This window comes from Sinocyclocheilus grahami, unplaced genomic scaffold, assembly GCF_001515645.1.
Source record: "Sinocyclocheilus grahami isolate Dianchi unplaced genomic scaffold, SAMN03320097.WGS_v1.1 scaffold30.1, whole genome shotgun sequence".
Classification (NCBI taxonomy): Eukaryota; Metazoa; Chordata; class Actinopteri; order Cypriniformes; family Cyprinidae; genus Sinocyclocheilus; species Sinocyclocheilus grahami.
The window spans coordinates 649794-703604 of record NW_015505209.1 but is presented as its reverse complement, the minus strand read 5'-3'; the positions used below and the strand labels follow the sequence as shown (position 1 = coordinate 703604).

The 53811-nt window shown below is 35.9% G+C and overlaps 5 protein-coding genes across 7 annotated transcripts; 4 read left to right on the top strand and 1 right to left on the bottom strand.

The window, feature by feature from the left end:
• The first annotated feature begins 24419 nt into the window (after positions 1–24419).
• On the top strand, positions 24420–31725 carry exoc3l1 (exocyst complex component 3-like 1). Its single transcript, XM_016258598.1, has 13 exons — positions 24420–25317; positions 27067–27242; positions 27347–27566; positions 28186–28598; positions 28730–29019; positions 29098–29215; positions 29325–29450; positions 29535–29635; positions 29728–29844; positions 29985–30255; positions 30386–30541; positions 30901–31034; positions 31134–31725. The coding sequence occupies exons 1-13, from the start codon at positions 25278–25280 to the stop codon at positions 31318–31320; spliced, it is 2349 nt and encodes a 782-aa protein (XP_016114084.1). The 5' UTR covers positions 24420–25277; the 3' UTR covers positions 31321–31725.
• A 663-nt stretch (positions 31726–32388) lies between these two features.
• LOC107573013 (protein arginine N-methyltransferase 7-like) lies at positions 32389–40689 on the top strand. Its single transcript, XM_016259452.1, has 17 exons — positions 32389–32746; positions 33046–33082; positions 33304–33453; positions 33534–33642; positions 34988–35069; positions 35197–35332; positions 35415–35539; positions 35666–35801; positions 35897–35980; positions 36566–36604; positions 36710–36757; positions 36844–36933; positions 38220–38381; positions 38480–38554; positions 38651–38811; positions 39585–39681; positions 39838–40689. The coding sequence occupies exons 1-17, from the start codon at positions 32652–32654 to the stop codon at positions 39994–39996; spliced, it is 1785 nt and encodes a 594-aa protein (XP_016114938.1). The 5' UTR covers positions 32389–32651; the 3' UTR covers positions 39997–40689.
• On the bottom strand, positions 39931–43255 carry ciapin1 (cytokine induced apoptosis inhibitor 1). Of its 3 annotated transcripts, none has more exons than XM_016258608.1 (9): positions 43161–43255; positions 42701–42863; positions 42469–42612; positions 42301–42380; positions 41679–41847; positions 41276–41349; positions 41072–41190; positions 40910–40991; positions 39931–40816 (listed from the first exon to the last, which is right to left on the bottom strand). In XM_016258608.1, exons 2-9 carry the CDS (start codon positions 42855–42857, stop codon positions 40706–40708), a joined length of 936 nt encoding a protein of 311 aa, XP_016114094.1. In that variant the 5' UTR covers positions 42858–42863; positions 43161–43255; the 3' UTR covers positions 39931–40705. The 3 variants fall into 3 exon arrangements, with proteins under 3 accessions (XP_016114094.1, XP_016114100.1, XP_016114108.1); XM_016258614.1 differs by having other exon boundaries at positions 42701–42860; positions 43161–43253; XM_016258622.1 differs by lacking the exon at positions 43161–43255 and adding an exon at positions 43005–43090.
• Positions 43256–43775: 520 nt separating this feature from the next.
• coq9 (coenzyme Q9 homolog (S. cerevisiae)) lies at positions 43776–48351 on the top strand. Its single transcript, XM_016258585.1, has 9 exons — positions 43776–43885; positions 44967–45168; positions 45937–46072; positions 46147–46289; positions 47081–47165; positions 47284–47388; positions 47475–47630; positions 47750–47803; positions 48220–48351. Exons 1-9 carry the CDS (start codon positions 43828–43830, stop codon positions 48253–48255), a joined length of 975 nt encoding a protein of 324 aa, XP_016114071.1. The 5' UTR covers positions 43776–43827; the 3' UTR covers positions 48256–48351.
• A 569-nt stretch (positions 48352–48920) lies between these two features.
• On the top strand, positions 48921–53374 carry LOC107573002 (DNA-directed RNA polymerase II subunit RPB3-like). Its single transcript, XM_016259443.1, has 5 exons — positions 48921–49181; positions 51150–51205; positions 51952–52120; positions 52588–52662; positions 53077–53374. The coding sequence occupies exons 1-5, from the start codon at positions 49096–49098 to the stop codon at positions 53219–53221; spliced, it is 531 nt and encodes a 176-aa protein (XP_016114929.1). The 5' UTR covers positions 48921–49095; the 3' UTR covers positions 53222–53374.
• The last annotated feature ends 437 nt before the right edge of the window (positions 53375–53811 follow it).

Here is a 53811-nt window from a genome sequence, read left to right as displayed (position 1 = left end):
ACAGGTCTGGCAGTAATCAGGCCTGGGTGTGGCTAGTGAAATTTAACTCAGCTTTCTAAAATAATGTGGTTAATCACAGTTCTTTCATGATTTAACAGGAGGGGGCAATTCATTTTTCACATAGGGCCAGGTAGATTTGGACAGCTTTTTTCCCTTAATAAATTAAATTATCATTTAAAAACTGCATTTTGTATTATCTTTGTGTAATAATAACATTTGTTTGATGATCTGAATCATTTAAGTGACAAATACGTAAAAAATTTTTAAAATGAAAACAGGAAGGGGTATGATTTTAGCAAATGGCTGCAATATAACAGCGTGAAAAATTTAAGGGGGTCTGAATACTTTCCGTACCCACTGTATACTGTATGTGTTTGTATTTACATATACATAACAAATATACACATACATATATAATATAAAATGCATATAAAACCTTATTTTGGATTCGATTAATCGTTTGACAGCATTCCCACCGGTCAAAATAGTGACTGTAAAAAAGGTTTTCATTTATAAACCTCTAAAAACCTTACTGACTGATGTTTTAATGCACTTCTTGCAAATATGGAAAAAATAAAGGGTCACAATTAAATATGTGCAGTTTCACATGGTTAGTGCAAATTGTCACATGACCAGAGCAGTTTATTTCCTGTTTGCACCACGAGAAGATGATGGCTGCATCAAAGCTCCAAAATGAAAGGCTAGTAAAGTATGTTAACATAAAGATATGACAAAGATTTTTGGTACACATTATCTTTAAGGTGTCTAGTATTAATATATGAATTCACATATATTCAGTTTTGTTGAGTGTGGTCATAGAATGAGTAAACATGTTGATGGTCACAATAGTGGGATAACAGTGAACTTAGGTATACAATATAAATCCAGTTGCAGTTATTAGTGAAAATTGCAATAAAATGTTGCAATGACAAAATATTGCACTAAATCAAAAGTTCAAATGTTACAAATAAGTTACAATATTGATGTTGTAATACTGGTAGTACTAATATAAAAAAATTACAATTTTGAAATATGTTGATGGTTGTATTTTTTTTTTGTCTTTTATCTCAGTATTCCTATCAGTGTTGTATAAGGGTTTTTTATGCATAATAGTAACTCTAGAATGTGATCAAACAGTTTAAAATAGCTGGGCTAAGAGATATAACAATTTATATTTTGGAGAAATATGTTAATTCAGTACTCACCTTATCCCACCAGTTACAATTGTGACCGACCATAAAACACAATTTTCAAAAAAGATTTCAAAAAAATAATTATTGATTATTTCAAAGGGTTACTAATGACACGTCATTTGGATATTGTCATGCCTGGGAAATATTTGGGATTAAACAGGCTAATATATATATATATAAGAAAAAAAACAATGGCATAGATTAATACATATATAATTTATATTAAATACCATTAAACCGTTAAGACTGTATCAAAGTCATTACGTTTTTAAATGAAAAAATTTTTTCATTACATTTTATGAAAAAGGACTTTGAGGTCAAAACTAAAATAAAACTTTGATGCAAAGAAAACTTTGAATAATTATGATGCAAAAATGTATGGACTTTGTAAAGAAAAAAAAATGTTTGAAAATGTTTCTGAAAATAATGACTGCATAAATTTATTTAAAGTGTAGCTTTTCACATCAAAAATTTTATAAACGTTTAGTTTTTTTATTTATACATATATTATTGATAAGATTAGATTTCTAAGATTTTTTTTTCATCATCTTGGGCAGCTGTATTTTGTGCTTGATCTGTATATATAACTGTCCAAGCAACAAATCTGAGACAAAAGTACAGACAACAGATAAGACAAAAAACAAATACAGTCCTTCAGAAAGCGAACACATGCATATTTTGCTCTCAGTTTGAGAGCCGTGTCATGTTCACCATACCTTCTCTAAGATTATAACACACGCTCAACCTGCCTTCCTTTCAGTCAGGGCCCCAAATCAGATTTCTCAAGGGTTGCCGTCACACACACACCCACACACACAGAGATAAAAAGCAAAGAGGAACTTGTGGCTATTCCCAAGCAACGCCTGCTCTCCGCATATTAGCCCCTCTTGAAAAGGGGTCTCTGCAAATGAAAGCGTTCACCGGTCATTCATCTCCCATTGGCTGCTACTGGTTTGCCGAAATGGGCCATATCTGTAACACTTGAAGAAGTCCAAAGGTTAGGCGAGAGTGAAAGCCGGCACTTGATGCGCTCAGTGTCTTGGTGGTTATGGTGTTTGCTCCCTCTTTGTGGTTTCCCAGCAGGACGCCTGTTGTCCGGTCACATTCACGTGCCGTCGCCACACACTGGAGACCTTCACCTGTTACAGAGCCACCACCAGACTTTTAACACCAGAATATCTGCCTTTGTGCTTCGCCTGCTCTGGCCTTTTCACCCGAACAGACTGTAATTTCATCCGTTTTTCATGGCTTTAGTTCCCGTGAATGCCTTACATTTCCATGTCTAAACATCAACAATGAGGGATTTCATGGACCATACGGATGAGATACCACTGCTTGCAGCTTTAAACACTTTGAAAAGTCAGATTTCATTAAAAATGAACAGTTTTTTTATCTAAATGCAAACAGTGGTTATTATAAGTGTGAATACATGTTAAACTCAATCAAAAACATTTGTGGCATAATGCTGACTATAACAAAAGCTCTCATTTTCTTAAAAAAAAAAAGAAGATAAAATCTGGGTTATTGTGAGGCACTTTTAATAAAAGTGAGTCAATCCGTAAACACAAAAGATCCCTTTTTACACAGTATAGCCACAAGACCTGAACAATATGCAATTTTACATGATGTGTGATAAAATCACATATTAACCCTTTCTTTGTAATGTTATATCCAATATTACAACTTTAAATTACTGTATAATGTTGATTTAAACATCTTTTACAGCTCAGAAAAAAATAATGTAGGTGCTTTTGTAAAATTACAAGATTCATATTTCTGCTTCTAAATCCCCCATAAATTGGCCCCATTATTTCCATTGTAACTGCATTATTGTACTTTTTATTTTAAATTTTTTTAGGAAATGAGGGACATTTTTTTGGATAGTGGATATAATATTCCTGTAAAAAGATTCTACTTTTGCAGCATTCATATTGATATGGACATTGTTGGAAATCAGCAAAAACACACCATCTTCTTAATGTCGTTCCCACTCCAAATCAAACTGTTCCATGTCATGCATTCAACTTTTCGGATTACGTTGAAGACAAAAAATATGCTGTCTGTTATAGTTTTCAGAAGGCTTCAGTCAAGCAGTACTTTTATCAGCTTCAAGATAATTACTTTTATCCTAAAGAGGCTGTCCGTCTTTGTTAACTACTTCTTCTCTGAGAGCAGATCTGGGCATCAAGTGGCCGAATCTGTTGGATGGGACGCCCTTCACAAAAGTGTATAGAGCGGTACAGACAGACGGCATTACCCCCTCCTTACGGTATGCTTTTGCATTTGAATGCATCCGCGAGCTCCTTCTTTGGCAGAGGGCCGCGCCACTAACATCTCTAATCCTTAAAATATTGTCAGAGCCCATGAATGCTGGCAGTCCCGGCATATGTGTAATTATTCTGTAATTCCCCCACAAATGTGATTTCTCTTGCATGCGTTGCGAGTCGTTACCCCCCACTCTTTTGTCATCCAAATAATTGTTTCTCTTTTTTGGGGGGATAAATCTGGGAATGGAAAGGGTGGCTCAATGGATAGAGCGACATGAGCAAGTCTCATATGAGCATGCAATTTACATACTGATGGTTTCTCCCATCTCTTGATTTGAACAAAAGGGGCAGTTTGAAAAGATGAGTGAAAATGAGGATGAATTCAGAGACGTCGTCTCAAAGAGAACAGTATTCTTAACAGACATGGAGCCAAATCACGTCCAAAGACTTGGCTACAAGACTATTGGACTGCTTCTAGATTGTTGTTTTGAGAGAAACTGTAAAATCTTAAAGTAGCTAAGATTAAACAGGAGTCTGGTTAATTATAGATCATCTAAAAATGATTTAATATGCACTCTAATTAAAATATATACATTTTAAAGTTATAATAGAATTTTGAAATATTTGAAAACCTCTCCAAGTCATTGTATGTATTAAGACCTTAAATGGCAGCAGCAAACAATCTGAAAACTTAAATGGCAACTTCACACTTCTCTCCGGCTTCTTTCTTCTAGCAAGCGAGATTAAACATGATTCTCGTTGAAATTTGAGGTTGTGAAATAATCTAAAAATTGCTATTTAATATGCACTATAATTAGAAAATATATATTATACAAAATCATAAATGAATTAAAATTATTTTTATTTTTATTTATAAAGAAAGTCATTCGAAGTCATTCAACTAAAGTAGTTTTACTATGATATTAAAAATACATAATAATAAGATAGCAGAACTTTACAGTATGAAAGTCCCTCAAAATATTAATCTACAAATACAAACAGTTTCATCATAACATAAAATACAATTTTGCTTTTGCTAAGGTCTTTCAGGATTTTCTCTTGAGAAAAAGACCCTAGTAATTTCACATCCAGAGTTTTAGTACAGATCTCCAAGATCTGAGTCACCAAGATATCAAACCCTACACTACTCAAAAATTTCAATATGAACTCAAATATTTCTCATCAAGCTCTTACAAGATTTCCAAATCATCTAAGCCATGCTATCTACAATAATTCTATAACAAAAATTCTCTTTTTTGTCTCTTAATTTCTCCTAATGAATTTTTACTTAAATACATACTTAAATATACTGAAATAAAACATAAGTGATGACTATGAGCTATGAAAGAGCAACCTAAGACCAAGAAAGATTCTCCCCTAAGCTTATCAGAGACAAAGTTGTCTGTCTTCCTGAGCTCTGCTCATTAATTCCACAACAATCGTCACATTTTCAAAAAGGCTGGAAAGCTTCCTTGAGAAATGAAGCAGAATTTAATTCACAGCGATTAAATTGAGAGTCTCAGACACCCAGAACCTTCACCCTCGTCTCTCCACGACAAACTAAGACGATACCTATCCACACTGTTAATTACCAACAAGGGTTATTTGAAGGGGGACTTTGAAGATGCTGTATTCTTCTCTCTTTCAGCTCCTCATATTGGAAATAATGAGAGTGAATGGCATGGGCCGTGGAGGGGTCTTGCCAGTTTTAATTTGAAAACCTCTCCAAGTCATTGTATCTATTAAGACCTAATACTGGCAGCGGCAAACAAGCTGAACTTAAAGTGCAACTTCACACTTCTCTCTGGCTTCTTTCGGCACGCAAGAAAGGAATCCCAAATAAGCTGAGCCTGCTTGCGATTCTCTGCCTTAATTAAGACACTTGTGCCCAACTAGGGCTTTCTTTCCCATAGTGCTGCTTACGAGTGTGTGTGTAAAACGAGCATGAAAGGAGAGAGAAACCACAGAATAAGTGTTTGGAGAGAAAAACATAGAGATTAATTAATGGACAACTTCACTTGAATGGGATGGGGTTCGGGAGGGTGTATGTGGGGGTGGGGGGTGGTGGCAATCCGCTATCCATTAAGCGTTGCTCTAGATGGGACAGAAAAAAATCCCTTAAGAAACTTCTCTCTTTTTGCATTCAGGATTTACTTTCAGCATCAACACAACATTTCTGTCAAAATTTCATCAGTGTCTCTCTCACTTAAACAGGTTCCCGTATGAAAGGTAACAGCTTGCGCTACATAAATCCCATTCCCAGAGGCCTACTGATTTTATGAATACATTTACTTCTTATTCTCTCTCTCTCTCCCTTTAATGTTTTCCTTGATCTAAGCTTATAGTTTCTCTTGACTGGGAAGACACATGGGGTCAAGGCCAGCAACAAAAGGCACGAAAAGCTGCTCTCTCATATTTCTTTGAGATTTTTTTCTTATCTTCTGAGTCAACCCTGAGTGACTCAGTGTTAAGTCAGATTATAAATAGTGGCTTTAAAGCACAGAGGTCCTGTGATCTCTAGGGGATTTGGCCAATGCTGGGGGTGTCCAGGTTTATGATGTCACTCTTCAGGCTGTCAGTCATTGTACACGGTGGGCTGGTGTGGCTATCAGTGTCATTTAGTGATGGTTCGGGTTAGACGTGCTTTCACAAGTAGATTTTGCATTTCCATTATGATTATTATGATCATTATTATTATTATATGTATGTGTAATGTGTATTTATATATACAGTGGTGGCAAAATTATTAGAACACTAGTATTTTCACCAGCTAAAAAATAGTGTGTCAGTAGGAAATTGGTGTGTCAGTAGGAAACATTTCCAAAGATTAATTTTGCCATTAATTGTAATAATCCAGTGAGATTTTTGTGGATGATGATAAGGATGATGATCTGGATGATAATGAGATCGGATCTCTGTGTGGAGCACTGGCTGTTGTCAGACTCCTTGTGCAAACAAAAATCTCACTGCGTCAGTACAATTAATGGCAAAATTAATGTTTAGAAATGTGTGTGTGTGTGTGTATATATACTGTATATATATGAAATATATATCGAAAACATGCCTTAAAATAATATGTCAACTTGACTTTAATATATTATCTTCACATAAATATATTATTGAGACGGTTTAGAGACTTATTTACTCATTAATTTTTATAAATATTTTATTCAAACTGTTAACACTTATTTAGCATGTTGTGTGTTTTTATTTATTATTTGAATACATTTATTTATTTATTGCTGTATGGTTTAAACCTGCAATATTTTTATTTTACTATTTTTATTTTTACCTCAACCAGTGTTATTTTAGTATCACTGAGATGCTATTACAGTTTTATAAATATTTTGAATTAATTTTGTATTTTTATTTTTCCTGTTTTTATTTTAATCATTCATTCATTCAATAATTCGTCTCTATAGTTTTTATTTCAGTTTTAGTTATTTTAGTACATCAAGTAAAACTAAATAAAAAATGAGAAATATTGCTTTAGCAACTACCTGAAAATAAATAAGTTTAAGTTTTTATATATATTGTTTTAATATATATATATATCACACACACACACACACACACACACATATATATATATATATATATATATATATATATACAGTATACACACAAATTACAAATAAATTACATTAAGTACTACAACTATTGTAAATACATATATTCATTTTCATTTCTTAAATTTAGAAAGATTATATAGACTTCAATTAAAAAATACTATAATTATTATATAGAATATTAGAGATATACACTTCCCTCTGTAAATCAATGAATATAAGTAATATAGAAATTATTTCTATTGTTATATATATTTCAGACAGAGAGAGACCATTAAACTTTCACAAATATATTTATTTATCTTTAGCATTAATATAGAACTGACGTGGTTATTTTACTTATCTGGCTCTTATTTAGAGTTGGGGCTACCATTTTTATTATCTATAAAACTAAAGAATAACAGTGGCTGGTGGCCAAACGACTTTTGTAAAAGTACTGTATGAAATTTTATTATGCAAGAAGAAGAAAAAACGGTTGCAGGAGACAATAGACATTTTACAGTACACTAGAGATTATTTAAAGTGACTGACTGCAAAAGTACAGTTTCTTTACATTTAATAAACGTCTAGATAGGCTACATGTCACTAGTAATAATTATACCCTGTATGTTATATAAAGTCAGTTAAGTTGATGTGTTTACAAATCTCTTTTAATTTAGCATCATGCCTTTTGTGTTAAACTTTGGCTCTGAGTGTATCCTGCATGAGAAAGAAGCTAGTGTCCAAATAATGGCCAGGTTAGCCTGAACAGATGGAGAGGTCACAGTCCAACAGCTAAACACAGAGCACATAAAAACAATGTTTAAGCAGAGTCTATTCCCTCCCAAAGACAATGTCAATCAAACCCACTTAAAATTTCTGATGGACATCTTTACAACTTTGCTTAAACAGGTGGAGAACATGCAAGCATCTCAAAGCGACACATCCTCCGTGGAGACATTAAAACTGTTCACAAACATTATTAGTCATTTTATAAGTGATAAAAATACTGCTTTTCAATCTCTCAAACATCCAACATTCATTGTGGGACTAAGCCGCCAGCAAAGCTCAATTAAGTCCATAAAACGGTGGAAGTGCCAAGTCTAAATGCCAACAATATTCTTTGATTTTAAAGTGATGTTCTTATTCAAAAAATCGAGGGTTATTTTTGATGTTTCTAATGGAAATTATTATTCAATTATTCAAGGGCCAAAAACTGCTATTATGCAAGTGTTGTTCTTTTTACACAAGATTTGATGTGATTTCTTTGTCTAACTCTTTGGCCTGACATGACTCGATCCTTTCATGTGATCTGTAAAAGCGCGTTTGTCGGCATCCGCATTGTTTTGTTAGCTTAAAACCCTTTGACGTTGGAGGTAATAGTTAACATGTCTTTAAAGTAGTCAAATATCTGGTACCAAAGGCCAGCATGTGCCACTGTCAGTCTCTCCTCATTAACAAGAGAAGAACAATCCACAGGAAGGAGACAAGACAGTCAAGACGGACTGATTTCGACCAACAATCCCTCATTGTACAGCTTCTTATATGCATAGGTCTAGTCTGAGCTAATTGAATTTAAAATGAGATCTTCCCTCAAGGTTCATTCATTATCTGAGTCTCAACAGAAGCACAATGGTTAGCAAGAACCAATGGCAGCAATCCTGGAAGAAATGAGGCATGTTTAGACATTTTTTCTTATGTCTAAGAAAAAGTAGTTTCGCTATGTGCTTTAACAGGCTGTACCTGCAGTGGTGCAAACAAGAAGTTTGCTCTTCGGTGGGCAGGGTCTGATGCACCCTCGTCCTTTGTGCGTGTGCAGAGAGGGTGGACCCGGTGGGCTTTGATTCTCAAACAGACTCCCTTTTCAGACGTTTCCCCTGAGCCTGGCTCTGAGCTTCTCTGCTCACATCCTCGGAAAATTCGGGAGGAGAAAAAGTTTATGGAAGCGAGCAGTAGTATATTCACCAGGCCGCCAAGGCCTTTCAGAGCCTTGAGAGTGAGAGTCTATAAGGAGGCAATCAAGCATGTGCTGGGAATAAGCTCAGTGGCCTTCCTACCTGTGATGGCCCCCCTCAAGTGCGGCTAAGAGACTCATTGAATGGAGGGAAGAACAATGGGCGAGAGGAACAAACAATTCAGAGAAGTCTATCATTCTGTATGCTGTTATCTTAGGCACTGAATAAAAGCAGACTCCCCCCTTTTCGGCCCGACAGTCAGCACTATTTTCAGGGACCAGTAGCACTCCTCAGGTCCCTTTCAGAGGCTCTCAACAGGTTCACGAGGGCAACTGAGGTAGTAACTTCACTTGACTGGAGTCACGGAGAATCTGAAGTGAGCAGCAGCAAGAGCGGCTGAGAAAAGCCTTTGTTTTGGATTTTATTGCCAAAGGGTTTTCCACACCAAACAAGCTGAAAAGCTTGCTAATATAAAATATTTATATAAAAAAAATTAATTTTGAATTAAATTTCAGTTAATTAAATTTATTATTATTATTTAAATTAATTAATTTACAAACTTTTATTTTGTAAAATTAAACACCATTGTAAAATGACAGCATTTACTCACCCTCAACACAAAAAGAGATGTTTAGCAGTTTTTGTGCTGCTCTCTTCTATATAAGGTAAATGGGGACAGGGGCTGTTCAAAAAAATAAATAAAAAATAGAAAAAGCATCATAAAAGCGGTCCATACAACTTGTGCACTATATTCCAAGTCTTATGAAGCCATATGATACTGCTTTAAAAAAAAAAGTAAGTCATTACTCACTGAAAATCTTGCTTGATGGCCTTTGCCACTGTTCACTTTTATTGCATTGAAAAGAGCTTTTGTTTAACTTTTAAATAACTCCACAGAAAAAAAGTCATCAGAAAATTATGACATTTTCATATTTGAATTAACTATTCCTTTAGGTAAAGGAATATTATAAGAATTACTACAATTCTCCTTTTGCAACATTTTAAAAAATTTCAAAATGTTGATGAAAAACAAAATCACATCTCAATCAACTTCCATTACATCCTCATTTCTCTTGCTTTCTTCACCTTACTTAGGCAAAAACCCTCTCATGCCTAAGTAATGCCATCCAAGACCGTAAGCTCTTGTGTAAAGTCGTAAAGCAGGGTTTCCTGGCCACCAGTGCTTTTCCTCACAGATGCACTGGCCCCTGCCTGTGGGAAACGGGAAACCATGACTTATCTGAACATATGGTTTCCCAATTCAAGTCAAAATGTCTGAGCCCTGTTGCATCTGGTGCCATTTTAGTTGGTTAAAAATGCCACACAGGACTGTGACGAAAGGAGAAGAAATGGAGGAAAATACAGTTATTACACACCCATGGGCTCATTTTTTCAGCTCATTAGCCACTGGCCTCCATGACCAATTAGGCTTTGTCACCATTGCCGGGGTCATTATGCTCACATCTTCTTGCATGCTCATTCAGCTGTCTTTAGGGAGAAAATAAAAGACAGAGAAAGAGAGCTCATTGACAGAGGCAGGAAAAGGCAAACCCTTATAAATTGATTGAAAATTAAAGAGAAAGTCACAATGAGATCATTTCGCTGCTGACGCTTGTGTCTTCATGAATATGTGGAATTTACAGATGATGCCTTAATGACTCCTAACTGATGCCTGCCACAGTTGTTTGAGACATTAGGGGAAACTTTTACCCAACACACTCGATCTTAAATTGCAAATGTTTAGTTTTTAAGCTCGTTTCGCTAATCCCGCAAAGTGGCTGTGTAATTATGAGAAAATAATAAACGTCTCACCTGAAGTCATAAGTTAATCTCTGCTTAAAAACTCAGCAAGCGACCTAAGGCAAAAAGCCAGTTGAGAGTTCGGTAATGCGTTACCTCCCCTGTGCAGGTCAGTTACTGGCCAGTATGTGTAAATGGGGTCCATGGGGAGAGGGTAGAACCGATGTCAATCACAAAGTTAGCTCATACAAAAGAGCATAATTGGCGTGGGTCCACCTCATCCCTGCATCCGAGAGCACTGTTGGCCCCGTGGGGCCTCGTGAACCCCCACCACCCCCAGACTGACCACAGTCCATTTATCAGAGATGGGGGGCAGCTTGGCAGGCCCTACACACTCCCCTGCATAAGCATTGCACACACTCTCACACAAACACACACACACAAACCAAACAAATATGCTGCGGGGACCGTGGCAGATACACCATGTAACAACAAATTTACAACAGGCACACCATGGAAATGGCTGGGTCAATATGATGACTAATGGTGTAAAACTGTGTGGATAACAGACGAGTGTGAAAGAACCAGATTACATGTTTATCTTTACTGATCAGAGAATCATTAAAAAAAATTCAAGATCATTTCCTGAGCAAAGAAAATAAAGGAAACATCAGGAAAATGTATATGTGACCCTGGACCACAAAACCAGTCTTAAGTCGCTGGGGTATATTTGTAGCAATAGCCAAAAATACGTTGTATGGGTCAAAATTATAGATTTTTCTTTTATGCCAAAAATCATTAGGATATTAAGTAAAAAATCATGTTCCATGAAGATATTTTGTAAATTTCCTACCGTAAATATATCAAAACTTAATTTTTTATTAGTAATATGCATTGCTAAGAACTTCATTTGGACAACTTTAAAGGCGATTTTCTCAATATTTTTTTTTTTTTTGCACCGTTAGATTCCAGATTTCCAAATAGTTGTATCTCGGCCAAATATTGTCCTATCCTAACAAACCACACATCAATGGAAAGCTTATTTATTCAGCTTTCATATGATGTATACATCTCAATTAAAAAAAAAATTACACTTAAGACTGGTTTTGTGGTCCAGGGTCACATTTCATAAAAGCACAATGATTGATTGATTGATTGATTGATTGATAGATAGATAGATAGATAGATAGATAGATAGATAGATAGATAGATAGATAGATAGATAGATAGATAGATCAGTCCATAAGGGTACATTTTGTTTGAAAATCTGGAATCTGATCCGGAATCTAAATATTGAGAAAATCACCTTTAAAGTTGTCCAAATGAAGTAATTAGCAATGCATATTACTAATCAAAAATTTAATTTTTTATATATTTACGGCAGGAAATTTACAAATGATCTCATGGAACATGATCTTTACTTAATATCCTAATGATTTTGGGCATAAAAGAAAAATCAATAATTTTGACCCATACAATTGGTCATTATAACCGTGCTACTTACGACTGGTTTTGTGGTCCAGTGTGACACACACATATTATATATATATATTTCCATAAGATTTAATAATATATATTTTTTATTCTTTTTGGTGATTTTCCATTTTTTGTCCGATGCCAGCACTTCCCAGCAGGCCATGTGTTCACTCTCTCTTTAAGTGAATAGGAAACCAGGCTGCTAACAGCAGGCTGAACAGTAGGCTAATTCACTGTGTTTAATACAAAGGAAGCAATTATATGCTAATCAGCACATCAGCAATGCTTCGCATCCCCATCCTTCACCAGCAGCACAAGATAACAGTTAGTCATGCTTCCTTTTAGAGCCGCTGACTTCTCCAATAGGCTTACTATAGGCTAATCTGTCAGTTAAAGTCTGCTATAGAGGTGTCAAAAGCATGCATTGAGAGACTATGGTGCAAATTAGCAAACATATTCAAAAATATTCTTACTATTATGTTTAAAAGTAGCATGAAGTGGCCCTGAAAATATTTGTACGTTTAAGTCACACCTAAAAATATAGGCATGTCATTGGTAAACCAATAGATGATAAATGATAAACCAATAGATTCCATTGTGAAAACAAAATACTAAAATGTATTTGAAATACATTTATTTTGTGCAAAGTGTACTACAAATACATTTATGTATTTATGTACTTAATAAAAAATACTCTGCAATTGTACTTTTAGTATACTTAACTGTTATACGTAAAGTCTGCTAAATAGGAACAACTAATTTTGTGCTTAATGCACGTTAATTGTGCTGAAGTAGTGCTGAAGTCCAACTAAAGACATACTGAAGTATATTTGATTGTGCTAAAGTGCAACTCTTGCAAGTATACTTCAGGTACACTTTAAATATCTTGCATTTAAAGACTGCATATTATACAGAGATCATACAATCCTTATTAATAGTGATATTAAAACACATTTTAGGCATAATATTAAGAAATGTGCATTGTGCGATAAAGAAATACTCCAAATAAAGTTTAAATGTAATTTTACATCAGTAAGTCTTAAGTGATAAGTCAATATTTTATTGGATTTGAAGTATACTTAGTATGAAATAGAAGTATTTTAAATAAATTATGGCATTTATGTAGGCTAATTAATTATTGTAATTGATGTCAGTTTCATATTTTATGTATTTATTTGACCTATTTTTTATGATTAATATTGGTGCAAACTGTGTTTATCTTTGCTTTGTGTCACTGTTTATACTCTTTGTGTATTTTAAACATAAAACAAAAAAAGAACCTGGGAGAAAAAATAAATAAATGATGGCATAGTGTTTTTGTTTTTTTTACTGAGGTTTACTGTTCAAATATAAGACAATAAGTATTTGGAAATATTTCACCTGTGTGAACTTGAAAGGTAATTATTCATACATCCACAAACAAAATATCAGCTTGAGACCAGTTGGTTAGAAGTATTATAGATTTGTTTGTTTAAAAAAAGTACATAATTATTTTTGTGTACATAATTATTGCATTGTTTGACATTTTGTTATCTAACGCTTAAAAATTCAGTCATTTTTAAGAGTGATTTAAATGCCAAAATTTTATATTTTTTTAATTAACCACAAATAATTGTCTGAAAATGCAAATGCTAACCAAAATAAAGGAATAAATAAAACCAATAACTGCTGAAATGAATTTTCAACCTCATCTTTCAACCCCAAATTCTTTCACATTTCACAAATGTCAATCAAACCCATCAAAACCAGCATCAGCACCAGAAGAGCTGAGAGGAAGTGAGTTGACCACGTCTCGGCTAATCATTAGCAGCCTTTTGTCTTTTCGCAAAAATCCAACAGCTTGCCTTACACTCTTTCATCAGCCCGGTTCAGTCAGCCCAATTGTTTTAATATGAACTTCCTCAAGTGTTTTCATTAAGTGGAGACTAGCCCCCTGCTATCCAAGCTGCCTCACCCCCTCAGAATATCTCCACCTCCAAAGACCCGAAGTGTCTTTCTTAATCAAATGTACATTTACTAGTCGCTTGACTTGAGACATCTGCCCCAAGCAACCAGTCAATATTGTGGCCCCAGTTCAAAGCAGTCAGTTCATTAGCTGTGTCAGCTTTACAACCAGAAGGTAATGGGTTTGAAAGTGAGCAACGACAATGCGCCGCAATGCAGGCCTCATTTAATAGTGATTTATCACCAGCCAAAAGCCCTGTTTAACCTTTGGCCAGTGCAGACCTCCCTTCCTCTCTCAAAGGATCTATTGTCAGCTCCCCAGGGCATCTTACTGTGTGAATAAGGAAAAGATGATCTAGTTAAAAGTCACGTCACTAGTCGTATCATTACAAGTGCAGCAGAACACTTAGCTGTGCAGTTAGCATTTCAAATGGTTCATTTTCTGTTATGTAACGGATAATATTTCAGCATAAGTGAGGAGATAAATGTCTGTTTTTGATGTATTCATTTTATATCATATTTTACATTTTGCTTGCTGTTACAATATTGATACAATATCACTGTGCTTGTTGTGACTCTCTTCTATAACTATTCTACATTTTATTTTAAGAAGAAAAAAATTAAAAACACCTATTTATCAAAATCCATTCTGTAAACTACTATTAAAGAGATATAAAAAGAAAACTCTGTCATAATTTACTCATGATCTCATGTCGTTCCAAATTTGTATCGCTCCACAGAAGAAAGTATCTTATTTTCATTTTTATTTTATTTTTTCTGTGCAGTGAAAGTCAATAGGGTCCAATGTTGTTTGGACTTTACTGTTCAATAATAATGGCAGAATGTTAATTGGTTCAGAGATCATGACATTATTTTCAGCTATTTTGACACTCAACAAACAGGAAAATCTTAGCTAAGATTAAGTTTGAAATATAGTCACTTGTGATGCCCAAAAATGCCTAAAAAGATTCTTAAAAAAAAAACTAAAGTACAAAACATGTAGTAAAACGACTCAAAACGAATACAATTTTGGCTTTCGTAGGATATTAGGCCTAAAAAGATGCCAACAGTTTTCACTGTTAGGTCAATTATACCTTTAACAGATCACAACCTCGTGTTCAGCCATTTTAACAATCAACAATTGAGCAAATCATAGCTAAGACTGAGTGTGAAATATAGAGGTTTTATATGCCCAAAAAAGCCTAAAAAGATGCTATAAAAATTTGTCAAAGTAAAAAGCTCTTGGGTGCTATTATGGCATTTTAGCGACAGAAGCATCAGGTTGAGCATGTGCTGCTATTTTCTAGTGATCTAATGCAGCTAGGGCCTGTTAAGTAGCTTAATGACAGGAGAACAATACGGATGCTTGGTGTGGTCCATATGGAGCGCATAGGACTTTGACGGCACCCTCTGCACTTTATTAACCACATGTCTCACCAGCGCTTAGTAAACTGTTTTGTTAACAAAGCTCTGGCAGGAAGAAGAAAAAAAAGGGGGTCGGCATTGAAAATGTGAACAGTTGGTGCGATGTAAAGACACTGTTTTTTCCCTCCCTCCATGCCTTCACAGTCTACGCCACTCCGCCCCATCCTTACAAGCCATGGCTTAGTCACACCAGCTGCCTGGACCATTCTTCACTGTTTGAGCTGCCCCCTGTCAGGACCAGAAGCCCCAGTACTCCATCCCTATGGCTAAAGAGAAAGAAGCAGACGGGTTAAGTGGGTCTTGAGATGAAGTGATAACAACAGTCAAAACAATGCACATATTGGAACTATAAAACACAGAGAGCAGTACCAAGGCTCTCTCACGACCAATTTTGTACATATTTTACGTTGTGGCTAATTCATACAAATTCGTACAGGTTTAGGGGCGGTGTTAGGGGTGGTTCTTTGAACGAATTTGCCACCTTGTAAAATACGGACAATTTTTTTTTTAAATCTTACAAATTCGTATGACCATGTTCAATAAGCCACCTCATAAAATATGTATGAATTGCTGCAAGATCGGGTTGGCAGTACTGACTAGTCAGGAAGACTAGTTTAACAGCTGCTTTGGTTTGTGTGAGCTATTCAACCTGATGTCATTTGGAGAAATATTATGGAAAAGGAGAATTTAGAAAATATACTTTAGAGATAAGCACCAACAAAAAAAGCTGTTTTTACATTTTACAGTTTTTATGTATAAAACACTTTCACATTAGAACATTTAATGTATAATTATATATTATAGCTATATGTTTTGTGTTTAAATATTTTGTTATAATATTAAATTATTATATTCAGTTATATTAAACATAAACTAATACAATAAAATTAATATTAGATATAATTTCAGTACATACATATTTTAATATAAACACAAAATAAATATGTTTAATATCTTAATGTTTAAATAATTAATATTATATAATTTACTATGTATTATATATATACTGTATATATATATATATATATTTATATTTATTTATTTTATTTTTATTTTTTTATAATTTTAATTAGGGCTGTCAGTCGATTAAATTTTTTTATCTAATTAATCGCAAACTAAATATGGCTGTAAAAATACCCCAAAAAGATCGTTTAAAGCTTTTTTTTTTTTTTAAATGTTTTGGTTACAATGGCCTAACATAAAGTATGGAACATAAAAGAAGATAATTTGAGAAACATCCAAGTATTTTGTTCATGCAATGAAAGTCACTAGTGACCAAAACAGCTCAGATACCAACAGTATTCAAAACACCTTCTTCTATGTTGTGCAAATGAAAGGAAGTCATTCAGGTTTGGAACAAGGAGGGTGAGTAAATGATGACAGTATTTATTTATTTTTGGTGAAGTATCACTTTAATGTTTATTTATTTTTAATAAATGAAATTATACTCTAAAGAAGAAACTAAAACTACCAGCAGGTGGCGGTAAATGTCTATATGAGTCGATTCGTTCAAACGGCTGATTCATTCAGGAATTCAGTAAACGGCTCTCTTTAAAGGGGTCATATGATGCTGCTAAAAAGAAAATTATTTTGTGTATTTGGTGTAATGAAATATGTTTATGTGGTTTAAGGTTAAAAAAACACATTATTTTCCACATACTGTACATTATTGTTTCTTCTCCATGCCCCGCCTTTTTGAAACAAGTCGATTTTTACAAAGCTCATCATTCTGAAAAAGCGAGGTGTGCTGTGATTGGCCAGCTATCCAGTGTGTTGTGATTGGCCGAATACCTCAAGCGTGAGACGGAAATGTTACGCCCCTCACCATACTGTTGATGCCATCTCCCGGAGCGTTATAATGACTTATACTGTCTTTTTACGTGTTGCGTTGCATCGCGCCGCGCCGCGTAAACAAAACCATGTCTGCATTTGTGATCAGAAATGACAAACAAGCACTAACGTTACTCTACACTGCTCAAAATTCGCGCTTGAATCATCAGTGGCAAATCCTTTAAATGAAAACGTACTTACAGACTGTAAGTCAGAACAGCCGGTGGCGGGCCAGCGTGAGCTGAGCAGCACTAAGTTGATGTATTCCATCAGCGACCAGCACAGATCACCTCTTTTGGAAGACCAAACAAAGTAGTTTCGCTTTCACAACACAGCACACAGCGTCTTCACAACATGGCGGCAGCAACAATACTACAGCGAGAACAAAAGTTACTCCTTCTTTCTTTGTGTTAGAACGAGCCGTTTTAGGTAGGTGTGGTTAACTCTTAACTTTTATAAAGAATATCTCTTTGGATTTGAGACTTTAGTCTTTGCAACTTTACAGATCTTCTTTAAGAGCTTGTAACACTTCAAAGAGAAAGGAAAAACTGAAATCGCATCATATGACCCCTTTAATGAATGGCCTTTTGAATCATTGGTTCACACGATTCGTTCAAAACACAGATTCATTCAGAAACTAAACACGGCTGTGTTGCTGTGGATTTTTAGGTAATATTTTAGTTGGCAAAATTTAACAAAAACACACATTATTGCGTTTAAAATATAGCACAATATTAAATATGTTATTTAGAACTGTTGTATAAAATCACATTTGCATTGGTGTTCTTCATGACAAAAACAGCACTCCTGTGATATTGCTCTAGTTGCTGGTGTGATATGCAAAACTCATATGGGGCATTTCTTTGCCCCAATATCTTGAATTTTAGGGCATAGCTGCATTTATAGAGTTGTTGCCCTGCATCATATTTGTCAACAGTCAACTCACCTACATGAAATGTAAGATGACATACAGGTTTGGGGGTGGGGCCAGTGCGTTAACTGCATTAAAATCTTTTAATCGCGTTATTTTTTCATAACTAATTAATTAAGTTAACACGTTAAACTGAAAGCCCTACTATATATATATATTAGATATATGTTAATTAGTGCTGTCAAACAATTAATCGCATCCAAAATAAGTTTTTGTTTACATAATATATGTGTGTGTACTGTGTATATTTATTTTGTATATATAAATACACACACATGCATGTATATATTTTGAAAATATTTACATGTATATATTTATATTTATATTACAGATAAATATATTTAATATATAAACATAACATATTTTTCTTAAATATATACATGTATGTGTGTGTATTTATATAGACATAATAAATATACACAGTACACACACATATATTATGTTAACAAAAACTTTTATTTGAGATGCGATTAATCGCGATTTAACAGTAATGTTAATACAATACAAAATATGATTTCATAAATATTAAACATATTTTACAAGGTTTTCTTTTATCCTCATTCTTTTGCTTTTAGAGTAAACATATAATATATAAACATTATATGAAATATAATAAAACTATTTAAGATATTTATTATATTATATTATTATAATCACATTGCAATATTAGATCTAATCTGTGCTGATGCTGATCTGTGCTGATCGGAATTCCAGTACAGATGTTCAGTCAGCTGTAACCTAAAACTAACCAACCAAAGCAAAAAGAAAGAAAGAAAAAACACAATGCAGGCTAAATGAACTCCATTTAGAGCCTTACAAGAATCCTTTTCTACCCTGACAGAATTTGTTACATTTCAATTTTCTTTGAAGTAGTTTTCGGCACATTTGATGGCGAGCTTCGAAAGCACCGCATTATCGGCGCAAGAATGGGGCTTTTCAAGGTGTTTATGGATTTCAAAGATCTCTCACTTGTAAAGCACAGATTGTGTGGTCTGATTGGGTCATTCCCTCAAGAGTCACTTGAAAAATCCACAGTATTTGGTCTAACTCCCGATACTATGTGCGAGCCATGCTAAGACTTCAAGGCATTTGCTTTGTAGCGGAATCTGCTTAGGTTTAGTAAGCATAAAGAAGTCCTCGCGCACACGTATGCACCCTTTCCACAAAAATGTTCCCGAGTGGTAAAATTGAGGAACGGAGCGACCCATCCACTAAGTAAACAGAATGAACTAATGGATCAGCCATCTTCTCCTCCCATTCCAATTATCCAGAGCCATGTTAAGAATATGGCCACGTTGGTAAACGCTGATGCTAATACAGATAATCCCTTACATATACATATCACATTCAGACCGGTCACTTAGCCACCGAACCACCCAAGCAGTCAGAGTGCAGGAGTTGAGACCGCCAACAGAGAGAAAGTGCATCCTTCAGGTTTGCACAAGCTAATGAGGAATATGTAAATGACGTGGGGGTTTATGAGATTACCACTTGTTTGATAGTTATTACAGGTGTTAGTAAACCAGAATTAGGAGTCCAGTTAATGCCGGTCCATTCAGACCCTGATCGATCCCTTAATACAGGCATTTGTGGTCATGTTTGCTTCCCTGAATTGTGCTGTGGTGGGTCCACACTGTGTACTCAATACTCAATGTTTCACTTATTTTCCGACTTTTCTTTCCATTTCTCTGGCCTCTGAACACAATGACACAACATACCTGGAAACCTTAAACTCAGTTGCATATATGTCATGTTTTTACATCCAGATGCAAAGAAGACTGGATTTTACCTGATAAGAACAGTTCCTCTGTGAAAGCATCCGTCTTATATTTCCCTGCTTTCTCTCACTTTGGAAGCTGCACTCGCAAGTTAAAGAAGTCATTAAGCTTATCCAGACGCAACAAAAGAAAGATTTTGCAACGGCAAACAGGAGTGTCAAATCAAACAGAGATTTGCCAAAGAGGCTTTGGCGAGTTGGTGAGATCCATACCAATTTGGAGATTTCAATGCTCTCTTTTTACTCCTGGGAAAATCACAGGACTTGTTTGAAGAAGACAAAAGCACTAAATATGAAGAGAACAACTCAAGAATGTTATGTAAGATTCTGCAAAAAAATCCTCAGAGTGAAACAAAGTGGAATGTTGAAACTTGCAACAGTTTTTAGTGAAACTCACTACGGATTTATGTGCCGTTGTGAAGGCAGCTGGGTTTGCAAAGAAAATCTTAACGAAACAAGTCTATCTAGAACAATTTGGCCAGAAAAAATGGAAACTAAACTGATAAAACGTCTTTTTTTTCATATGTCTGAATCCCCCAACCACATTCAAATTTCTCTGTCTGGATCTTCAATTGTCAGGACTGTGAATATCCTGTGAGCCAATCAGTTTAAGGCAATCAAACAGCATGTACTGCAGGAATTCAAGTAAAATAACATTGCTAACTGCAATTTCCTTCACATGGACAGAACAACGATCCAACATTTGTTTAAAAAGTTAAGGCAAATTACTGAGCAGATCGCCAACCAGACCACATCTTTCTTCAAGAGTATCTAAAATCTCACTCTTAATTGTACTATAATAGATAATTACAAGCTTTTGGTGAAAAAGAAAAAAAACATTTAATGTCAACTTAAAGCCAGCCCTTTTACTTCATGAAGCAATAGCTGTGTGAGAATGAAGTATTTATTATTCAGATCCGTGTGATCGTAAATACTGTGAAAATGCATCGCAAATTAATGAGAAACCCCACTTAAATAGTCTTAGAATAGATGGCTTAAGAATTATGAATTCAAAACTTTCTCTGCAGGATCCGCGCTGACATCGCCCTCTGCTGGAGGCCAAACGACACTTGATATTATTCTAGACGTACTGTGAGGACGTTTTCATATTAGCACTAAATAAGCACAAGAAGTGTGTTATTGTTTTAAGATTTGATGGGGATGAGAATTTACCACTCGTTTCAGGCTTATTTGGGGGAAAAACTCTTTCGGTGGGATATCAATAAGTTATAATTGGTTTTAATTGTTTATTTGTAATGTTCAGATAAGTTCAAAGAGTTTAATAAAGTGCAAAAAAAAAAAACCCGTCACGGAAAACGAACGAATCACTGTAGATAGACAACTAAAATAAATAAATAATATATAGTTCAGGTTAGACGTTGTAAAGGCTAATCCTGATAAAAGTTCTTCTTATTCATATTCATGATGAAATGTTGTTTGTTGTTGAAAAAACACAGAAACAAACATGAATATAAAGCTAACATTTGAAACTTGGTAGATATGCTTTGATTAGATTTTAAAACACTTCTTTCTCATAAATATTAAGATTTAAATTGGGTGAATGCGCTATTCAGTGTGCTTGTAAGCAAGCGAATAATCTCTCTCGCGCCGCCAAAACAAAACTGTTCCCTTGAGAAAAACGCTAAACACCATGTCATTTCAACTCTATTGCACCGTTTTAAAATTGATTGTGTTCCGCAACCTGAGGCGAATTAACGCTATCCATTAAAACGTTTTCAATTGTATGTCGGTTTCTTGTGTTCCTCTTGTTCCAATGTGGCCAACAACACAAGCCCGGTCATTGTAACAAGGCGCTATTCCTTCCTAGAAAAGACCAGGAACGATGGGAATTTAAGAAACGAGTATTATTTTGGAGGTGCCACCTATTTGCTGCTCATAAAAACAATATTTAGGTTGTGCTTGAGCGTTACCTCGCTGAATAGGCCCTATTCATGTGGGGTTAAGAGTGTAGCGTGGGTCCTGTGAGGAGGTAGCGTGGGTCCCTGTGTTTTGGGGAGGAGCTGTCAGGGCTTCGGAGGAGCGGGAGAATAGGGACCCGCCAGAGTCTCTTGCTTGGGTTCGAACTGCGGTGATTTAACTGCATAATCGGATTGAAAGTGAGCCGCGGAATTTATGTCAGTTCACATTTCATCAAACGGCGAGTGTGAATTGAAGTCGACAGAACAGAGGGTTAATCCAGAACTAAAGCCAAAATAATTAGGGGCCCCCCATCTAATCTCCTGCTCATTCTAACACCCTTGAATGACATTAAAATATGGCAACGCTTGCTGTTGGCAGTCAAATGTGTTCCCCAACTTTAAATGGGCCAATCAAAGCCCAGGCTTTACTCCTTTACTTCATGGAAAAGCAGAGGTTTGCTCATAGGACCACCACAGCCACAGCAGTGAATAATTCAAACAAGCTTATGTCATTTAAGACAATCTAGAATTGTAAATGAGTTGAAAATGAAATATGTTTTAAGAATTATTCTGTTTTTATAGGCTTAGCCTACTAGATTTCCTTCTAAAATTAGTTAAATGCAAGCTCATGTTTTAAGTTTTTACATAACCCCAAACCTCAGTGTCCCGGTATGTCGCTTTAATAGCACATATCAAAAGGTGGGAAAATTTAATAACATCTATTGCTTTTTACTTTAATGTAGATGTCTGCACGTGCAAATAAGTACTTAGAGCATAAACAGGATCATAAAAAATATGTACTCCACATCAAGAACCAGAAATTAATTCCATAACTGTGTTAGGTCAAAAGCAATGTTTAAGAAACAAATATTTTACTTACAAAATCTTTTATTCAGAGGGTAGCCAGATGAAGTAACTCTAAAACATTTTGTCACTTTTTTGGTGTACTTTTTTTGGCCTATAAATCAAAGAATTTCCCCCTCAACATGATCTGCTCTCTTCATCCTTTTACTTGATTGCTTTTGAGTTTATGTACATATGTGGATGTTGAATTACTTGGTCTCTGCTTGATGCAAACACTTAAAAGTTTTATCTTTAAAATGTTTCACCATATATTGAAACTTAGAAAAAGCTTTGTAAAAGGAAGAGCAAAACTAAGTTTGTAATGTATTTTTAAGACTTTGTTTGCCAATTAAGCCAAAATGTCATTACATCTGGAATATTCTGAAATGCTCCGCAAAAACTAACTTCATCTTTAGACAAAACCCTGACCACAGTACACATTTTAAAAAGCTGGAATGTGAAGCATTTGCTCTGAAGCACTTGGAATTGCATTGGACATTGTGAATTGTTCTTTAAAGACAGACATTTTTTCACATGCACTTAGGCCACAACTTACAAATAAGATTCCTCGTTTTCACGCAACTGAACATCTCTTAAACTTGCCTTTGATTTGATGAAACAATTAAATTTTATCCTTAAACTCACAAAATGTCATAAAGTGTACATTTGTCCGTCCATGTCTGGGAGAGCTGAGGAGAAGCAGGAAGTCAGCCCAGGTCAGGAATGTCAGACAGGAAGTCCTCCCTGTGTTTGGATGACTACTTCTGAAATAGACTTCCCGTTCCCTTCGATCGGTTGGGTGGTGTTTCATTTAAGGTGGTGATAGGGGAGGGTGACCACAAAACACACATATCCCTCAACTGATAATACATCACTAAATAAAGGGGGTGGAAAAGTTATAGAGAAACTGGCAGAGGTCACCCTTTTGTATTTCCTATATACATTAGCTCTGTACACTCTCAGAAAAAAAAGGTACAAAAGCTGTCACTGGGGCGGTACCTTTTCAAAAGGCACAAATTTTTACCTAAAGAGTCCATATTGGTACCTAAAGTGTGCATATTAGTACCTAAAAGGTACAAAAGTGTACCTTTTGAAAAGGTACCGCCCCAGTGACAGCTCTTGTACCTTTTTTTCTGAGAGTGTAGTTATAAAGGATGCATCTCCACCCTTCTACGAAAAAGCTACATCACCCCACATTTCAGTCCAGAGGGAACTATTAGCCTCAGCGGAAAAGCTCTGTTAGTCTGTCACAGTCCTCTGGTTATTATGGTGCTCTGCAAAGACAATAAAGTCTAGTCACCAGCTATTTTTAGCATATACTGCTGCTAAGGAAAAACACTAAAAGACAAAGCCTTCAAATTTCGCCTTAGAAGTTTTGCAAACTGTTAATAACCACAGAAGAATCTGAATCAGCTTGATGAAAATTAAAGTAATGCATAATGTATAGTCAGCTGGTCATTATTGCAAAATAAACAGAACAAATATCTTTCTGAAGGGGTTTATTTAGCAATTTCGACCAACTAATTGTACATTATTTACATCAGCAAACCAAATAAATGAATAAATGGTCATTGAATATTTATTTGAATAACAGTAAAAGAGAACGAGACAAAGCAGTGAAATGTGAGACATGAGAAATGTGGGCTATGGTCAATTATACAATTTAGACTGCAGAAAGCTGCAACTGACCAATGAGAATAAAGCATTCCAGAGAGCGGAATAATTATAGTCTATTTATGTATAAACTTACATCAGAATCCATTTCAACACGTCTTCACCAAGAGTTGTGTGTACTACGACTTAATTTAGTCATGTTTGTAGAGCATGTTTGGCAGAGACCAGAGACAGATGTAAACACAGTCATGGGGTAAGTCACAGGCCACGACACTTATACAAATAAACACATTCATTAAGGGGCCTCTGAACTTAGGTTCCCCTCATGTTTGCTCTACAACCAGCAGCTGTGAGTGATCACAGGACACTGGTAAGAACTTTCTGGAACAATACAAATGATTGACTATATGTCAAAGCCGCATAAAATCTTTGTTTGATTATCCCAAGCACTTCCTCTTAAACATATTGGATTATAACTACCTCAGACACAGAGAGGCACTGTTGCACATGAAGGCCACCCCCACACACCGCTCACCATCTGGATCATTTAGAAGGCGGAGTGCCCGCTTTCCCTCCGTCCCTCTTGCGCTCCCTCCCCTCCTCCCTTCCTTTCCTGCCGGCCTCTGAGCAGAGGATGTGTCTGGGAGTGTGAGAGAGGAAGGCTGGCGGTGAAGTGGGTATGTACCCTCTCTCTTCGTCCCCCTCGTTACTCTCTCTGTCTCTGCTGATTGCTCTATCTGGCGACACTGAGCAGGCCCTCTGGGCAGGGCAGTCTCTTAGTGGCGGAACGGCGGACGGTGGAACAACAAGCCTAAATGTCAGACGGAGATAAGAATGGCCAAGACAATCGTGAAGGTACACATCCTTTCTGTTTGTTTTCAATGAGGAGAGGCATCTGGAAAGCATTTGTTTATAATGTAATAATCTTGCACTGGTAGAGAAATCTATGTATATTTACATAAACTAAAAAGAATGAAATTTAATGAAATTTAATATAAGCAGCATAAATGTTTCTGACAGGGGAACGCTATATAATTAATCCCCAACCCCCATCCTGTATATATATATATATATATATATATATATATATATATATATATATATATATATATATATATATATAAACAACTATGGGTGGAAGGACTTTAAATTTGGTAAAACGCATGCATTTCAGCATGACAGGAAATTAACAACAAGGCCTTGTCGTAATGCACAATGTATGTAACATATACAAAATCCAACAACGTGCTGTGCAAAAATGCTGTCCAATAAGGGAATAAACCCAAACACGGTATCAAGGAGCTAATATCATGCAAAAATATATAAAAAGGTATATACATTAGCAAGGTCTGTAGGTTAAAAAAAACTTTATACATTTTTAAAATTTATAAAACTTTTAGGACATACCTACAACAACCTCTGCCGTCTTTAATTGATGGTATATGGTTCTTCTGCAAGCCATAAATCGTTGTGGTTTTGGCTGGATTCCCGTTGAAGTACTACACCACCCACAATCCTGAAGAAATAACCACCAATTAGAGAAGTCACTGTTACCGTCACAACATCAATGACAGCACAGCAACACAGCTTAATGACATAATTGAATCAGTCTCACAACACTGTTCATCAACTTTGCAGTCCCTTGTTTTCACAAATGCTAAGAATATTTTCTATATATTAATGCTTGTAAAATGAATTCAAGTACCATTTTTATATTTAGTCAATACTGTATCACTATGGATGAATAGATGACATAATTAGCAGCACTTTATGGGTTGTTCATTTTTTAAAAACATTGAATAAAAGATATTCAGGCAGGCACTTATACTTGGTCTCTGAATTATGAACTCTGATACTGTTTTGCATGATGCTCTTATTTCTCAAGGAGGGGGTAAAAACATGCAGTTTCTGCCCAGAAGCTGTTTCGGAGTCATTGTACTGAATTCTTACATACTTTCCCGTGGGTGTTTCAGTTCTTGAGCACCCAAGGGATTGGGGAATATGAAATGGAAATTTTGAAACTCCAGACTTCGAAACGGTCAGGACATCACCGAGTCATTCTTTGGAGAAGAGATCAATCTGCTGAGCTAAAGACTTTACTAATGTCAAACTTTTTAGATTTAGCCTTTTTCTGGTTTAAATAATCTCTGTCTCAGGAACAGACTTTCACTGTTAAAGTCATTCATTGTGCAAGTCAGAGAAAACTCTCTCTCATTCTCAAAGTATGCATTCTTTTACACAATCAGCAATAACTTAATTTAACATTGCAGCTGAACAGTTGCACAATTCATTGGATTTTTCTATTCATTTCATTTCATTTCACTTCGACGGCTTTCAGCCTCACCCTACTTCATACTACTACATTAATAAATCATTAGCTCATCCATGAACATGATTTCTGCCCGAGTCCCGTCGGATTGCATCGGCTGTGGGGATGAAGACGACAACTCCCATGATTCCACATTCAGTCACGGCGTCATCAAACTATGCCTTTGTCTATTTTGAATACGCGCCCTCTAACGGCGAAAATTACATATTGTGCCTTTAACTCATTTGGCTCAGTAGCATATGGGCTACATATTTTTTCTGCATTTTGACTGACAGATGCCCTTGTCCCAGTCGAGGTGTGGCCAGAGCTGGAGAGAGCCGAGTGTTTGGCTCGGGGTGCTGCGCTGAAATGGGCCTCAGGTATCTTTTGTCGTCCAGAGCATCTGGAGAGACTTGGACAATACAGGAAAAGGGAGAGTCAACGAACTGCATCGATTCATTCAAGGTTAAAGGTAAGTAGTGGTCATTATTTCACTTCAATTAGAATGCCTCTAAAAAGTATTTGCCCAACAAATTCTGCAAGAAAAGTCATCAGCTCACTTATATTTTTCTTAAGTCAGTTGTACAGTCCTATCTGGAAGGTGTCGACTGGGGTCTTGGTCAATTGCGAAAGGCACGAGCTGAGCTGAGAGAAGTGTCTCATGACTTGCACAAGGCTGACTTGGAGTCCAGGAAAAATTCTGAAGAAGTAACTACACTGGAGACACTTCGGGAGATTTCTGTATCTCACCGCCAGCTCCTTGCTGCAGTTAGTAACCTACCACGTCTCTATAAAGGTTAGTGATTCCCTGCCCTTTTCAGTGCACAGGGGTGTTCAATCCTTGTCTTGGAGCCCAACATCCTCAAGAGTTTAGCTCCAACTTGTCTCAACATACATGCCTGAACATTTCTAGTTTTCCTGAAGACCTTGATTACCTTGGATCAGTTGTGTTTTTAAATTGATGATGGAGCTAAACTCTGTAGGTACAGCGACACTCCAGGAGCAGTATTGGACACCACTGCCATAGAGCTAAACATTCTCAAGTACATAAAAGTACTTGAAAACAAGCACTTCTAGCTAAGCAAGTTAAATTTTATGAGTCACTGCATTCCAAAGTGTGGTCATTAATAATGTAACACAAGTATGCACACTGCATCACCACTATGGCACTATAGTGTAAAATGTCTTGGACTCCAATTAAGTTTTTTTCTTTTAGGTCTAATAGCAGGGTAGAGCAAGAACCTTGCTGAGTAACAAAATTGCTATTAAGGTCGACATGTTTACAGCTAGATAGCTAAATTGTAACACATATCTATCACACACTTAAGTACTGATGTTTGCCAGAGTAATGCAAGATTACACTCTAAGTATGTACATTGGGGCTATCATTTGCTATGCCATCTTTTTCATGTCAGTGCGGAGTATGGTGCTAGAGACAGAGAGACTAGTGGAGTCTCGGAGACTATTGGAAGCTCATGCTCGACTAATGGAACTAGAACGCTGGCAGGATGAGGTACTGCTACAGCTTCAGGGACCCAGGGGATCATCCAGGACGGGGTTAACCTCTGAGGATGAGGAGTTAGTGCGGAATTATTTCTCAGGTGTTGGACGCTTGGTGGATGCCCTTGCCAAGGAGCTCTGGGCAGTGGTGGGGAGTGGGTTGTCACTTGCCTGTCAGAACCCCACGCTTTTTGTGTCAGCTGTACGGATAGTAGAGCGTGAAGAAGCACTAGATCAGATGTTTCTGGAGGAGCGGAGGTCAACATCGGGACAGAACACACACATGCCCCCTGGGAGACCACGTTGCTGGAGGAACCGCTTCTTCAAGGTTTGATGATAAGCAAGTTTCCTATTGGTAGAAGTACTGGGAAAAAAAATTGTAAGATGACAACTAAATTTTAAGTGTAAAAAGGCTTTTTTAAATTCACATAATATGTACCTGTTCTACTATTTGGTCAGGTGATGGAGGAGGCAGTGTCGGCCCGTTTCCGTAGCGTGTCGTACTTGCACACTCGTGGACCAGGGCTTGCAAGTCACTTGTCTGCTCTACAGCACTGCATTATGGGAGACCTTTCAACAGTGCGGCATTTTCTCGAACAATGTGTTCCATCTCACTACCGTCTAACAAGAGCTTATCTGCGCTTCTGCCACCAGTTCTTGCAGAACCATCTTGGACTGGTTAGTGGATGGGAGCTAGAGGGTGGGGAAATCTTCGCTGTTCTTAACTGGGTTCTGCACATATACAACAGGTAAGTAAAGATTATGCTTAAATCAGAATTTGGTCTATGGGTAATCAGAAAGTCCTACACGAGAACTTGTTCTTTAAGCTCAGAGATGATGGGTGAGCCAGCCCTTGTAGCTGAGCTAGACATTGAGGACACGGGACCTCTCATATCCCAGGAAGGTCTCGAGCAGCTGCAGAATAAATATGTCCAAAAAGTTCGGGTAAGACCCAAGGAGGGGTTTTAGTCTCTAAACTTTTTAACATTTACATTATCTTGTCGGAATTAACAGGCCACAGGTTCTTGAGAAATTTTACTGTGATTGTTTGTAGAAGAGTGTCTCAGAGTGGATGCACAAGTCTCTAGAGGTGGAGCTGACAGACTGGCAGAGGGATCAGGAACCAGATATTGACCATGAAGGCTGCTATCACACCAGCCTTCCAACCATCATTGCTCAGGTAATAAAGCAATGACTTAATCTACAATAAGCAACATTTTGGCACTGATATACATATGAACTGCTCTGGTGTCTGTGTTGTTAGATGCTAGAAGAAAATGCACGGGTGGCTTTGATGATAAGTGAAGCTCTGCGGGACCAGACAATCCAAATGGGGCTTTATGAGATGGAGAACCTCCTCAGCCGGTGTGTATAGCCTATTTAGCAATACCAGCAAATCAAAACTCTTATTGATTATATCCAACATTTTATACTTTCCTCTCACTACATCTAAACAGATTTCGAGATGCAATCATAGAATTTGGGAAGAAGCATCACAGGGATTCAGCCATAAACAGTAACAAGTTCTACCTCCATTATCTCCTGGCCTGCATCAACAACTGCATCATCCTCAAGTGAGATGGTGTACACGTATCTTTTTACAGTATGTCTGTATTTATGTGATGTTTGTTTGAAAATGTGTGCGTTTTAAATTGTTTTGTGTGCGTTGGAGTTACTTGTAAGCAGTAATTCTCAGATTTAAATGCCCATCTAGAACCTCCACAGAAAGCCTGCAGCAGCAGTTGTGCTCCTTCCCTTCAAACCGGTATTCTCGCATTTCACTTGGACCTCTGGCTGCCCTGGACCGTGCTGTGAGAAAAGCATGTCGCTTAGTCATGGACCATCTCTTGTTTGAGTTGCAACCTCATCTACAGGAGCTCCTGTCTCGTACCTGGCTGGACCAGGGAGAAGTAACCCCAAATATGTGTGAGGTTTTAGAACGTCACTGTGAACTTTACAACAGGGTGCGGCAACCTTGTCGCCAGGTTAGTGTTTACACCAGGCATTAGAAATTATGTAGACCAAACAATAAAATGAGTGAATATACTGTATTTACCCACAATGAAAAATGGCACCCAAATAGCCTTTGCATCATGTGATCTCCATTATCTACAGAGGCTAAAGGAGGAATGTCAGTGGCTAACTGTTGTTGAGTATGTCCGTACACTGATGCAGAAGAGAGTGGTCTGCAGAAATAGTGATGAGCGAAACCAGTTGGCCCAGCGATTGACACAGGATGCTCAGCAGCTGAGGGACCACCTTCAAAGCATGGTGAAAGCACATTTACATTAATTTTGGGGGGAATTTTTTATGTGGTTTAGGAGCAAGTCTTCTGGCAAGTACACCCAGATAGATAGATTCGGCTTTGACTGAAACAAATGCTTACAATGAGTTCAATTAAAAACATTAACAAATAATAATCAAATTATTGATTAACTGCAAACCTGAATCAAAGCTATTCATGAGAAACTGACTTGAACTTGCACAAAACCGGCAATTTATTGGATCTTATCAGGCTTGGGTCAGGTAGCAAACCTCTAGGAAAAACATAAGAACAAGTCTATATACGTTTGTGGAAATGAAATTACTCTGAGAATTTCACTCATTTAATGCCATTTTTACATTTAAAGGAAATTGATGGGACCATAGGTGAGGTGAATCCCATAGCTTTGATAATTGCACTGGCTGACATAATCAATTTGAAAGACCCAAACATGCTAATACTGGAGATTTCTGGATTGGTAACCAAGTACCCTGATATAAGGTGAGATTTCAAACCCAGTATACCCAGCATATCTTCAAAATGCATTTGTAATACAGAGATTAATCTATGCCAAGAGACTTATAAAGTGTGTCTTTTTAGTGAGGAGCATGTCTCTGTCCTGATGGATGTAAGAGGGGATGTACCCAAAGACGTGCGGAAGTCAGTACTAGATTTTCTGGAGCAGAGCGCCCCACCTTTACCACAAGGATACCGCTCTATATTCACAGAAATCCTTGTGCCCTCTTCCAGCATACAGTTTTGTCTGCCTACTGCAAAATGCACTTGAGAAGCACTCAGAGAAATAACCCTACTGAATTGTATCCGGCCTAATAAACAGGAAATTCATTATTAATTCATCAGGATTCAATAAGACTAGCCTACTCATTATCTGATCTGTCTTGTCTGAAATTATACTGTGCCCAAATAATATTTACATTTATGATCTCACCAGATGCTTTCTTACAAATGAAAGTGCATAAACAAAATTTACATTCAAGAAATGTTAAAAAATCTTGTTAGTTCTCCAACATGTATGGTAGCAACAAGAGAAAGCAGTGCACATTTTGGCTCATTGTATTTTTAAATATTTGAGGGTGATCATTTTTTCAATGTAAATGTATAACAAAGTTCATGTTACCAAACATAGCATTCTCAAAGCCATTCAATCAATTGTTTTAAAACTTGTATATTGTGGTTCACTATGTATATTGTGGTTGACTATTGGTCAATAAAGCAATGCATATTAAGAAAATAGATATAAAACTGATTCATCAATTCATAAAAATTCATTAATTCAAGAGTATAACACTAACAACCAATAATTTAAATACATGTACATAAAATGGTACATTAATATAATATACCATTGTACGTCCACTGTACCATGACACATTATTTGACACATTATTTCAGCCATAGTAAGGCTAATATTGGACCCGTAGATCTGTACATTGAATAAAACAGGCTATAAAAATGAGGAATATATATACATATGTATATATATATATATATCAAGGTATTACTTTCGATGTTTGATGTTTAGAGGTATTCACCAATTTGGTTTCACTCAATCAATGGGCCAACAACACCATCAGCTAAAAGGTTATGAATCAAATATTCAGGCAATTATAAATATCGGTGATAAAATGTACCATGAAATTTAATATACAAACAATTGCTTCACAATTTATAAAGAACAACTATTATATGTTGTACAATCTTTTCACAAATCCACGAGGAGGGAACCACACATTATAATGTGAGAGCTAAATAATGTTCAACAACACAAAATATTGCCCAGCTACCTTCAAGACAAGGACAAGTCAAGCACTTACCTTGAATGAACATCGTAACTTTGACTTGTATGTTATCTGTTTCTGTGTTATTAACACAACGCATTACACACATATGTGGAAAAAAAGTATTGTGTATGTAATTTTGGCAACGGCTGAGGGGAAGCGGCCTTCAGCGGTCACGTGATCTTAGGGGCGTGACTTCATGAAAAACATGGCCGCGCCCGGCGAGATCATGTTGGATTAATCTATTTGTGAACGATCTAGGCATTATACTACAAAATACATTCATAAATAAGTTTGTTCACGTATAACTGAAGTGACAATGAAGACATTTTGCGGCCGTGCAAATCCAACAACCGGAGCGCTGGACTGGGTTGAGGAAAGCGAGGAGTATGATTACCATCAGGAGATTGCGAGGTGTGTAAACCATCTCATGTAACATCACCATGCGTCGACAACAACTGATCTTTGCCTGTTTCTGTAGAAGTGATCAATTCTATTGTTTAAAAAAAATAAATTTATCAAAATGACGTGATGAAAATACTTGACAGTGACTTGTTGCTATTTTTGTTCTTACACGTGGAAAGTGTGTTGTGGTAAAAGTGCTAGATTATCAATTACACTTACTCGAATTGTAGTCATGTGATATCCTATCACATAAAGGGGGTAAATTATCGGGACCTGTCCTGATAATGGTTGCTGTGTCTCTTTCCCAGGTCCTGCTATGCAGATATGCTCCATGATAAAGACAGAGTGAGTTTTGTTGTCATGTAATATCGCATAGAAATACTGTAAACCAAAATTGTTCCAAAACAAGTCTAGCTCCTCTGATAAAAATGGGAAACAGAAAATCAGAATCACATAACAGTGAATAAATTACAGAATGATTAGCTTAATTTGTCATATTTTCCAAAGCTTATAGACAAAGAAAAGCTGAAATGTTGCTATTGATTTTTCTGCTTTGTGTACTTAAGAATGAGAAATACTACGAAGGCATTCGAGCAGCGGTGAGCAGAGTAAAGGCACGCAGTGAACGGGTGGTGGTCCTGGACATCGGCACTGGGACGGGTTTGCTCTCCATGATGGCTGTGACGGCTGGAGCTGATTACTGCTATGCTATAGAGGTGCTCACTAATGCTCGTGTGTTGAATGTTGAGAAATAAGATGGAATTTGAATGAAGACAAATATATGAATCCCATACAGGTGTTTAAACCCATGGCACAGGCTGCTACTTGCATCGTGGAGAGGAACGGCTTCTCAGATAAAATCAAGGTCATCAACAAACACTCCACAGAGGTTACAGTTGGACCAGGTTAGCCAACCACCAACCACCAATATGCTTTTAACACAGGTAGATCAGATAGGTTCAGTGCATTGGTTTTATACAGTAGTAGTAATTATCCAACTGATAATTACAGTCCTGAATGTTGATTGATCATTACAGCTTTCAAGCCATATTAAAATATATGATAATACATTTTATAACTACCTCTTGTGTATATCACTGTCCAAAGATTTATTTTTTATTTTAATATTTTGTATATTAAATTTTATAGAGAATATATTAATAAATGTGTATATATATTGTATATAGTGTGTGTATATATATATATATACTTGTGTAATTTTAGTTTTTTATAATTTTATGCATAATAAATAATATTACTTATAATATATATATATATATAATAATACTAAATATACACACACACACACACACAAATCATAATGTTTAATTTTATTTTATATTTAAAAACATGATAAATATTTTAATGAAATTAATGATAAATAAAAATATTCAAATTATACTTATAATTGTAAAAGTTTACAATTTTATTTGTATTTAATATTTGATATGTTAATAATAATAAATAATATTATTATATATATATATGCCTAATATTATTATTTATCAAAATAAAAAATTAAGAAATTATATTTTGTATAGAAAAGAAGCTTATACTAAGTCCCATTATTTACTTTATTTTCATGGAAATAAACCTGTTAATTTTGTTTTTGAATTGTGTTTGTAATTCTCATTATTGTCATTAATAATTCTTATGAGATCCATTACTGAAATACACAAAATTCTCTCTGGTTCTCTCTGCATATGTAAAGAATAATGTAGAGATGTATAAATAATTTTCATATATTTTTGCATTATAGTATTAAATATATATATATACATATCTACGTGTGTGTCCTATCCTAACAAACCATACTTCAATGGAAAGCTTATTTATTCAGCTTTTGGATTATGTATAAATCTCAATTTCGAAAAATTGACCCTTATGACTGGTTTTGTGGTCCAGGGTCACTGTTTTTTTGTTTTTTTTTGCAAAACAGAGAATAAATATTATTGTTCTTTCTTGACATTAGTTTTTTAATAGTTTAATATTTGAATGCAAAAAAAAAAATATTAAATTAGTATATATATATACTAAAAAAGGGACTATTTTTTATTAATTCGAATGATTTATACAATGACAATATTAAACAATAAAAACATTTTTGGGTGAATGTCTTTGCTAGAGGTCCCTCTAATAGTAACATTGTATGACTAAACTATCTTTGACTTGGCATATTTGATTATTTTTCATCATGTGATGTGCAGTGGAGGGATCACTGGATGCAGAGTGTCTACTTCCTTCCTGCAGAGGAGGATGTGTCCGAAGGAGAAGAGCTTAATTTAATCGTCTCCCATGATGACTACAGTCTCTGGTACAGTCTTACGCAGAGGTAAGGTGATTTTGAGCAGTGTTTGTTTAGGCATGATAACAAGTTCTCGGCTTTAACTGAGACAGAATATTCACAGTCTCTGAGGAAGACTGTATTATATATACAGTTTTTTTTATCTGTTTTATAGTGAACAAAATGATGTCAAAGTGGCAAAGTTTCGACCATGCTGCACCTGTCAGGCCCACCTGGTCTGGACGAGGCCTCGCTTCGGGGAACTGAACGACGAACAGAGGACAGAGAGTTACTTGAACGCATTACGTAGTGTAAGCCAACTAATGATTTACATGTGAGCTTGAAGCGCCGCTTTCTGTTGATTGGAAATGGCTCAAAACATGTGATGTGCAGTGGAGGGATCACTGGATGCAGAGTGTCTACTTCCTTCCTGCAGAGGAGGATGTGTCCGAAGGAGAAGAGCTTAATTTAATCGTCTCCCATGATGACTACAGTCTCTGGTACAGTCTTACGCAGAGGTAAGGTGATTTTGAGCAGTGTTTGTTTAGGCATGATAACAAGTTCTCGGCTTTAACTGAGACAGAATATTCACAGTCTCTGAGGAAGACTGTATTATATATACAGTTTTTTAATCTGTTTTATAGTGAACAAAATGATGTCAAAGTGGCAAAGTTTCGACCATGCTGCACCTGTCAGGCCCACCTGGTCTGGACGAGGCCTCGCTTCGGGGAACTGAACGACGAACAGAGGACAGAGAGTTACGTGAACGCATTACGTAGTGTAAGCCAACTAATGATTTACATGTGAGCTTGAAGCGCCGCTTTCTGTTGATTGGAAATGGCTCAAAATTGAGTGTGTTTTCTGTATGCTTGCAGATTCTGAAACCAGACAGTGTGTGTTTGTCTGTCAGTGATGGGAGCCTGTTACCCATTTTTGCTCATCTGCTTGGATCTAAAAAGGTGAGTAGGCCTTTTTTTTTTTTGCATGAGTCAGAAGGTTCTCAAATTAGCGAGCTCCTTTCTCCCTACACAGAAAGCTGCCTTCTGAGGCAGCATCCTAAGCTTCATGGGAACTTTTAAGTAAGTTATATGCAACTCTATGCACTAGATGACTTGATTTCAGTTGCGTTTGATGATAGCATGTTGCTAAGTTATTAATGTTGGGTAAATAATCTGTTTTGAGGTAAACTAAACTATTTTTATTGAGTAAATTATACATTTTAAGTACATTATAAGCACCACACAACTTTCAGTTGACTTCAGTAGAGTTTGATGTTAGCATGTTGCTAAGCTAACAATCCAGTGTTGGGTTTTGAATGAAAATAAACTAAGTAAATAAATTTAAATAAATTATAAGCAACTTGTGCACTACACTACTTGAAATTGATTTCAATAGAGTTTGATGTTAGCATATTGCTGAACTGATAAATAATCTGTTTTGAATTAAACTAAACTATTTATATCAATACTTCTAAGTATTGAATGAATAATTGACATTTTTCTTGCCTTATCCATTGTCTTTGATTTGTTTTGTTTTCTGTGAAGAATAAATGCTGTGTTACCTTAAAATGTAGCCAAAATAAGGTATGCTAGGAGGCAATACAATTAAGTAAAATACTGTCTAGGTAGGCAGCTCACTAGGTTTTAGAACAGAACATACTGTAGATCTTTCTGTCTCTGTCTTTTCAGGTGTTCAGTTTGGAAAACTCTGGAATGGCGAAACAAGTGATCGAACAGGTGAGATTTTGAATCTAAGAAATATTTACCTACATGAGTTCAGACAGGATTGATTGGTAATGAAAGTTTTTATTTCCTGCTCACAGGTGCTGCATGCTAACTCACTGAAACATGGAGTACAGTTGCTGGAAATACGACCTGAACAGCTCTCATTAACTGACTTAGAAGGAAATCAGGTACAAACTAAACCGAATGTGTATAGACCGTGATGCCCTCTTCTGCTGTTTACCAAAAAATCCTGAAGGAGAATGTCCGGCCATCTGTTCGTGACCTCAAGCTGAAGCGAACTTGGGTTCTGCAGCAGGACAATGATCCAAAACACACCAGCAAGTCTACCTCTGAAACGACATGTTGTGTTCACTTGTGTTACAGTATGTTTTACTAATATTTAAATTTGTTTGATGATCTGAAACATTAAAGTGTGACAAACATGCAAAAAAATAAGAAATCAGGAAGGGGGCCAACACTTTTTCACACCACTGTATGCCCTCTAAAGCATTTGTAGAGTTTCAGAGAGACTGCAGAATCTGAATTTATCACAACAACAAATACACTACCATTCAGAAGTTTAGGGTCAGTACGATTTTGTATTTATTTTAGTGCTGTCAAAAGATTAATTGCATCCAAAACAAAACAAAAAGTTGTTGTTTATGTAATATATGTGTGTGTACTGTGTATTTGTATTATGTGTAATATAAATACACACACATACAGTATATATTTTGAAAATATTTACATGTATATAATTTATATTATATATAAATATATTTAATATACCAATATAAATATTGTATTATGTATTATTATATGTATTATGTATATATAAATACACACACATGCATGTATGTATAAGAAAAATATTTATATTGGTATATTAAATATATATAATATAAATTTTATAAATATATACATGTAAATATTTTCAAAATATACACATACAGTATATATTTTGAAAATATTAACATGTATATATTTATATTATATATAAATATATTTAATATACCAATATAAATATTTTTCTTATACATACATGCATGTGTGTGTATTTATATATACATAATACATATACACAGTACACACACGTATATTATGTAAACAAAAACTTTAATTTTGGATTAATCGCGATGAATCGTTTGACAGCACTAATTAATTTATTTAACTTTTATTCAGCAAGGATGTATTAAGGTACATTATCATTCAAAAGTTTGGGGTCCGTAAGATTTTTCTTTTTAAGTTTTATTAATGCAAAGGATGCATTAAGATGGTCTAAAGGGACAGTAAAAACATTTATAATGTTAATAAGTATTTCTATTTCAAATAAATGCTGTTGTTTTGAACTGTTTAAATAATCAAATAACTCTGAAAAATGTATCACAGTTTCCACAAGAATATTAAGCAGCACAACTGTTTTCAACGTTGATAATAATTCGAAATGTTATCAATAAGAAATGAAACTCTTCAGATTTCAGTGTTGATGGGAGAGCCATACTTCAGCACCAGTCTTCTGCCGTGGCACTCTCTGTTTTTCTGGTACTGCCGCACCTCTGTGGCGCTGCTGCTCCATCCCAATGCCACCATCCTGCCCCGTGCTGCCACACTTTACATAGTCGCTGTTGAATTTCGGGTAAATAATTTTTTGGATACTTGTCGGATATGCATTTTGTAGTATACATTTATAGACTGGCTGACTTCTGTATTAAACATTTCTGAATTTTGAATCAGGATCTGTGGCGAATCCGAGCTCCTTGTGGTACTTGCGAAGGCTTTGATGTCAGTCCAATGGATGAGATGATTCAGGTGAGTTTTGGTCTGAACACGTGTTTTGAATAAGTAGATTGCGTGAAATTTGAATGCAGTTGATTAATATGCTTTTGTGATGAACTCCACCCACAGCAATCTTTGGATTACCGTGAATCCTGGGAGGCAGAGCCACATCCACTGTGGGAATACCCATGTCGTGCTCTGACCAAACCACGGCCAGTTATGACATTTGACTTTACGCAATGTGTTCCTGAACAACCAATTAACAGTGACGGAACTGTGCCATTCACGGGGTAATATGAACATAATACAATTATTATATTGCATAAAACATAAAATTATTAGAAAATAAATATAATTGTATGTATAATAGCATTATTATATTATTACAAATATGTATGTATTCATTTAAAACATAGATGTCAAATTCATTCGTGTTTTAGCACGAATTGTAAAATGTTAAAATAGAAATTCGTAATTTTATATTATAAACAAATATATTCATATTAAAACTGTTCAAAAGTATGGGGTAGGTCATAAGTCTCTTAGGCTCACCAGTGCTGATTTTATTTTATCAAAAATACAGTAAAAGCAGCAATATTCTGGATTTTTTTTTATTATTATGATATAAAATGACTTTTCTATTTTAATGTTTTTTTTCCTGTGATATCAAAACTGACTTCAGAAATCATTCTAATATGCTAATTTGCTGCTCAAGAATAATTATCATTTCTATATAGTCTTATCAATATTGAAAACAGTGAAATTCTGACACATTTCTTTCAAGATCTTATAAAGTTATGAACAGCATTTATTTGAAATAGAAATCGTTTGTAACATAAATGTCTTTACTTTTACTTTTGCTCAAATTGAATGTCCTTGCTGAACAAAAATTCATTTCTTTCCAAAAAAAAAAAATCTTACCGACCCCAAACTTTTGAATGGTAAAATAAAAGAATAATGTATTAAAACATATTTGTATTATAAAAATACACAGCTAATAGGTATTATATAGATGATGCTAGGTTGCTCTTGAATGTACTCATAAGGGCTGATGATATTTCAGGAGAGGACGCTGTCATGGTGTCGCTCTCTGGATGGAGTATCAGCTGACTGAGGACATCACTGTAAGCATGGGCCTTACCAAACCAGTCAGCAAAGAGGTATTTGCTAAAATTACAAACAATATCTACATTCAGATGAAATGTCAGTCTTCATAAATCTTCCTCAATGAAGCTGAAATTGAATTTCAGATAAGATTAAACTAATCGTGTCATTCTCTTGACCTCTTCACCTTAATTGCTTTTCTCATTTCACAGGGAGCTTGTGAATGGAACCCACACCGGAAACAAGGAGTGTTCTTCTTCAGATCCACAAGGGAAATTTCTGGGGATGGAAGGGAAGATCTTACCTATAATTTAACCTTTGAACCTCATACTGGTGACATTAAAATGGACTTTTCCGTCACCAAACCTTGACCGCTGACCAAGATTCAAATAAACTAGGCCATTAGTTGTTAACATTTTTTCCCCAAGACAATGCTTATCCAAAGAGTTTGTGACTGTGACCTTGCATGAGCTTTTGTAACTTTTTTTTTTATCCTATTCATAAAATGACTTCTAAACAATCGGATGAATTATAATGCATTTAGCTATGAGCTATAACTTTGTGTTGTGTGCAGATTCATTCTGATTGCATACTATGATGGATCAAACTGTATGGTGCTACACAAGTCTCATGATGCTGTTTTAAGTAGTGAAATGAAATGTTGTCTTGCAGTATAAAAATGAGGCGAAAGTCTGTATTTAACTATTTTAAGCTAAAATCAAATGCTTACTAAAATTAATCACCGTATTCTATACAGAAGGCAAAACACACAAGCAGCTGCTTTGGATTTTCAAATAAAACAAATTACACTCAACGTGGATATTTCGTTCTTGTACATGATGTGATAATATAATGCAAAGATTTATTCTTTTTTTTTTTTTTACCATTTACTGATTGAAAAGAGACCTTTACAACCAAACAGTGCATAACATTTTCAGTTTTTCAGCAACTTTAGTGCATTGCATTGTCAAATGACACTCTGTGAACTGCATCCCTGTTGATTACACAGATGGAGATGTAATCTGGGCCTCAATGTTGCAGAATGGTAACGGAATGTAATAATATCTCAAAAGTGAGTGTCTATGCATCAGCTATATCAGTGTTGGCCAGCAGAACCTTCTCTCCAGGTTTGAAGGCAGGCATGCCTAAATATGGACAACTGGCACATCGGAAGGCATCGCCCAGATAACACTACAGAGGAAAGAATAGTCAGGTGTCAATGTATACAAAACTTCAAAGTCATCATTTATACAAAGTAATATATGTAATTATAAAAATACATACACTTCCACAGGCTGATTTGGGCTGGCTGGCTTTCTGAGTTGCTGTACTCTCCTCTTCCAATTCCTCAGCAAGGCCACATGTGCTACAGACCAAGAACAGTTCTATTAATTAGATGGATACACTGTTTTCAACATTATACGTTCTTTCCTTTAAGGTAATCACCAATTTTTGCAGGCCTTCTTTTTCTTTTTGGAGTCATCTCCACAGGAAGCCTTGAGAGATGACGGGTCAGGCTTTTTCAGATCATCGGCATCCAAAAGCGCATCTGAATCCACCAAATCCTTCAGAGTGAAAGAGCAGAACAATGTGGTGGGTGATACACAAAAGGCACAAGATTGACAGAAGCCAAAACCGATCTTTACATACCACATCATCGTCATCCATATCATTGGCTGATAGAGTCCACTTTTGTGCGGTGCTTGGATCAAGAGCTGGTTTCTCTGCAGAAAACAAGTGTTGTGTTGTGGATTTATTACGTTGTACATTTTTTATTGATGTGAGCTTGTTTTTGCCACAAAATAAAAAATAAAGATAATTATGATCTTTCATCTCACAATTAGAACTTTTTTTGTATTTTAGTTTTTTTTTTTTTTTTATAGAAGAAAACATTTTATTGTGTTGTAACGGAATAAAACTCAATTCTTTAGATACAAGTGATATGCTGCAATATACAGCAAACTCAGAATTGTGGGGGAAAGTTCAGAACTGGGAGATGAATTCTCATGAACTTATGTTACATTTAACACATCAGTGCTTAAAAACCACACACCCGTTGTAGTGGTTTTCTTGCCAAAGGAAAGTTTCAGTTGCGTCGAGGATCCGACCTCAAAGTTAGGTTTAGATGCCGACATGCGCACCCTTAAAAGCATGTTTCCCTGGAACCCTGTGAGTTCTTTCAGAGCTGTGGCTGCCTCTGGGCTCAGCGGCTCGGTCTTTACCTGGGAAAAATATTTGTGTCATCAGTCAAGTGTTCATGCGAGGCATTTGTTTTTAATTAGCAATATTATTACAATCGTTATATTTTTATTATAATAAACATTATTATTAATAATAAATAAAATAATAATGATGAATTTAATGATGCATATAATTTTCAGTTTGTTTGCATCAATGTGAAATTATTATTAGTTACTATTATTATATTTTCATTGAAATCAACGTATTAACTATAATTCTATTTTATTTCTATAAATACTATATTAATAATGTGGAATAATAATTACTTTTTAAAAAAGGATTACAATTATCAGTATTATTAACTGGTATTACAATAATAAACATTAATAACAATAATTTCAAAAGGCTAAAAAAAATCAGTATATTTTATATCTATATCACCCAGTCCTACACCGAATCAACTTTAAAAAAAAACAACAACACTGAATACTGACCTCAGTGAGAGATACTAATCCAGACAGTTTAAGAGCTGACATTAGTTTCCCAGCGGTTCTCACACCATTGTCCTCAGAACCTAAGAAAAACATTATGAGGCAAACTATTAGCTCGGATTCATTTCACTTGAGAATGTTGTACAGACTGTGCCGTTCTGAGTAAGACACCTGTTACCGGCTCTTCTAGCACAAGTTTGCCACCAGGCTTCATTACTCTGGCCATCTCAGCCAACATTTCTGAACTGTGGATTGGTGAGCTGTCGGTCAGCAGGCCTGAGAGAACCCAGTCATAACTTGAAGCTGCGTGAGAAGCTAAAACAGACAGATTTTGTAGGAGAATGATTCCTTCAATTCTTTATCTTAGATTGAGACTTGAAAGTAATAGAGGCTTTGTACTTACAAAGTTGTAGTCTCTCCATGTTCTCCAAAGATACCAGACTCTGGTTACCAACAGCAGTGCCAATGCTTTCAGCAAACTCCTTCAGTGCAGTGGGAGATGATGGCTGAGTCCATATCAGCAGCACCCCGTCCCCCTCCTTCAGTCCAAGGTCTGCCATCACCTACTAATACACGTGTATATCAATATTAAAGGCTCAAATACGTGTTTTGAGCCTTAGCTACACCAAACATTACAAATGACCATTTACAGTAAGATCTTCTGCACCATAAGGACGGTGCAGTAACAACACGACGTAAACACACACCATTGCGTTTCAGAGCTACATATCAATAACAATGTAACGAAAGAGCTCTTAACACGCCATTCAGTTTAGCCAAAAACCATTTACAAAACACTCAAATAAACAGAACGTTCACAAAAACTAGTTTTTCCTGAAAAAAAAACACACAGCTTATCCAACCTGTTAAAGAATGTTTTCCCAACACCGGTCACAATGGACGTCGCAGTAATGTCGCAGGTTATTGCACGTAGGCGTCGCGCTGAAATGATGACATTTGCTGTTTCTAGAATAAAAGCATAGAACGGCCATCAACATACTGGCGCAGAAGCTTTCCCTAATTGGGTAGTACAATAGACATTAAAAACCGGTGTTCATATTTAAACTCTTTCGTGTCTATTATCAATGTAATAAAAAAGACAATTTCGTAGTGTCATTATGCAGCTATCAATTGTTACTCAGACCGCCGTTGCTGCAGCACGTAGACGGCGTTGTCACGTGGTACGTGGTACTTTTCTCCGCGCTGTTACAATGGGCCAATCACCTCCGCTTGCGGTTACCTAACACGGCGTTTTATGTAATACATTTCTCAAAGACTGCTGAGGCGGATATAGATTTTATATCAGATTCTAATGCATTTAAATAAATACATTTACGTTATAGTGCTTTATATTATAGAAATGACGACAGCGCGAAATAAACGTAGTGAGATTTGAATGCAGCTCAACGGCGAATTCGGTTTATTGGGCCGCCGAGCGCCTCCTAGAGTAACACTGGTTTTTAGCAACAGTTTTCAGCTGACAACTTTTGCTATGTTGTGTATCGCAACGCTAGCCCGCTGTGGTTGGATATGGCGGCGCTGATTAGAGGACTGAGAGCTGGAAGGGCCTTGCGGGGTCTCGGCGGCGGTAAGCGGGGAACGTGAGAGGCGGCTGGCGTTAGCATTTCAGTCCGCAGTCTCGGTTTTTAAAAAGCTGACAGTAGTCAAGCGTGACAGCTGCTGAGGGCTTTTGTGTAAATCGTTCTGCCTGCTTCCAAGTATGGCAAATGTAAGTCAGCTGGGCGACTAGAGAAGGTTACCATGAAGGGCAGGATTGCGCTTGCAAACAAAAAGTGTAACGTTATATGACAATCCATAACATTTGAAAACTCTGCGATTCAGCCTGATTGCAAATGCATATTGAAATAATGGTTAACTTGAAACGAGCTGGTTGAGTACAGTTGCTCTGCAGAAAGTTCAGTTTAGTGCTTAAAGCAGATTCTTTCCTTTGCCAAATAGGGAATATAAATACATGCTAAATTTCCTGTTAACTCTGGTTTGACTTTCACTCCATTGCGTCTGACCCATTATATGTGACCCTGGATCACAAAACAAGAATCTGAGGGTGCAAAAAAAATCTAAATATTGAGAAAATCATTCACCTTTAGAGTTGTCCAAATGAAGTTCTTAGCAATGCATATTACTAATCAAAAATTAGTGCTTGTGGTGTTCGGCCAATCACAATGCACTGGGTCAGCTGGCCAATCAGAGCAGACTGCGCTTGTCGGAAGGAGGGACTTTGTAGAAAACGAAGCGTTTGAGAGAGGCGGGGCATAGAGGACCTACAATAATGTACAGTATTTGAAAAATAATGTGTTTTTTGAACATTAAAGCATGTCAACATATTCTGTTACACCAAATACACAAAATAATGATCTTTAAAAAAGCATCATATGACCCCTTTAATATCCTAATGATTTTTGGCATAAAAGAAAAATCAATAATTTTGACCCATACAATGTATTGTTGGCTATTGCTACAAATATACCCCAGCGACTTTAGACTGGTTTTGTGGTCCAGGGTCACATATGAGAAGTAAAAAACTGAAGGCTCATTGTGCAAACTTTTAATTGTTACATTGCAATGCTTTTATTAATATAGAACCTGCTATATGATATAATTATAGAGCAATGTGTTGCATGGTAATTATGTTTAATGCACCTTTACAGTTGCAGTTCAAGGCACACGCAGTACCCAGTGCAGCAATGTGAGACGTGGATTCCATCGTGCCGCCCTGTTACGACTGGCCAGTGACTCTAAAAGTGACACATCTGTGCCACCTCCATCCTACCATGAGGTTCACACAGCCGGAGAAAGCTCATCCTCTTCAGCACAGGGAGAATCTTCAGAAGATGCCCAGCCAAACACCAGGTTCGAGCCCCAACTCTCCAGACCTGATGAAATACAAGAGTTAAAGGGATAGTTCACACAAAAATGAAAATTACCCCATGATTTACTTACCCTCAAGCTATCCTAAATGTACATGACTTTCTTCTTTCAGACGAATACAATCGTTATAATAAATATATATATATAAAAATAAAAGCTCCGCCGGTGAGAATATGCTAATCTTGCGAGAACCAAGTTTTGTTTACAGCAAAGGAAAACCAGTCTCCTCTTGGCTTATATAAAAATCTTTCGAGATTTTCTTTTACAAATCCTCGTTTTGTACTTCTGATTTGTGACCTTGTGTTTTGTTTTGCTCTCTCGTTTGTGCTTCCGCATTCGTCAGTTCTCACTGGAGCTTATGTCCCTATGTCATCTGCTGGAACACCACTCTCTCGTGAACGCTCGTGCGACAGTTAGCGAAAGCTAAATTTTAAATAAGGATATTTTTCTTAAATAAACAATTTTATTAACCCCCTGGAGTCATGTGAAGTTCTTTTTATGATGCATAGATGCACTTTTTTGGGCTTCAAAATCTCAACAGCCATTGACTGCCATTATAAAGCATGGAAGAGCCGGGACATTTCTTTTATATAACTCCCACTGTATTTGTATGAAAGAAGAAAATCATGTACTAGGATGGTTTGAGGGTGAGTAAATCATGGGGTAATTTTCATTTTTGGGTGAACTATCCCTTTAAATTCGTCAGCCTTGCAGTCATTTAATCTAACCTTGTCCATTTGGCATCTCAAGTTTTCAAGATCAGAGTGGTGAACACAGTGAAGACTATGAGACGGAAGAGCAGCTCCAAGTTCGCATCCTGACTGCGGCTCTAGAGTTCGTTCCACAGCACGGCTGGAATATGGAGGCCATCACAGCTGGAGCAGAGGTTTTTTTCTTAAAGCAGTTATGTAAATATTAAATGTAAATATTGTAACTGTAATAATATGCTCTGTGATTCAGACTCTTGGCCTGTCATCAGCTTCCACTGGGATGTTCAACAATGGAGCTGGAGACTTGGTCCTGCATTTCGTTGCGCAGTGTAACGCTCAACTTACTGAGACACTCGCAGAGCAAAATAACCAGGTCCAGCTTGGCCAGGCAGAGTGAGTTTAATGTTATTAATTATTTAACATACTGATATACTTGAGAAACAAGTGCTAACTGTGGACCCTTTTTATATATATATATATATATATATAACTGAACAAAAGAATAAATTAATTTAATAATAACAAAAAAAAACTGAACTCAATAGTAATTTATTCCAAATAAACATAAATAAACAAATCCTCATCGTTCACATCCATATATATATATGGATGTGAGATTTCATTGTACAGCCGATACGACTCACCGATTACTCTAAAATTGAAACGCCTTGTGTTGAGGTTTTTATATCCATATTCATGTAAAAATTTTATAATTGTGAATTTATCTGTTTTCATGTAAAATTGTCCCCCACACATAATATAATATAATATATGGATTTATTTATGATTATTTTGGACATATGGAAATATCACGTGTTTAAAATCTAAGTTCACTGAAAAGATGTGAACGATGAGGATTTGTTTATTTATGTTTATTTGGAATAAATGACTTGAGTTCAGTTTTTTTTTGTTATTATTAAATTCATTTATTATTTTTTTTCAGTTATTGTATTTTTTCTTGTGGATTATTTATGATTATTTTGGATAAATTATAATATCACTGGTTTAAAAACTGAGTTCACTTGTTTTGTTGTTGTAATTAGCATTAAAGGGATTAATATTGCTTATTTATATTCTATTTTTGGGCAAATGATAATAATGCATTAATATCTTGTGTATAAATAATAATACTTTTTTTTTTGTTGCTCTATTTAAAACCTACATACATTTTTCTTATGCATTAGATCAAAGAAAACAGGCGAGTTTCTGAAAGATGCTGTGGAGATGAGACTGCGGATGTTGGTTCCTTATATTGACACATGGCCTCAGGTATCCTCTGCCTCATGCAAACTCCTCTCTCAAAACTTCAGATTTTTCGTTTTTAAAAAGCAATAATTTATAAGAACTGATGGATGCCCTCAGTGTTGTGTCTCTTCTGGCTTTGCAGGCCATGAGCATCCTGCTACTGCCCCACAACATCCCCGACAGCCTGAAGCACCTGTCCACGATGGTGGATGACATCTGGTACTATGCAGGGGATCGCTCGACGGACGTGAGTGGCTTCTTTGATCCCACTCGCTACCTTCTTCCTTGCTTTAGTCTGCTCATCCACCAGTGTTTCTTCTGCATTTCTCTTAGGTCAACTGGTACACACGGCGGGCCGCACTGACAGGGATCTATAACACCACAGAGCTGGTGATGGTGCAGGACTCCTCTCCTGACTTTGAAGAGACATGGGCCTTCCTCGACAATCGCATAAAGGACGTAGTTAACATGGCAAACACGGCTAAACAGGTTAATGCAGTCTTGCTTTCCATAGCTAATGAGGAGCAAACAAAAAAAATCATTTTTGCTCCTGGTATATATGCTCTTGTAAACATTATTACTAATATACTGGATAATGTTTGTTGTAGGTGCAAGCCACAGGAGAAGCCGTGGTTCAAGGACTTATGGGAGCCGCAATTACGGTAACCACACTAAAATGATACAATTTCCAGAAAGAAATATATTAGCCCTAATATCAATTCAACTATTATGAGTGGTCTGTATTTCAGTGATTATATGAAAGAGAAGTGTTTGCCATGTTTAAGTCTAGTAAATACTTAATTTGTATTTTTTATTAATTTATAAATATGAATAATTATAAATTAGCTATATAGTCTCAAATATTAATGCAAGTTAGTAATGATAAATATTTTAATTATTACTTTTCTATTTTAATTATAATTTAGTAAATATTTATTACTTTACATTTTCTTTTTGATGTTCTTAATTGTTTAATGATTGAATATTACACAATCCCTAAAATTAAGGTTTTAAAGTGTTTAAACAATTATTTATTTCATTTGATTTAATTGTAATAGTAAGCTCTCTTCTCACTCAGCTGAAGAACCTAACAGGGATGAACCAGAGACGATGAGTTTCTTCTGATGCGCCTGCCTTCGTTTGGTCATGTTTTACTTATCGACTCCTCGGTTATGCAGCACAAATGTCTGATACTTCACTCACCCGCTCTAAACCAACTAAACAATTAGAAATTATTGCAATGAAAGTATTTGTGTTATGATTCAGGCTGGATTGTCACACCATTAGCACTCTGAAATGGGTCAGCTGTGCCATACTAATTCCTCTATCTGTATCTTAACCTGAGCACAATGAAGAGGCCGTTTTCTTTTCTGTCATTTCTCTGTATTTATAAAAAGAAAAAAGGAAGAATATAAATGTAAATTGTATTTGAGAGTCCTATGTCCATACTGTTTGTGTCAAACTCACTGGCGAGTCCCTCATTAAAAGAAATAAAGGGTAACCTATTTACTGAACAGTGTCTTGGTCTGTTATTTTTGTTGTTGCAGGTTTAACTTTCCCAAAATGTTAAAAATGATACATTTCTCATATTAATAAATACTATGGTTTACAGTTGTAACCGTAACTGTAGTGAAGAATGATATTTTGAGATAATATCATAATGGCTTGGTTAGTGAGCGCTTTTAACAACGCAGTCCACAAAAAACCGTTAATATAGGACTTCTATTCTAGGTTAACGCGTAAAGATTTCTGAGGACCTTTATTATGTTTAACCGGAAATAGTATTATAGTGATCCGGATGCTAACGGAATGAGGGCAGCTAGTGACCAATGAGCTGCTGTCGTTTGTTATTGTGCTGAAGAGGCGCTCGCTCGGTGCTGGAGCGAGTGAACAACGGGACCGCATATGTAATTATTTTATTTATTAGCGTCTTAATCTTGAGCCTAATTTCGCTATGCCGTATGCCAACCAGCCCACAGTGAAAATCACAGAGCTGACGGACGAGAATGTGAAGTTTGTGATCGAGAACACGGATCTCGCGTGAGTGATGCGAATACTAGTCAAAACGATCATTTAGCGTTTAATTAAAGCAAGTGTGTTATATTAATAACATTGAAATGCATGTTTATTGAGTTATCACTATCAAAAAAGAATATGTTAAAAAAAAAATTGAGGAACATGTAAATACTATGGTATATGCGTCTGGTAAGAACCATGCTGCGTATGGTAACGTGGTATTATTATTGTTTTATATATATATATATATATATATTACACACATACACATGTATATGGGCCATTCTACAGAATTGGTGCAAACTGCTGTCCCACAACCAAAAAAAAAACACATTTAAACAAAGCATTTAAGTATTCAAATCTTAGATGATTACTAAGATCCTTCACAATAACATTTAAAATATTAGTAAGCTTAATATATATAAAATCATCATTTATTGCGTACTTTCGATTGGGAGGTGGCTGTCCCGAACCCTAACCCCTAAATGTCAACAAATGAAAATATTGAAATCATTTTTCTAATTTTTTCCATTGCTGTTTTTAAAAGTATCTTTTTAATTATTTTAAAATATTTCAAAAAGTGTATATTTTCTTTGTAAATTATGAAACTTTATGTAAAAAACTGTGTCCCACATTTTTCATGTCACTACCGAAACAGTGTATGGTTTAGTCCAATGGCTGAGACTGAAACTACACCCCTAAATTTATGATCTGGAAATATTCCTGTGTCCCCCTGAGATAGGTCTCATCATTTTGAGGTACTTTTTTTTTCTTTTTCAAAAGTCTGAAAATCTGTGTGTAACTTTAAGGAACGTTACTACCGAGCACCTTTTTTTCTGCAATTACTTTACTTTTACTTTTTACTAATGAGGAGCAAACATCCAAGACGCTTTTATCCAAAGCGACTTACAAATAAGAAAAAGTAATTAAAACTAAAAGCTAAACGCTTTTAAGAAAATAAAATAAATTAAATAAAAATGACAAATGCATACAACAACATTTCAAAACTAAAACATTTAAATGAAAACAAAAAAACAAAGCTAAAAACAATTAAAACATACACAAATAAGAAAAAGTAATTAAAACTAAAAGCTAAACGCTTTTAACATAAAATGTGCTGCACACATCTGAATATTTGGGTTGAAGTGTTCTGGAACAGTGTTGTAAATACAACTTAACCACTGATTTCTAGTCGTGTCCATTTTTGGAAGACCAAACAAAGTAGTTTCGCTTTCACAACGAAACACAGCGTCACACACGGCGGCCTACAGTGAGCAGAGGCCGGGGGCTAGCGTGAGGAACGGCCGGAGAGTTAGAGTAAGCAGAGGCAGTTGGGCTTGAGAATGGCGCGGCCAGCGATTTCGATGAAGGAGGGTCCGGAAGGACATGTGACGACCCCGGGCTGGACTCTGCTTCATTCACGGTGAAAGCCGATCCGGTGATCCACAGCACAAAGTTGTAGTATTTCCTTAGCGACCAGCACGGATCAGCAAAGGAAGACCAAACAAAGTAGTTTCGATTTCACAACGAAGCACACGGCGTCTTTACGACATGGCGGCGGAAACAACAAAACTACAGCGAGAATAAAAGTTATACCGTCTTTCTTTGTGTGAACATTTGGGCAGCGTTATGCAAATCTTCCCACATCCTGACCTAGACATGTGGGGGCGTGTTAGAATGAGCCATTTAGGTAGGAGTGGTTGACACTTTTATAAAGAATATCTCTTTGGATTTGAGACTTTAGTCTTTGCAACTTCACAGATCGTCTTTATGCACCAAGATCTTGTAACACTCCAAAGAGAAAAGAAAAATCGAAATCGGATCATATGACCCCTTTAAGACCTGATGCACGGATCCGATATAATGATACACTTCACATCCAATTTCTTTCTCAGCTGTTTTCATTCACTTGAGATATAACTGACTGCATTTACCTGAATGATTGTCGAGATGGTTATTTTGTCATAATGTTATGTGTATGTGTCTGTTCAGAGGATTCAGAAGAGCTTCATGTGTGTGGGGCTGTGCGTGTAGAGAACAGCGCGCAAGTAACAAATCGAGTTCCCTTTCGCCTTTTCTCTCTGGAATTGTTTAAAATTCGCTTGCTTGTGTAAATACGAACAAATTATCAACTTATACTCTATTATGGTTAAATTTTGCAATTAATCCGCGGGTCACATGCGTGCCGAACCGTGGGGCTTGGTCCGTATATGATCCGTTTAACCACTATTATCAACTAAGATGTTATGATAGTTTTTGGTTCAGTGTATATTCAGACTAATGAATCCTTAACTTAAGTATGATCAACCTTTTGCCTTTTACAAAGAAAAGTTGGATTCAAAATACAACAAATCTCATAAATTACACTTGAAATATTGTTAAAAATGTAGGCCTAATTGTTATTGATTTACCAAAAATATATAGATGTAAGCAAAATGTTAATAGGTCAATATAATCTTTCTAATTAAATTATTATTACTGTGTTTCGGTAGTGACAAATTTGGGGATAGGACTAATATTCAAAACAATTCTGAAAATACAATATGACAATTAACTGCACAATTACTAGAAATGTGTACCTTGGATATTATTCAATTTGCATACATCCAAAAAAAGTTTTTTTTTTCAACTCTGACTTTGGACCAATTCTGTAGAATGGCCCATATATATATATATACGTATATATAATTAGACTATATAAATATATAAACATTAAATGAGAAATTAAAACTAGAAAATAACTATAATAATCACTCAGATGTATTAGTATTGATCATTTGGGGATTTCGTACAGACATCCTGTTGGTGAAGCTGCGGAAGGGTCAGGAGCTGCGTCTCAGAGCATACGCTAAAAAGGGTTTCGGCAAGGAGCACGCCAAATGGAATCCCACTGCAGGGGTGGCGTTTGAGTACGACCCAGACAATGCGCTGAGACACACGGTGTACCCAATTCCACAGGAATGGTATGGGTCTTATGGCATGGTTTGAGCACATTAAATGAGTATTATTTGTAATCAGGTACACAGAAGTATTGGTTTAGGATTTGCTTTCAAACAAATTTCACTCAGAAATTCTTAGTAAATTTTACAAAGAAATGGCAAGTAACACCTAAAATAAAATGTGGAATTTTTAAGACTGAATTAGTATTGTCTTGTGAAACGTACTCCAATAATGGACTGCAATTTTTTTTACAATGTACATAAATGAACACCCGGTTCTCATAAGATTGCAAAAAAATATATATATATTTATTATGTACACTGTAAAAAAATCTACCATCCTTAAAATGTGATTTCCCCCCCATTGTTTTATATTCATTATTCATCAATGTTTATGTATTTAGATAATCTTCATATATTTCGTTTTGCTTTTTACTTGTCAAAAAATGTAGTGTATAATTATGTACCTTTGCTCACCTTTTGCTTGTCAGGCCTAAAAGTGAATATTCAGAAATTGAAGAGGATGGAGTTCAAGCTCCATATGATCCTAATGGCAAGCCAGAAAGGTAAGGAAGTTAAAAACCATACATACATGCATACATAAGGATATATGCTTGGGAATTATTGTCTTAATAAATAACCCTGTTTTGTTTGTTGAAAGTGTTAAATAATTTAATAATGTATAATACAAATAACAAAAATTCTAATCTACAAATACTAAATAACTGTGATATTCTCTTATTGTATTATGAGAAATTATTTTGCTATATTATGAGAAACTTAATCACAACCACAATATTGCTTCTAGGCAACAATGACATTTAAGCAATTTCTCATAATATACTAACAATGTATCTTTAAAATGCAGCTTATTTACTAAAATATCTTTTTTTATGGATAAAAAAAAACATTTCTGAAGGCATGCCTCAATAGAGGGTTAATACAAAAAAAGAACATCTACATGATTTTTTTTCATCCAGGTTCTATTACAACGTGGAGTCCTGTGGTTCACTTCGGCCGGAGACCATCGTCATGTCGGCTTTCGCTGTACTTAAGAAGAAACTGAGTGATCTGCAGACACAGCTCAGCCATGAAATTCAAAGCGATGTGCTCACCATTAACTGATGTTAAAATACTGCTTATTTTGGATCACGCTTTTGGGGAAATATATTTTTTCAGCTGTTATGTTTCTTTGCATGAAACCATGTTATGTTGGAGAATTCTATGAATAATAAACACGTAAAAATATTGTTGTTTCATTACAGGAGTTGCACAATGTGGGGGGGGGGGGACACTATGAACACCAGAGGGCAGGGTTTGTGTGAAAATATGAGGCCATTCTGTTGATTAATACATGATTGAAACATAAGAAGACAGCGTGTATGGTCATGACAGAGATATGACATGAGAACATTTTATTTCAAGCCAAACAAGCCCTGAAATGGATGTAACAAATTTACAGAAACCGCCCCGAGACAAACTATGTAAACGGAACACATGGAAGGAACAAGAGCTACACGAGTTCGACAACAGATGGTGCAATCATATTTATTTGTCCCGTAAATTTTGGTTGTTTCAAATACATAAGTATCGAGGGATCTGGAGGAAAGTGCGATCATGAATTCTAGTTTAGCACAAAATTACAGCAACATAGATCATGTGAATGCATTCCTCACAAGAAATGTGAGAGACAACTTGTAGTTGTCAACAATGAT

Excerpts from the sequence above, each read along its gene's own strand:
- LOC107573013 (XM_016259452.1), top strand. The coding sequence starts at position 32,652 with ATGAAGACATTTTGCGGCCGTGCAAATCCAACAACCGGAGCGCTGGAC. Across the intron at positions 32,747-33,045 it reads TACCATCAGGAGATTGCGAG|GTCCTGCTATGCAGATATGC; the intron begins GTGTGTAAACCA and ends TCTCTTTCCCAG. Across the intron at positions 35,333-35,414 it reads ACTTGAACGCATTACGTAGT|TGGAGGGATCACTGGATGCA; the intron begins GTAAGCCAACTA and ends TGTGATGTGCAG.
- LOC107573002 (XM_016259443.1), top strand. The coding sequence starts at position 49,096 with ATGCCGTATGCCAACCAGCCCACAGTGAAAATCACAGAGCTGACGGAC. Across the intron at positions 52,121-52,587 it reads TACCCAATTCCACAGGAATG|GCCTAAAAGTGAATATTCAG; the intron begins GTATGGGTCTTA and ends TTTGCTTGTCAG. Across the intron at positions 52,663-53,076 it reads CCTAATGGCAAGCCAGAAAG|GTTCTATTACAACGTGGAGT; the intron begins GTAAGGAAGTTA and ends TTTTTCATCCAG.
- exoc3l1 (XM_016258598.1), top strand. The coding sequence starts at position 25,278 with ATGTCAGACGGAGATAAGAATGGCCAAGACAATCGTGAAG. Across the intron at positions 29,451-29,534 it reads TTCCAACCATCATTGCTCAG|ATGCTAGAAGAAAATGCACG; the intron begins GTAATAAAGCAA and ends CTGTGTTGTTAG. Across the intron at positions 29,845-29,984 it reads AACAACTGCATCATCCTCAA|AACCTCCACAGAAAGCCTGC; the intron begins GTGAGATGGTGT and ends ATGCCCATCTAG.
- ciapin1 (XM_016258608.1), bottom strand. The coding sequence starts at position 42,857 with ATGGCAGACCTTGGACTGAAGGAGGGGGACGGGGTGCTGCTGATATGG. Across the intron at positions 41,191-41,275 it reads ATATGGATGACGATGATGTG|GATTTGGTGGATTCAGATGC; the intron begins GTATGTAAAGAT and ends TTCACTCTGAAG. Across the intron at positions 40,992-41,071 it reads AAGAAGGCCTGCAAAAATTG|CACATGTGGCCTTGCTGAGG; the intron begins GTGATTACCTTA and ends CTTGGTCTGTAG.
- coq9 (XM_016258585.1), top strand. The coding sequence starts at position 43,828 with ATGGCGGCGCTGATTAGAGGACTGAGAGCTGGAAGGGCCTTGCGGGGT. Across the intron at positions 43,886-44,966 it reads CTTGCGGGGTCTCGGCGGCG|TTGCAGTTCAAGGCACACGC; the intron begins GTAAGCGGGGAA and ends GCACCTTTACAG. Across the intron at positions 47,166-47,283 it reads ATATTGACACATGGCCTCAG|GCCATGAGCATCCTGCTACT; the intron begins GTATCCTCTGCC and ends CTGGCTTTGCAG.